The 67,500-nt window shown below is 40.6% G+C and overlaps 3 protein-coding genes across 6 annotated transcripts in view; 1 reads left to right on the top strand and 2 right to left on the bottom strand.

Annotated features, from left to right (window-relative positions):
* Positions 1-13,643: 13,643 nt before the first annotated feature.
* LOC143287501 (methylenetetrahydrofolate reductase (NADPH)-like) lies at positions 13,644-27,864 on the bottom strand. Its single transcript, XM_076595533.1, has 12 exons — positions 27,739-27,864; positions 25,245-25,557; positions 24,638-24,879; positions 23,532-23,648; positions 22,567-22,760; positions 21,397-21,717; positions 20,550-20,813; positions 18,833-19,015; positions 17,759-17,857; positions 16,256-16,378; positions 15,395-15,584; positions 13,644-15,031 (listed from the first exon to the last, which is right to left on the bottom strand). The coding sequence occupies exons 2-12, from the start codon at positions 25,526-25,528 to the stop codon at positions 15,000-15,002; spliced, it is 2,049 nt and encodes a 682-aa protein (XP_076451648.1). The 5' UTR covers positions 25,529-25,557; positions 27,739-27,864; the 3' UTR covers positions 13,644-14,999.
* A 32,741-nt stretch (positions 27,865-60,605) lies between these two features.
* Positions 60,606-64,126, bottom strand: LOC143287287 (uncharacterized). The gene is made up of 3 exons (XM_076595231.1): positions 63,766-64,126; positions 62,569-62,776; positions 60,606-61,271 (listed from the first exon to the last, which is right to left on the bottom strand). The coding sequence occupies exons 1-3, from the start codon at positions 64,122-64,124 to the stop codon at positions 60,735-60,737; spliced, it is 1,104 nt and encodes a 367-aa protein (XP_076451346.1). The 5' UTR covers positions 64,125-64,126; the 3' UTR covers positions 60,606-60,734.
* Positions 64,127-64,229: 103 nt separating this feature from the next.
* LOC143287500 (uncharacterized) overlaps positions 64,230-67,500 on the top strand; it is a 44,395-nt gene continuing 41,124 nt past the window's right edge. For 3 of the 4 annotated variants that reach the window (XM_076595531.1, XM_076595530.1, XM_076595528.1), the window contains exons 1-3: positions 64,230-64,310; positions 65,198-65,902; positions 66,744-66,929. In XM_076595531.1, coding sequence (XP_076451646.1) covers positions 65,312-65,902; positions 66,744-66,929 — 777 coding nt within the window. In that variant the 5' untranslated portion in view covers positions 64,230-64,310; positions 65,198-65,311. Of the gene's footprint in view, positions 64,311-64,337; positions 64,481-65,197; positions 65,903-66,743; positions 66,930-67,500 lie in introns of those variants that run through there. The other variant, XM_076595529.1, reaches the window with a different exon arrangement.

The raw sequence follows: 67,500 nt of genomic DNA, 5'->3' as shown, positions 1-67,500 counted from the left end.
TCCACAATGACAATGTTATTTGTGTGGCAGATTGCAGTTGAGGAAGAGTTTCCACAATGACAATGTTATTTGTGTGGCAGATTGCAGTGGGGGAAGAGTTTCCACAATGACAATGTTATTTGTGTGGCAGATTGCAGTGGGGGAAGAGTTTCCACAATGACAAGGTTATTTGTGTGGCAGATTGCAATGGGGGAAGAGTTTCCACAATGACAAGGTTATTTGTGTGGCAGATTGCATTTGGGGAAGAGTTTCCACAATGACAAGGTTATTTGTGTGGCAGATTGCAATTGAGGAAGAGTTTCCACAATGACAATGTTATTTGTGTGGCAGATTGCAATTGAGGAAGAGTTTCCACAATGACAAGGTTATTTGTGTGCAGAAATCAACTAACCTGTCTATTTTTTGTTTTGTTTTTGATTTCTCATTTCACACTGTGGCAGTGTCGGTTAGGCATTATGTTTCTGATCCTGTGTTATGCAGTGATCAGGGTTCAAGGCCATCAGGGTTCAAGGCCATATTTCCGTATGGTGTTGTGTCCTTGTATTAATTTTAACCTTTTTTTTTTTTTTTTTTAATGTCACATCCCTTTATGTCTGTCAGTCTGTCAAAGTGAGTCTTGTCACTGTGCCAACTTTGGTATTGAAGTCTTCCATAACGATGGTGAGTTTGTGGTGAAGTCCTGTGGTTTCACCTGCTTCAAGCTGTTGATAACAAGATGTCCTCGGCTTCCTCTACTCTGTTGTTGGCTGGGCTGTGAGACTGGACCTGCTGCGATGGGGGTGGTTCCCTTCTTTCTTGTCTTCCTCTCCCCCTGGCTCTTACCAGTCTGCCAGGTTCCATTTTGATATGATTTGATTTGATTTGGATACTTATATAGCGCATATCCTCTGTTGGAGACCAAGCTCTGAGCGCTTTACAAACTCAGAGTCCTTTGCACAACAGGCTGCCTACCTGGGTAGTGCCGATTGACCACCGCCATTGGGCGCTCATCATTCGTTTCCTGTGTCATTCAGTCAGAATGAGGTTCCATTCTGTCATTGTTCTCTCTCTGTTTGCTGTGTCAGCATGGTGGTCATTCCCTCACAGTGCTGGCTGTCTTCATAGTCACACCCCACGCCCCCAAAAAGTTCGTATTCTCACATTTTGTGGTTTGTCTTCTGGATGCTATCCATCTGCTCTCACTCATCCCAAGGGTGTGTCTGAACTGTTGGCTTATTTCTGTGTTGACTGGATGGGCGTGGTACATTGTTCATACAGGTTTTGGCTTGAACTTGTTGATACAGGTTTTGGCTTGAACTTGTTGATACAGGTTTTGGCTTGAACTTGTTGATACAGGTTTTGGCTTGAACTTGCTGATACAGGTTTTGGCTTGAACTTGTTGATACAGGTTTTGGCTTGAACTTGTTGATACAGGTTTTGGCTTGAACTTGTTGATACAGGTTTTGGCTTGAACTTATTATTGTTGATATTTTTTTTTATTGTTCTCCAACTTCCTATCCACCCCAATCCCTTCTTTGTTATTTTTTGATTTTTGTTTTATCTCACTGCTTACCCTGGGAAGGTGTTGCGGGGAGATGAAGTCGGCGATGTGCAGCAAGGGGGGAGGCCTGGAGTCCTGTCATGCTGTGGGCACAGAGCATGTTTGAAGCTCCCTCAATTTCTGTTGTTGTTGTTGTTGTTGTTTTAAAGTGTGATTTCACCAGAGGTGAAGAGATTTAAAACATGATAAAAATGGAATCAGTCAAACCAAAATCAGATTCATACATTCCAAAGTCTCATCCTGTTTTGGTGGGATAGAGTAATCTAATTATGCGTCATTGCATGCTTTGACTTAAAGAAAACAATTATAGAAATTGAAAGTCGAGACAAATGTGCAGCTAAGTGCTTACTGTATTATGCTTTGTGCTGAAGGTTTTTGGTTTGAATCTGGGTAGACAAAACAAAAAAATCCCTTACTTTGGAGACCGATGTGGGTAGACAAAACAAAAAAATCCCTTACTTTGGAGACCGATCTGGGTAGACAAAACAAAAAAATCCCTTACTTTGGAGACCGATGTGGGTAGACAAAACAAAAAAATCCCTTACTTTGGAGACCGATCTGGGTAGACAAAACAAAAAAATCCCTTACTTTGGAGACCGATCTGGGTAGACCAAACAAAAAAATCCCTTACTTTGGAGACCGATGTGGGTAGACAAAACAAAAAAATCCCTTACTTTGGAGACCGATGTGGGTAGACAAAACAAAAAAATCCCTTTGGAGACCGATCTGGGTAGACAAAACAAAAAAATCCCTTACTTTGGAGACCGATCTGGGTAGACCAAACAAAAAAATCCCTTACTTTGGAGACCGATGTGGGTAGACAAAACAAAAAAATCCCTTACTTTGGAGACCGATCTGGGTAGACAAAACAAAAAAATCCCTTACCTTGGAGACCGATCTGGGTAGACAAAACCAAAAAATCCCTTACTTTGGAGACCGGGTCCATGCTGGGCCTTTGATCAGGAAACAGAAGTAAGAACAGAAGAAAGTAATTTGAGCTGCACATCCAGACTGTTCCTGGTCTTTTAGTGTGGTGGGTTTTCTTTTTTTCTTTTTTGGTCATGTTTTGTTGAATAATTGCTATCTGTTTCCATTCTGCAGATTTATGTCATGCATTTGCAGACTTGGTGCAAACATACAGACAAAATGCTGCTTGGCATTTGACTGGCATATTCTGGTTATCTAAGCATCCAAGGCATCTAAAAATTGATTATTAAAAAAAGAAAAGAAAAGGAAAAAAAAGAAAGCATTTTGCAACTGAGCTTAAGAATTTGCACATTCATGTTTCTAGATTCTATATATATATGATAGTCAGTTGTGTCCGACTATGACCATCAGAACAGCAGAGGAGGCAACTGCTGTTCCGACTATTTGGGCTAGAATTTGATTATAGTGGAGAGTGTCTTGCCCAAGTAACATCCCCACTCTCTCGGCCAAGAGGGTTTTAGGACAGTCGGCGTTGGGATGGTTCCCAAAGGCCAACTAGCCCACAAGGCTGCAGCACTAAGAGCCAGTGCAATTTTGCCTCCTAGTTTGAGAGTCATAGTCCTTCACAAAAGACTAAGCTGTAAATGATTTCCCATTGACTGGAGAAACCATTGATAATACAGCTCTCACTTTGCTGTTGGCCCAAATGTAAACTTATGTCAATCTGTGATATAAGGCGAGTGTTGGGCCTCTACAGGATGAGTATTTACAGTTTTTCAGCCCTGATATGACTGTGATCAGTTGGGCTATGAAGCAACAAAGACAAATTTATGACAGTCAGCAGTCTTTTCGATGTTATGAAATGTATTTCTCTGCTGATGACTTGTTCACGTTTCCTGTTATTGTCTGCAGATAAACCAACATGAGATTATTGTTGTTACCATTATCGTTGTTTCATTGTTATGTATAATGTGTAATGTGCAAGATGGAGATGTATGTGCTGGGCATTGATAGTGTGGGTTTGAAGTTAAAACAACCCCCGAAAACAGAGTATGGTTGCCTACATGGCGGGGTAAAAACGGTCATACACGTTAAAGCCCACTCGTGTACATGCGAGTGAACGTGGGAGTTGCAGCCCACGAACGCAGAAGAAGAAAAAGAAGAAGTTAAAACAGTGCAGAGTTTTTCCCTTGAGAATTTCTTGGGGCTTCCATTCCATTCTTATGCCAAGTGTCGCACACAGGCAGGTGCTTCCCATCAGACTGAAGAGTTGAATCACTAGCAGTCTGACTTTGTTGTTCATCAAGTAAGCTTGTGTGTGTGTGTGTGTGTGTGTGTGTGTGTGTGTGTTTATTTGTGTGTGTTTTTCCTGGCATTAACAATCACTGACAGTCACAGTGATATGGTTGGCAGTAACGCTGTGAACAGAATGTCATTAACAAATGATACAAAGTTGTGTTGATTTGATTTATGCTTGAAACAAGATTGATCAAAACGTGGAATTTACTGCTTGTGTCTTGCCATCATAGATGTAGCATGCTTGCATCATGTATCATGCTGGGGGGTGCTGTGCTTCTGTTAATGTTTTTTTCCAGTTTTTGGGTGGTTATGTGTTTGTTTGTTTTTTTACAGTTTCATATTCAAAACAATGTATGTTTGCCTTTTTATGTTTAAAATGTAACCTGAATTGTTTGTGCTTTTTTGAAAAAAATTTACAAATGTATCGGGTTCTTGTATTTTTGATGACAGTGCTTTAAATTACAATGTCAGGGCATTCCTTCCTTATTTCTTCCTGTTTTTATTTTGAAGACTTGCCACTTGAAGCAAGGGATGTGTATGGGTTTTCCTATCAGAGTACATGTGAGTAGTGGAACCATGCAAATGTCAGAAGAATGTAGCAGTGCTAACATGCACTATTATGTGCTTCCAGGGTGATGCATCTGAGATACTCATGTCAACTACTGCAAGAGATATTTCTGTCAAGGTAGTGATTCTGATTGTGTCTACTTCACAGTGAATACACATGCTGTTTTATATCCATACTCAGTCATTTTTCCTTTTTTTATTTTATTTTATTTTTTTAGATCGTTTTGCCTTGTTTTCAAGATTTTGATAAGTTTTTATTTGCATCGTTCAGATGTGTCTATATATTACACTGCCATATGCTACACGTTCTTATAGAAAGTGTTTGGTTCAGCTAAAAGAGTGCTCGTTGTTTTGTTGTTGTTGTTTTTTTGTTTGTTTGTTTTTGTTTTGTTTTTTGTTTAGATATATTTAACAATTTACACCATTATTTGGTATGTTTGTCAGTCTTTCTCTGTGTCATTCCCACTCTAAATCTCTCATGACAACATGTGAGATTGAAGGTAAATAGTGATGGTAAATAGTCATGAATCTTTATACCATAATTTGCCACATATCACACCTCCTCCCTTGGTTTTATTCTGGAGTCTTCCCAGTGTAAATCATCCTTTATATGACCTCTCCCAAAGAAGGCAGCCCTTCACCCAAATGATTCAAGAATGACTAATGGGCTTCCAGTTTCCTCTTTATTTCAGATTATTCCTGTTCCCCACACTCAGGATATTTCTAAGTCAGCTCATCATCTTGTGTTTGGTGTTACTGCCCCAAACTGACACTTGTCTTACTTATACCCATCAGTGTGTGTAAACAGATGGCTATGTGTGAGGTGTCAGCATACCATGATATTGTTGATCTTTTACTTCTTCTTCTTCTTCGTTCGTGGGCTGCAACTCCCACGTTCACTCGTATGTACACGAGTGGGCTTTTATGTGTATAACCGTTTTTACCCTGCCATGTAAGCAGCCATACTCCGCTTTCGGGGGTGTGCATGTTGGGTATGTTCTTGTTTCCATAACCTACCGAACGCTGACATGGATTACAGGATCTTTAACGTGTGTATTTGATCTGCTTGCGTATACACATGAAGGGGGTTCAGGCACTAGCAGGTCTGCACATATGTTGACCAGGGAGATCGGAAAAATCTCCATCCTTTATCCACCAGGCGCTGTCACAGTGATTTGAACCCGGGACCCTCAGATTGTAAGCCCAACGCTTTAACCACTTGGCTGTTGCACCCTTCATAGATCTATTAGTATTACAAGGACAGACACATGTCATCAATGAACCGTCGTTTCAGTTTTAAGGAGGTGTCAAAGCATGCTGACCAATTCATTTATGATACAACACATTTACTGTTGAAAAGAAAGAAAAGAAAAAAAAAGATCATAGGAACCTGTGTTTGCCATTTTCCATTCTGCAGCCTGTGTAATTAGTGTTAAGTCAAACAGGTAAAGTACTCAAAGGAGGCTATTAGCAGCAGTTACTTTCAGTTTCTCCACTTCGGCAGATGGCAGAATAGCATTTTGCACAGGACAGGAATTAGACCCATGCATGAGTCTTCACCACTGGGTCAGATAAGACTGTTACATTAAACATGATTTTAGGAAAATGATGCCCTTTTTGTTTGCAATGTGATGTTAGGTTTCTAATGCTCAGCCATTTGTACTTTAATGAAAGAATATTGCTCTTGAAAAAAAAACCCACGAAAACACAAGCATGTCAGCTTTAGTGTTTATTCAAGTTTTGGACCATTTGGATCGTTTGCGTGTAAGCTGACTTGTGATTGGAATTGGCAGCATTCCTTGGACACTGATCGAAATGAAGAGTAAAGGTATGTGAGCCTGTGTGCACATATGTAACAGATGTCTAGCAAGCACATGTGTATTTGTTTTTCGTTTGTGACTTATGAATTGTAACATCAAACACACACATGCTCACACAAGCCATTGCACACACACATGTGCACACACACATGCACACACTTGCACATGCACACACACACACACACACACACGTACATGCACACATAAACACACATGCCTGTGGGTTGTCTGTTGTTTATGATTACATGACCTAATTTTGTTTTTTGTTTGTCAAAAAGTGCAAAGAATAAACTGTGGTGGATCACTGTATGTGTGTGTGTGTGTGTGAGCGCACATGTGTGTATTGTGTCTGTGTTGAGTGTGTGTTTGTGTGTGTGTGTGTGTACATTGCTGGACCCAGTTTTCCTCTCTGTATAATTTGGTTATTGCCACTTTTGATGAAGTTTTCCTTTTAGTTTCCAGTCATCTTGCCACTACTTGTGTTAGTTTGTGTCCCATTCTGCTGGTTCTGCTGCTACTTCTTTTAGTTTGTGTCCCATTCTGCTGGTTCTGCTGCTACTTCTTTTAGTTTGTGTCCCATTCTGCTGGTTCTGCTGCTACTTCTTTTAGTTTGTGTCCCATTCTGGTGGTTCTGCTGCTACTTCTTTTAGTTTGTGTCCCATTCTGGTGGTTCTGCTGCTACTTCTTTTAGTTTGTGTCCCATTCTGCTGGTTCTGCTGCTACTTCTTTTAGTCTGTGTCTCATTCTGGTTGTTCTGCTGCTACTTCTTTTAGTCTGTGTCTCATTCTGGTTGTTCTGCTGCTACTTCTTTTAGTTTGTGTCCCATTCTGCTGGTTCTGCTGCTACTTCTTTTAGTTTGTGTCCCATTCTGCTGATTCTGCTGCTACTTCTTTTAGTTTGTGTCCCATTCTGCTGCTTCTGCTGCTTCTGTTGATGTTTCATGCAAGTTATTCTGCTGTCCAGTCACCAGTGTTTACTGGTTATCGCATAGCTCAGTGTGTGCTTCCATGATTTCAATGAATAAACAGTCTCCTACTTAAACCAAATATCTGAGCATAGTGACTGCTCTGCTCTTGTTTTCTACTCAAGTTATATTTCTGTCACAGTATTAATGTATGCAGTATGATTGACGGAGTCAGTAATATCTTTTTTTTTTTTTTTTTTTTTTTTGCTGCTCCGTCATCTGCACTGTTTCAGTGGCATTACTCCCACACCACTCATTCTGAGTCCCCCCAAACACAGCCACACCTGGTTTCGTCTGTCACACTCCCAGCATCGGCAGTCCACAGGGAACTATCAATATTAGGTCACCAGGAGGCCACACACCAGAGGAGACCCTGCACTGCTGCTGAGTCACTTCAGTGGTGTTCAGTGGTGCCTGTTCTGATTTTACGTGCTTAGGACATTACCTACTAAGCCCCCTACTAACAACAATAATGGCTTTGTCGCAGAGCTAGACTGAGTGAGCGTCCCTCCCAGAGTGGAGACCGCCACCATGTCCCACCAACAACCCCCCCCCCCCCCCATGAATCTGCTGAGAGTCAGTGATATTTTTTGTGTTGTGACAGAAATGCAAAATATGTATTTTGTTGTCTTGTTTACCCCCTCTTTTTTTCTTTTTAAAAAAATATTTCATTTATCTTGCATCAGACTCACCAGTATGTGCGAACATGTTTGCACGCATGTATGTGTCATTATCACTTTACTTTTGTTTTAAATGCTGACTGGTGTTGAGGAAGAATGGATATGTATGTTCTGTTATGACTTATTCAAGGGCATTCCAGCTTCTCTGTGTCCAATCTGAGTAGGGTTTTTTGGTTGTTGTTGGCGGGGTTGTTTTTTTTGGTTTTTTTAAGGGGTTTTGTTTTGTTGTTTTTTGTTAAAGAATGATCCTTCACATAAATGATATACTTGAGTGAATAAAGTAAATAAAAACAAGTAAATGAATAGATAAATAAAGAAATGGATGAATAAAACCAGCAACGCGCCTTATTTTTGTATGTATTTTTGTATTTCTCTTTTTATCCTGGCTGGACCCAGCTTTTGCTTTATCGAAAAAAAAAAAGAAAAAAAATTCAGAGGACAGACCATCTGACTTGTACTTGGGTTCTTGATAGGAATTTCTTTCTCCTGCGTACTTTACCTTTTTTTCTTTTTTTGTTTTTTGAATGTTCTATTTTGGAACAGCAAAACAACAGAGCCAGATTATCCAGGTGTGAATTGTCTGTGTGTGTGTGTGTGTGTGTGACTGTGTGACTGTGTGTGTGTGTGTGTGTGTGTGTGACTGTGTGACTGTGTGTGTGTGTGTGTGACTGTGTGTGTGTGTGTGTGTGTGTGTGTGTGTGAGAGAGAGAGAGAGAGACTCAGTGTGTGTGTGACACTGTGTGTGTGTGTGTGTGTGTGTGTGTGTGTGTGTGTGTGTTTGTGTGTGTGTGTGTGTTATTGTGTGTGTGTGCTTGTGTGTGACTCTGTGTGTGTTTGTGTGTGTGTGTGTGTTAGTGTGTGTGTGTGTGTGTGTGTGTGTGTGTGTCCAGTGTCCAGGTTCTGTCTCTTGCAGATATCAGTGGAGACATGAGAACATGGCAGTTTTGCACATTTGATGAATTCACATGGCCTGACCAGTATGTATGAGATTTATGCAAGTTCAGGCATCTTTTCCTTGTGTGTGTGTGTGTGTGAGTGAGTGTCTGTATGTATGTTTGTGAGTGTGTTTGTGTGTGTGAGTGTGTGTGTGTGTGTCTTTTTTTTCTTTCTTTTTTTTTTTTTTTTTTGAGAGTGAGTGTCTGTGTATGGGTGTGTGTGGGTGTGTTTTCTGGTCTGTTAGTTATGAACAGAGGAAATCACACACTGAAAAAAATCACACTGAAAACGGTGATTTTGGTTCAAAATACGTAGTTTGGAAAAGGCAAGGTATTTACTCCCAGATATTGAATTTCAGGAACAGTGTTTTGACTCTGGAGGTATTCACTGTCAGGATTGCCAGGGTCAGTCCCCTGATCTCTGTAGGTATTCACTGTCAGGATTGCCAGGGTCAGTCCCCTGATCTCTGTAGGTATTCACTGTCAGGATTGCCAGGGTCAGTCCCCTGATCTCGGCTTGTGTCATATGCTCTCCCTGTTTTCTTTGTGTTGTTTTCCGTATTCTGTTAGTCTGTGTACATTCCCTGATTGTAGTGAAATGAACAGTAGAATGGATGATAAATGATGGTGGAATTTTATTAAGCCTGTCTGTTGGCATTAGCTTCCTGCAATGTTATCAGTATGGCTTTTTTTTTCTTTTTTTTTTTACCGAGTTGAAAATTTTTAGTGATTTATTCAAAAGTATCTCATCATAACAATTTAGCAATAATCTCATTGAATGATAAATTCAGTAGAATGGCTGGTCCCTTCAACACTGCTTTGACATGTATACCTTACAGTTTTTGGTAGAGCAGGTATTGAATATCATTGTGTATTTCACTCCAAAAGAAGAAGGAAACTCTGTTTATGTCTTGGTTTTGTTTCTTGACTTGATTACTGGTTTTTAGCATGTGCTATTCTCTAACATCCACGTCTTGGTTTTGTTTCTGGACTTGATTACTGGTTTTTAGCATGTGCTATTCTCTAACATCCACGTCTTGGTTTCGTTTCTCGACTTGATTACTGGTTTTTAGCATGTGCTATTCTCTAACATCCATGTCTTGGTTTTGCTTTTTGATTTGAAGTTACTTAATTTTTTTTTATATTATGTTTTATACCCAGATTGTTGGGCGAGTTATGTTTAACTAAGCAACAAACCAATAAATTGATCTGCGTTTTGATACAAAATTTCATCGTTTTTTTTTCTATCAGATCTATTCAACAATACATTTTCATCGCTTCCTTTCTTTCTTTTGTGTGTGTGTGTGTGTGTGGAGGAGGGGGGTGGGAGAATTCAAGCAATATAGACGTATCAGTGACTATTTTCTGTTTAGAAAATGTGTGATTTATCAGCTTTTTGTTGTTTTTTTAGGGGGAAGGGGAGGTTGTATCCAATTACATTATCCTTGAGACCAGGTCCTACGGAGCAAGACAATATGAACTTGAATATGGAAATGTAACTAAACCATGGCCTTGAATATTATCATAATATGTGACAGTGTGTTCCAGTTTCTGAAGGACAACAGATTATCATATTTTCAGCTGATAGTGTAAAGTATGTCAGGAATAACCTTGTTTCAATGGCCTGGATATTTTGTGTGAGTGCACATGTGCGAATGTGCGTGTTCTTGTTCAGGATTGTTTTATCTGCAAAAGCAGGATAGAAGTTTTAACTCTTTCACTGCCACAGGCAACTTTCGTCGACATCGAGGGGTCATGTTGAGTGGACCACATTTCACATTGTAACAAAGCTCGACAGCTGCAGCCAGGTTCCCGCCAATAGAACAGTGACTTGCCCCCTGTCCAAGTTTAAAGTGAACAAATCTTGTTGTTTTGACATGAACCGAAGCCTGTGACTGAGAGCATCATTTCCAAACTAACTGGTGCTGGGGACTGTTTTTCACACAGAAACTTGGCGATGAAAGAGTTAAACAGGACAGGAACCAATTTCTCGGCTGTATTCTGCACCAGTGGTTTCAGTTCACAGCTTCTAAGAGAAGGCGTCACTGCATTCCGACAAATCCATATATGTTATTTCAACTCTGCTGGGCAGATGCATAACCCAACAAGCTATTCAGGCCTTGAGTACATGTACAAATATGTTTGTACTTGGAGTGGATTTCCTCTGTAGAAATATGCCAGAGGACAACACTTTCGTTGCCGTTGGTTCTTTTTCTGTGCGCAAAGTTGCATGCTGCACATGGGAATTTGGTTTATCATCTCATCTAAATGACTAGATGCTTAGTATAATTTTCCAGTCAAACTTGGGAGATAGGGTATGTGTGGGATTCAAACCCACACCCTCCTGGTAGCCACCTTCCTGTCCAATGAAAACTATAACAGCACCAGTGGCTCTTTGTATAGTATGTGTGAATACAAAAAGATTTGGGTTAAATTTGAATTGGTATGGTAATTACAGTAATCTGATGAACGAGAAGTAATCATTAATGTGAAGCAGACTTGTACATTAAAACAATAAATGCTGTATCCCTAGATACAGTTAAAAGTTGTATTATTTCACTGTAAAGAAAACCACCACCAAAAATCACCACCACTCTTTTAAACTATAAAAAATCAGTTGATATAGTGACGTATGGCACAAAGTTGCCAGGGCATGATAAGCAATTTATCATGTACTTCCATCAGTTTTTGCGGTCTGCATCTTTTACGTTTACTCCTATGTATAATGAGTGGGTGTTTACATGGATGACAATATTTACCCGGACGATTACCGATTTAGGCAGACATACTTCATTTTTGACAGTGTGCATTGTGGGTATAATTATTTTTGTTTTTGTAACCTCTCAGCTGTGGTTCATGGTAACACTGGTGGGTGAAGGTGGAGATCTCCAGTCAGCTAGCATCACATTACGTTGAAGTGAAAAACTTGCAACATGATAGAGGGAAAATCAAATCATTCATGTTATCAACAAACACCCATTGTTGATGTGTCAGCCGTTGGGAAGCAGAAACTGGTTCCAATCATTTACTTATATTGACCCTCAACACCAGTACAAAGAAACACAACTCCTAAGTCCTACTAGCTGTTCTCAATCAATTAAAAGATCACACATCCAACACATTCTCACTGCAGAGAACAGATCATTTCACAAAATGCAGACAGAATGCCATTTCAAACAGCTTTATTTGGGCTCTCACAATCATCACATCATGGTATATGATAAATGAATTGCTTCTCTTTTCTTCTTTTTTTTTTCCTGTTTTTTTTTTTTTCTCCCTCCTTTTTTCTCTTCATCCCTGATCAAGCAGCTGAAGTGTGTAGATGGACAGAGGAAACCATTTGGATTAAAGATGGTGGACACACAATATATTACAATTATGTCTGTATGCATGAAAACTTGTTTGGAGAGTTCAGATTTATTTTTTCAACTCTTTCGGTTTAACATAAAAGTGAAACCAGAATTTGTAAATAATCATTCAAGAACTTTGATTTTTTGTATTTCTTATTTTTAAAATTTTATTTCATTTTTTTGGGGGGGTGGCAAGGACACCACAGAAATTTGTTCATTTCCAACTGACAGTGCTCAATACCAGCTAGCCAGGTTGTGTTAAAATCAGTGCCAAAATCACACAAAAAAAGCATATGCCATAAATGTTGGAGAATTCACTCCACATTTATACAGTGTCTTCTGTGCTTCATAACCCAACGTCAGTCTGAGGTCAAGGTCGCTGTAATTTCCCAGCATCCAAGACTGAAGCCATGGAAAAGATTACTCCATCACCATCCCCCCCCCCCGGCCCCTCTATCCTTTCAGGCACAGGATCACTTGCATTGATGGGTTGATGACATCTGCCAGTATCTTACACAATATCATGTATATCAAAAATGTATATATGTACACAATGACAATAATGCTGTACAGATCTAGTTCAGTTATCTTTGTAAATATAACACACACACACACACACACACAAAGACAACACAGATGGGCATGGCATGGCAGCAGACAGTGACTGGATTCCACCCTTGCATCATCAATTGCACCGGATGCGCTGACATGAGCAAGCATTCATATACTGGACCCAAAACACACTGACAACCCTGCATTTGGTTGATAAACATGTGAAACATGGCAAATTTTCTTATGGTGGATCTCTGGATAAAAGCAAGAACTGTAAGAAGAGATAGAAAAACTATGAATCAAAATGACCTGTTCACTAATATTATTTAAAACAAAAAAAGATCACAGAATCAAAAGCTTAGTAAAAAAAAAATATATATATATACATATATTTATATACACAAATCATCAATATCTCTCTAATGGTATATATCAAGAAAAAAGTCACAAAATATAACTTCACATCACTAAAAATTAAATTCTTTCGAGTGTGCATATCCATGTAAACGAGTCACAACTGAAAACAACTTAATTCTACATTACATTGCTGTTTCTACAAATGAAAAAAAAAAGAAAGAAAGAAAGAAAAAAAGTTACAATTCCCTGCTTCCGTGATGATCTGACCAGCCTCACAATTCAGCAAAAGGGAAATATAACAGGTGGGAAATTAACAGCAACACTTATATAAAGTAGCCCATGGGAGACTTGTGACAAAGACAACCACAAACAACACCCTCATACAAACAAACAAAGCACTTTGTGGAGTTTCTTTCACACATACACCTAACATTTCAGGACATCAATAGCTACTTGCTCAACCCTCAAGACTAAAAAAACGAAATTCTGAAGTTGCCAAATATTCTGCTTAGTCCGTTACCTTCGGATTATGAACACAGGAGGACTTCTTAAAAAAACATTTGGAAAGCCACACAGCCACCACAATATCTACAATATTATCCCACTTGAAAACTCATCCCGAAGAGAGTAAAAATAGCAGAAATAATTAAAAAAAATGCTAGCTCTTCTATAGTACACCACAGGCAAAATTGAAAAATGTACGATTTCAAACTGAGGTACAGATAAAATTACTGGCGCATGATTTTCAAAAGGGGACATTCAATATTGGGAAACACTTGGTATACCGGTGGAGGGCATTTTGTGCACACAATGAACAGAATCAAAAATGAATGAGCACTCTCAGATTTAAATCGGAAATTGAGGAAAACATGTTGGTTGACAACAGCAACATATGAAACTGCTTAATTTTTTTTTCAAAAGGAAAACAGAGAAATAAATGTTAATACAAGAAATATTTCTCCTGCTAAACCATTTTCATACATGTCACATTTGAATCAATGAATCATTGTAGTTATACCCTTCCTTCCTGATTACACACCCACCCCCACCCAAAAAAAACCAACAAAATCAATATGAATACACTTGAATAAACTTGAATAAAATTGTAGATTTCAATGCAGTTAAATAAAATGCTATAATCAGAAAGAAAAAAAAAGAAAAAAAAGATGAATAACAAAAGCATAGTAATACTGCCAAAATTATGCTTTGATCTGAAATAGGAAAAGGAATATTTACAAGCACTGCTCTCATAAATATATGTGGACATCACCACCCTTGAAGTATAAAAGGATCAATGCCAAGCTAAAATACTCACATTCAGGGGATGTTTTTTTTGTTTTTAATTTCTTTATATATATATATATGTATCATGCACAACACTTTTACAGTTTCTGAATACAGTTTTTTGGTGGTTGTTTTTTTTATTTTTTATACCACAGGTCATATAAATAAAGAAAATAATTACACTGCTCACTCACAAAAGTCTTGCAACAAAATTAGAAAAAAAAAAAAAAAGATCTGAATCTGCAGAGAGACCCACAGAAATGTCTGACTGAACAAAATGACCACAGGCTCAACATTCATGCTCTCACATACACTCCCATTCCAACACCTGCTTCCATGCGTTGAGCTTGGGGGGCTGGGGGGGAACAACAAGAAAGAAAAAAAAAAAACGTTCAGAAATGAGTATGACGATAATTTTTTTTTTTTTTTTTAAAGTGTCAGCATTTGCTGACTTGCAAAATCACGCTTGCAGTTCTTTTTACTAGTCAGAACAGATTCTCAAGGCCCATGGGAGGCACACAGCTAAAAAAGCCAAAAGCATCGTCTCTCTTTGCATTTCCTCACAGTGTGACGGCTGTGGTCTCCCTGGGTGCGACAGGACATGGTCAGCTCACAAGACACAGCAGGCAGACGACAGATCTCGCAGCACGGCGCGCAGAGCGTCACACATCCACTCACGGCACGATCCTAGTTGTGACGGCCACAGCCGTGTGCTGCTGCTCCTCTACGGTGCTGCCATCTTTGCTGATGCTCTCTCTGTGGTGAACAGAAAAAGTAAGTATCATTACTTTCCAACGCCACTTATGACAAACAAATTAAAAAAACATAAAAGCTACTTTCCAGCACCAAGTTGGACAAACCCCCTTCGTGTGTAAATGCAAGCAGACGATCAAATACACATGTCAAATATCCTGTAACCCAGCATTCGGTGGGTTATGGAAACAAGGACATACCCAGCATGCACACCCCCAAAAATGGAGTATGGCTGCCTACAAAGCGGGGTAAAAATGGTCATACAGGTAAAAGCCCACTCGTGTACATACGAGTGAATGTGGGAGTTGCAGCCCTTGAACACACAAGGTAAGCATCCACCCCCTTCTCCATGACACCTGAGCTCACCTGAAGACGAAGCGGCCAGCTCCAGCATCTGGTCGACAAGCTGCCACAGACAGGTTTCCTTGGGAAACTCGTTGTCCACCAGGTTGACCAGGTAGTAGTTGTCGTGGATGTGGTTGATCAACTGGCGGGACTGGGACCCTTCCTCATACAGGTACGCCCAGGACTCCTTCCACAGCCCGAACGCTTCATCCTGTGCAGAAAAAGTGGACGTTAACACACACATACACCCTCCTCTTTCCACTCTGATGAAGTAAGACGTGCGACTTAAAAAATAACCCAAACATACACACTCTGCAAAAGTATTATCCTAAAGAAGGTACTCTCTTAAACCTAGCGTTTTGCAACAGACCCCTGCTGAAGTCTGCGCCAGTGGGTCATGGCAACGTATGTGCAATAAAACCTATCATTTTGTAATTGGCTTGAAAATCCGTTCTCCACCCTTATTTTTATATTGAAAAATCCACAAAACTGGTCGAGGAGATCTGTTTAATGGCAGAGGACTTTAAGCCCTTACATTAAAATACATTCAGCCACATGATATCCTATTGCTGACTGACAAGCAGAAACACATCAGTGACGAACGGTGACAAATACAAAACTACCATACACTATAAATTTTAAAAAAAAGAGGGCGCTAGTCAAGGGGACAAAGGGGAGATTACCTACTTCCGGGAGGTTATCGGCCATAGTTACTTTCGTTTTCTCTGCATAGGCGGATAGTAGTTTGCACAGGACAGGAATGTCAGACCCCTGTCGGAGTCTGCACTAGTGGGTCATGGTTAAGTATGTGTAATTAAATACAAAATTACCATACACTATAATGTTATCAGGCTGTCAAGATGCAAGGTGTAAACGACTTACCTTCCAGGTGAGGAAGGAGACTGGGTCCACCACAGTGGGCTGGATGATCTCCTTCCCAGGGAACACGCCCCAGGTCACAGCGATGGGCTGGGAGGGGTCACAGTTGGTGTAGTCTGCCTGACCCTGAAACACCGTCAGCCGTCAGTGGACAAACCTGTTGCTGTACTTTGGGAGAGGAAAAGCCTGTGCTCTCTCATACAACTGTTTTTCTATTTTTCTTCACACCTTCGTGAGGGGCTATCACTTACTCGTCAGAACTGTTCTCCCCTTTCATTAGACCTTGAGTGGTGGTCTGGACGCAAGTCATTCGAATGAGACGATAAACCCAGGTCTTGTGTGTAGCATGCACTGAGCATACGTAAAAGAACCCATGGCAAAAAGAAAGCTGTCACTGGCAAAGTTCTGTTGAATAATCTATTTGCAGACAGACAAAGAAGGGGCAGCACTCGTCCCATGGGAGAGCAGCCCAAATGTCACACATGGAAGTTTGTTGTGACAAAATGTAATACAATACTACCTGTGGAAACCTTGCAATGAGATAGACTCTCCCAGCATGTAGAAGGTATTCAAATTGTTTATTTTCACAAGCAAAACCATGTTTATCTTTTCTAATCATGCAACCATATACATGTTGAAACATAGAGCATGTTTCAATTTCCATAATAAGGACGACAAACTTCATTACCAAACCATAAAGTAACTGATCAGCAATAAAGTTTTTGAAAGCTTTTACTTGCTTTATTTTCCTCTTACAATAAAAAAAAACCTGTCAGACTGAAATATCTTTGAGTCAAAATATACTAGGGCAAGCCATGCTTTCACATGACTGTTGCATCAATTTTAAAAGAGGTAAAAAGCACCACAGTCGCACTATGCTCTCATCCTACTTTAACAATATTACAACAGGTTGATAGCATTACTTAACAACAACACATCTGAACAAAAGCTTATTTCTACATTACAAAAACATGTTACCTCCCACCTTTTTTTTTTTTTTTTTTTTTGCCTCTTCTTTGCTGAATGTATGTTGTGTGCATTAACAGGAAAGTGCAGATATGTGTGACAGAGACACTCACAGTGTGAGACCGAGAAAGAGAGAGACATTCACAGTGTGTGACACAGAGAGAGAGAGACATTCACAGTGTGTGACACAGAGAGAGAGAGACACTCACAGTGTGTGACACAGAGAGAGAGAGACATTCACAGTGTGTGACACAGAGAGAGAGAGACATTCACAGTGTGTGACACAGAGAGAGAGAGACATTCACAGTGTGTGACACACAGAGAGAGAGACATTCACAGTGTGTGACACAGAGAGAGAGAGATATTCACAGTGCGTGACACAGACACTCACAGTGTGTGACACAGAGAGAGAGAGACATTCACAGTGTGTGACAGAGAGAGAGATATTCACAGTGTGTGACACACAGAGAGACACTCACAGTGTGTGACACAGAGAGAGAGAGACACTCATAGTGTGTGACAGAGAGAGAAGACACTCACAGTGTGATCCACAATGTGGTAGTTGACCAAAGGATAACTGGGCAGGATCTTCTTCAGTGCCTCCACATTCTCACGTGATGTGAAGAACTCCAAGTATGCCTGACAAACACACATGGTAAAAACGGTTACCATTCAAATACTGCCAGCTGCTAAACCAACAACAAAAAGTTGGTTTTTTTTAAATGTGACAAAACAAATAGGCTTGACATTAAACAAGCACAAATTCCACCCCCACCCCACCAGCAATATGAGAAAATCAGAAGAAAGTGAGACCAATTCACAAGTGATTCAAAAGGTAACAAAATGGTACTGCATAGAGGTAGCAAAACGAGCTGCACCAAACCTAAACAAATCGCAACTTGCCCTGTACTGTAATGACATGTTATCAAAGGGAGTAACACCTGAGCAAACAAGAAACACTCAGTCCAGTTAGAAAAACAAACGCAACAAAGCTCAAGTCACCACTGCCCAGCAGACAACAGGATGGAGCACCTCTTGAATCAAGTTAACGCGCTCTCAACAGCACATAACCAGCAGCATGCTCTCTAGTAACAAGTTTCACAGGAGTATCAGTATTAGTATCAGTAGCTCAAGAAGGCGTCACTGCGTTCGGTCAAATCCATATACGCTACACCACATCTGCCAAGCAGATGCCTGACCAGCAGCGTAACCCAACGCGCTTAGTCAGGCCTTGAGAAAAAAAAATAAATAAATAAAATAAAATAAAATATAAAACAACAAAAATTATAAAAAAAATAAATAAATAAAAAAATAAAAAAAAATAAAAAAGCAATGAAAGAAGCAATTCCACACAATTATCTCACACAACTGGATTCCCCTAAGAATCATAAGAGAAAAAAAAATCAATATAACAATCATCAATATATATATAATAATGATAAAATCAATAAATAAATCATATGAAACAAAACAAAACCATCATGTCAAAGGAAAGGCCACGCTTAAAGAACTACAAAAGCTTTCACTTAGGAAAACAAATTCACAAATTGGAGTAACTTTTGCAGTCACTTTTGCAGTCGTCATGGTAACCTCCAGGTAACGCTTGTTATTTACCTTCTGGTAAATGTAGCCGTTGGGGATTCCCCAGCCGACGCTCGGGTCTTCAGACGGAGCACAGTTGACGCGGGGTTGAGAGTTGATGGTGAGCACGCCCCGTTTGTTGATGCAGGCCAGCTTGTCGGAGATGAGCAACGTCTCTGCGATCAGCTCACTGTCGTCCCAGGGAATCCTCGTCACCTGGGGACACAAACAGCAGCCAGTATTAGAACTCCGTTATTTCTGTCACACCTGGTTCATTCTTTGCCTTTTTCCTGTGCTTATGGCTCTGATACCACAGCCACCAGTGGCCCTGTCGCCAAGGACCTTTTTCGAGCGATTTGAGGAAACTGCCATCATCATTAAATACCCATAGTCAAACACCCTGGCAAGTATCAGTATCTCAAGAAGGCGTCACTGCATTCGGTCAAATCCATATACGCTACACCACATCTGCCAAGCAGATGCCTGACCAGCAGCGTAACCCAACGCGCTTAGTCAGGCCTTTAGAAACAATCTAAAAAAAAAATTTTAAACCCCAAAAAACAAACATAAAAAAAACAAACAAAAATTTAATGAAAAAAAACCAACAAAAAAAATTATATATATATATATATATATAATAATGGCCAGTCTGACAGAAACACAAGTACTGGGTCAGGCTGTTCATTTACATATATATATATAAGCGCAAAAAACACAAACATATATTAAACTTGTTTTCTGTGTGCAGATCTTAGTGATAAGCTTCGGCAGCCATCATGACTCCTGTACCTGTGCTCTTCATACGGCTAAGTTTTTTCGTATTTTCTGTCTGTCTGTCGATTCTCTGGCGTTCTTGTTTGTGGTCAAATTATGTCTCCAACCAGGTCACATAATTATGTAGCTCGATTGGGGAATCATGCTAAAATTAAGGCGCGATCGCAATCGATTCGCTGACACTCTGGGCCCTCTACTACTGGCCCTCTAAACAACGCCAACCCGCCGCCTTCTCCACTTCCTCCGCTCCCTCCGGTCGACTCCAGACCTCCGCTACCTCCTACACCTCCTCTGGTGACTTCTAGAGGTTTGTGGTCACACACTCAGGTCAGTGTTACCTTTCATGTCATTTTTATCGATCCGCGAACTCACTCGACGCGATCCGCGTTTTCTCGGCCCTGCCAGTCGGCAGTGTACGAGTCGATCTCCTCTATCTCTTTACTATACCCACAGTTGCACCAATGGAATGGCCACAATCCCTTGGGTAAAAAAAAAAAAAAAAAAAAAAAAAGGGCAGCTTGTCTTGGATCCGCACGTTAGACTGGGCCCTATGTGCGATGCGTCCGTGGTGGCGGCCGTGACATCGGATCACGCGACCCCTCACGCAGCATGCCTCGACCGTCTCGGATCCAATAGCGACCGAGGCGGGACAGCTGTGTTGACAATGATCTTAATTTGTGAAATGTCATCAAAACAGGTCTATTTCATGAATTGCCACCACTGGATCAACGAGTCCTCTTAGATTCAAATGACCTTTTCTCAACAACTGGCCCAACAACCTGTTTTTTATGTCCATTAGTCTAACATACACACACACACACACACAAACACACCAACAACAAAACATAACCCTCCTAAAAAGATGAGTCTGTGCACAGAGACACACACACACACACACACACCATGACCCTCATAAAAAGATGAGTGTGCACAGACACACACATACAGGCTCACACACACACACACACAGACCTACCTTGATGCCCTCCTTGTTGGGCACACCTGTCAGGTAGTGGTAGAACACATCCCACACGTCCTTCTCCCGTTTCAGCTCCTGGCCCCACATCTGGAGCTGCTCTTCCCTGGAGGAGCGGGACTTCAGGTAGAACAGGTGATAGAACTGCAGGTCGTTGAAGGAGGGGGCCGAGGAGTTGCCCCACCGGCCGTTGGGGAACTCGTCCCAGTCAGAGGTGCGGAACACATAGCTGTTGGGGCGGCAGCGCCAGAAAATTGGGCGCACCTGGTGAAGGTAAAAAAAAAAGAAAAAAAAAGAAAGAACAGTTTATATCCAAGTATTGTCTGTATGAATGCATGTTCACAAACACACGTGCAAAATGTCAGCATGCAAACTACTGAAACCAGCTGAAAACACCGAAAAATTACCTACGTATTTTCTGTATGCTTAAACGGATGCATGTTCACATACACACATGCAAAATGTCTGCACACAGTTTACTGAAACCAGCTGAAAACACCGAGAGCTAAAAACATTTACACAATAAAGCACCAAGGCTGAATTAGCAGATAACACTCACAATATAATTCAGGCTTCAGTATCAGGCCAACTGTCACAGTTTAATTTTCTCTCTCACACCCACAGAAAAAACCCCACAAGTATGCACGTTATACAATGACACAAATTACACCAGACCTTACATCATTATCCTTATACCCTTTCCACACTCAGGACATGGTCATGAATTACACAAAACATTACATCACTATCCCTATACCGTTCCCAGGCTAAGGACATAGTTACAAATTACACCAGACCTTGCATCATTTTCTCTTTTCAGCCTCTCCACGCCACCATAAAGCCTCACCTCTTCCTTGCAGCGGGCAGCGTTGGCAGTCTGTTTCCACGGCAACGGCCTGAGAATGTCTTCCTGCCACATGCCCAGTCTCTTCAGCACGGCGATCGTGGCCACCTCCCGGTTGAGGGTGTAGAAGTGGACGCCAGGAATGTTGAGCGTGGAGTCGTTCACACCCGCCTCCAGCAGCAGGCGACACATCTTGACAGCATGGTCGATGCCGAAGTTCCTGATGGCTTCGTCGTTCTCCTTGATGGGGTTGATGGCGTCGATGATGTCCTGGGGCACCTCCAGCTTCGATAGCTTCACGATGTGGCGCAGGGACTGGTAGGCCTGCGAGACGATTCAGCACAAAGATGTCAGTTACTGTACCCATTGGTTGTATTTCTTTTCTTCATTAATCAGCCTGAAAGATGATTCAGCACAAACATCTTAGGTACAGTATCCATTGGTTGCATTTCTTTTCTTCATTAATCAGCCTGAAAGATGATTCAGCACAAACATCTTAGGTACAGTATCCATTGGTTGTATTTCTTTTCTTCATTAATCAGCCTGAAAGATGATTCAGCACAAACATCTTAGGTACAGTATCCATTTGTAGTATTTCTTTTCTTTTCTCCATTAATCAAGCATGTTAGTTTTATCAACTTATGGGTATTCAGCCCTGACATGGACCCTTTGCAATCGGCTGGGCTACTGGCAGCATGATTTGTTTGATTTAAAGCAGGCTTACACAGACAAATTATCAAAACGTTCTCCAAAAAAAAATCTTTTAAAATCTCCTTTCATATGATCTGTATATGGGCGTATACATTCAATGCAAGGTATCAAATAAAACTTAGTATGTGTGATAGCAGAATAGTCAGGCTGTCATATTCCATTTGTGAAGTCTGAACTTAAAAACCAAAATGAGTCCTGCTGTGTGTGTGGTCTGATTCCCTGTCCTGTACAAACTACTTCCCCCCTTGAAGAGAAGAAAACGAAAGTAGATGCAGCTATTAAAAAAAACAACAACAAAAAACAACTTTTTATCTTATGTGGCAATGTTCAAGCACACTTGCTGGAAACTGAATACCTGTATCTTTTCACAAACATATGCATATTCCAGATCCTGTCAACCACGTCAAATTCTAGTTCGCTGTAATGTGATAAAAACAAAAGACACGTCCACAGGAAACTGACCTGAATGGGGAGGACGCCAGGCAGGATCGGACAGTCGATGCCAGCAGAGCGACAGTCCCTGACAAATTTCAGAAATGTCTCGGCGTCAAAGAACAGCTGGGTGATGATGAAGTCCGCCCCAGCGTCCACTTTTTCCTTCAGGTGTCGGATGTCGTCATGGTACGACGTGCATTCCGGGTGTCCAGTTGGATAGCCTGTGGACAGTATCTACCTGCATCTACTCATTCTCAACACCAACTGAATGCAACAAACATCTTTTGAAATCAATACCACGCAAGACTGGCTCATTTTCACTTTGACATAATAAAAACAGGTTTCTATAAGGAAACTGTACTGGTGGGTTCAGGTGATTCATTTAAAACCCCAGTCTTTAAAACCCCACAGACTGGGACTGGGAAGTAATTCTTGTATGTCATCTACTTGTACTTTGAACAGGAGTCATGATGGCTGCTGGAAAAAGAGGGCGCTAGCCAGCGGGTCACGGTTAAGTATGTGTAATTAAAATACAAATTAAGGCTAAATGCTGCTTAGTGTATAATTCCAGGCAGACAACTGGATTAAATTATTTAAGTTTATAGGGCTGAAAATTTTTTTTTGATCATTCAGATGTCTACAACACAAAGAAAAACAACAACAAAAAAATATAAACCAAGTTGTGATGATTTGCTATTGCATTTATCAATATATCACTGATTTTAAATGCACAACATAAGAATTAAGAAATACATACAAAATTCCAACAGAAGACACTTGACAGTAATCATGAAAAAGAGATTCTGCCAGCTCGATCCCAAAATAAACCAAGACAACATATCAGACAATTCAGTTAACAACATCTTTCCTTCAAAATCCACACCTAGACATTATACATGACGAATATAATCAAACAGACCACCCAAAACGCCCATTTTCAAACTGCTCGTTCACCGATTTCCACAAAGCCAAACGCCTGCATGTGGACTGACCTGCCACACAGATGACAAAGTAGTCGCCAAACTCCTCCTTGATCAGTTTCACAAGGTCTGTGGCGTAGTTCATTCCAGTCTCTGACATGGTCCAAGTCTGAGCACCATCTGGGGGATCTGGAACCATTTTCGTTGCCCTTTTGTTTAACGGTAAAAGAGCAGTTTTACCATTCTCTTTCATGAGGGTGCAGCTGCTGTGTAATATTAAAAAAATGGTTTAAAACAAGTAGTAACATTTTCTCTTTTTTGCTTGACCTCATTGTGCTCAATATATATATATATATATATATATATATATATGTGTGTGTGTGTGTGTGTGTGTGTGTGTGTGTGTGTGTTTTCACAAATTTTCTCCAGTACAAAAGTAATGACTACTACCCTCTGTTGTGTTAGGGGTGGTGCTGGTGTGGGGATGAGCATGCATTCTGCAAATCTTGTAGAAACTGATACATCGATCATGTTTTCCTGATTAATAATATGTCTAAATGGATTGGTGCATTATTCGTTCATTTTCTTACAATGTATCTTATCTGTTAGCTTTACAGTTTACACTTCTTTGGTTGAATGAGAATAGTAATAATAATAATAATAATAATAATGGATGCACACATAATGCGATATACCACCTCACACAGGGGCCTAGAGTACCAACAATTAACATCAATACGAGGGGAAAAAAGTTTTCAAAAATTAACAACACAAGGCACCATAACGAAAACTCAGAAGTAAGAAAAAGGGTGTGTGTCAATGATAAAGCACACATACACACAAAAACCAAAGTAATAAAATAAAAAAGATATACTTTTTTTTTGCAAATGTCTACATAATCATAATGTCAACTGTTCAATTTTATACAGTAACCCCCAAAGCAAAAAGACAAGACTCTAAATGCATGCACAACTCATTACTGCTATGATTTGTATCAAACACCTTTAGAGCAAAAAAGTTTGACACACTTCCACAGAAGTTAAGAAATAAACCCCACACAGCAAAAAAACCAGACAGATCTTATATACATGCTCAACAACTTTTTGCCACTATGATCTGTAACAGAATTTAAAAAAATAAAAAAATAAAACAAACAAAATTAAAAACAGGTGACGCACCTCCTCTAAGAGCAAGGATGTTCCTGATGCCCATGTCCTTGGCCTTGTTCAGGTTGGCGACGACTTCCTCTCTGGTCTGGTTGGCGCAGGTCATGTGGAGCATGGTCTCAATGCCGCAGTAGTTCAGCATGGTTCCAGCCATGCACGTCGAGCTTGTGGGCTTCTCCGTGTTGCTGGGGTCCCCGGCTGGGTGCCAAGTTATGTCACAGAACAGGGGGTTCCCCTCGTTCATGCGCTCAAATCTGCACAGCCGAGAAAGTTTTTTTCAGCTTGCTTTGAATTTGACCATGTGTCCAGTGAAGTTCACAGGTGTTTGGCCGATAAAAAGAAATCGTGCATGAATGTGAAGACATTACGACAGGAACACTGTCATAGTCTTAAAACATACTCTATTCGATTCCATCTAAGGGCAACTAAAATAGAAGTGCATTCCAGAATAAACTCTAAAACACAATCTATTCCAACTGAGAACAACAAAAGAAATATAATGTATTCCAAAACAATCAATGCCTATACACTTTGAAATGCTGCAAACACAATACTACCTTCTGAGAACAAAACAAAACAAAAAAAACAAAACAACAAAAATTTGGAAAGCACCAATTACCTTGAAATCAGATTAATAGCTCCATTGCTGGTCCTCGGAGGGAAAAACTCCAGAGAAAAGAACTTGTCTCCCGATGTACTCCGTCGGTAGATTCTGTCAATCAGCCTCTCGTAAGTATTGCTCATGAATGATGGCGAGACAGGACGAGACACGTTTGGTGAACTGGACTGGCTCCCTGGTCCATAGCTTCTGCTGGAATGCCCATTGGCAAATGGAGGGAGAGCATCCAAGTCTTTCTTCTTGTCACCCATCATGGTGGCTGAGCTTTGTACGATCTCCGGCATTGTGGCACGTTTTCAGTATCCGGTTCCGACTGAAACAAAGAGGGAAAGGACTGGCTCATATAAACTGTCAGTAACTACCACACACACACACACACACACACATCATGGATTTCTGTGCTCTAATGCAAGTAACACAACCATATCTCTTGGGTGTTTTCTAATTTTAATATCACTGTCAAACTGATTCCATAGATTCCAAGATACTCCCAACATAGAAACTGAAAGTTTAGACATTTTATATGCAGAGGTAAGCACTGAAGCAGATTAACATTTTGTTCAAATTTTCTAGTAAATTACATACACTGATACACATTCATGACTCAAGTTAATTTTAATGCACTCTTGCAATAACACAATCTAGGAATAACATATAAAGGATAACACCAGATTTGTCAATATTGTCTAAGAAAAGAAAATCAGGCCTTCTACAGCTATACAGTTAATGCAGAATGTCCAAATACAAACACAGATTAAAAGAAAAGTCATCAGAAAACAAAAAAGCACTGTTGCTGAAAAACATAAAATACAGCAACAGATACTTGAAAAAATAAAATAAAACATTACTCAGATAAAAAGAACACTTAAAGCTAAGGTCATATATCACCCTTTAATAAAAACATAGTACTGAAAATATATCCCCACAACCGATCAATTCATCTTCCTCTTCTAAGCTGGAAGTGAATGAATCTGTACACTCAAAACTAAACCTGTGGGAATGATCAGCTGAAGCAGGCACTATCAGCCCACATATAGGTCAAGGTGTGTTGTGAGTGTGGAGCCCCAGTAGGAGTATTTGTCAGGTCTATCTATAGTTCTTATATAATCCCCTTCTGAACTAAACTGCTGACACAGAGACAGTTCAACTCTGTAGTCTGGCTGATAAAAACTGCCAGTAAGCAATACTGATTGAAAATACCACATAGTTTATTTGTTATCCAGGAATTCATGAAAGTCTCTTTATTCACTAACAATGAATAATTACGTACATGGACCTTTAATAGTGCTATTTAGTGCTAATTCTAAGCAGATAAAAAATAAAAAATAAACAAATAATAATAACAATAAATAGTAAAGAGTGGTAACTCTCTCCATTCACAAGGTACACAACTTCAAGTCAGTGCTGCTTACACTACCAATTCAGCTAGCACACAGGTAAATAAAAGGTACATTGGAACAAACCCAGACACTTCCTCAATAATAACAATAAAGCTTCTACAATGCAATATATCGAAATGAATTTGATCATTTTTTCGTATTCTTTTTAAGTCCTGCCAGTGATTCTCAGCTGCTCTGCAAACATACCCCAAAATGCTGTTTGTTTATCATGTGTTTTTTAATGCTTTGTTTTATAGTGCATCCATGCATGGCATATATATATATATAACATCACACCAATTATGACCAGACCAGTACAATTAAAATATGGCATTCTCATGGTACAAAGAACACTCAGTGTCCTGCATTATGATGATTACTTATATATTGTATACGAAAAAAGAAGAAGTGGTATTTGCTATGCCCCAACAGAAGAGGTGAAGGCTCACGTTGTGACCAGGAAAGTGTTAATAAAAAGGTCCCTAAGTTCACATGTACATCTGAAAGAAAGGGGTTGGGGGGTGGGGGTGGGGGGGGAGGAGGAGGTGATGTTTGGAAACTTGGTGACGTATGAAATTACGCATTTCTCAACCAAATCCTACGCGTATTTTACCAGTTTTGATGCGATGCATGGTGCCCATGTTGAAACCGAATCAAATGATTTCACATGGGCATCTCAAGTTTCGCTTTTGCAGTCACATGACACAACTGCATTCAACGACTTCCTGCACACACTTTTCCCAAGGCGTCTCAATGCCAACCACGAATGTTTGCGTGCAAAATAATACTGAGATTGTGAACAATTTCATCACAACCCGTTTACTTGAGAGCCAGATTTATATCATTATATACACCTGATTTAAAAGCCTCCCCGAAAATATCGCACATTGAATGGGTTTCCATTACTAGTATTTGGCTATTTCTGGAGAAAAAAACAACACACACACACAAACACACACACACACACACAACGTGCGTTTTGTTTACAAAATTTGCAGAGCCGTCCACGCTTTCATAACAATCACAAAAGAATGTGCGTATTGGGTGGAATTTTTTCTTAATGCATTCACTTGTACTGAGTGCACCACATAACAAGGAAACCAAAACTCACTCACCGTTAATTTAGCGAGCTTTCTAAAGGTTCTCCCCTGGATAATTCCTTTCGACTTTGCTCCTTGCGAGCTGTCCTGAAAGAGAGGACGACCATAGCGATTGCTCGGGTTTTGTTCACTTCTGCAACCAATCAAATGATTCCGTCGGGGCTGCCCTCTATGTCTGCTATTTTTCACCACCACCAGGGGAAACAACCAACCGCACATGAAGGAAAATTCCGAGTGAAATTGGGCTTCCAGATAAGGATCAGCTGATAGCGGTTCAGTGTGCTGACCCTACGTGTTGAACTGATCGTACCGCGATCGAGACGTGTGGAGCTGATGCAGACAGATGATCCCGATTCACGTGCTGATACGGGATGCATTACGTTTTATTCATAAATTGATTGTTATGTACTCGTGTCACGTTTGTCAATTACACTTATTGTCCCAATTATCATCTTTAATTTTATGTTGGCTGACGTTTTCAGTGATGTTTTTGCGTGGTCTTTCAAAGATTTAGGCATGCATCTGCTTAATTTATTTTCATTTATTTGTTAATTCATCAATTAATCATCTCCAGACAGAGGAAGACTCTTGACTGAGAAAAAATAGTTAATTATCTTCTCTCTCTCTCTCTCTCTCTCTCTCTCTCTCTCTCTCTCTCTCTCTCTCTCTCTCTCTCTCTTTTAAGTAGCAAAAGAGGTGTAACGTCCGTCGATTATACGGATCAGTCCAGTTCACACGCTTTGACACCTTGTTAAAAATGCGTGAACTTCTGACCATATCAAAAGATAAGATACTACTACTAATACTGAGAAACAACAACAACAACAACAACGACGACAACAGCAATAAGAACTACTACTACTACTACTACTACCAATACTACCACTACTGACGACTACTAACTCAATCAATGAGGATAATAACAATAATAATAAAGCCCGAATTAACCTGGCTTTGCCGGTGTGTTTCAGGCTAAAATGGTCAGTTTTGTTTGTAGCCCACGATCCGATTTCTGTCACTTTGAGAGAAACAAGTCGTCACAGTGGGATTGCGAGAAAGTGAAAGTTCCCCTCCCACGTTTTCTCTCAATAGCGAGAACGTTTGGTCGAGGGTGCCCCAGCGACCTTGTCCCACAATGTGAGCAAAATATATCGTATCATATCATATATCGTATCATATCACATCAGTCACATCACATCATGTCATATCATATATATATCTCATTATATCACATCACATCACATGACATCATATCATGTGTGTGTGCGTGTGCGTGTGTGTGTACGTGGAATGTGACATCTTAAATCAAAATACTGTTGAATTGCATATTGTTTTCATTATGTTTATGTCTACTTTTAGTACTCTGTTATATGCCTATCCTTTAACTGTGATTATTATTGTACGTGTATGGCTGTGATGGTGTGATTATTGGTTGTACGTGTATGGCTGTGATGGTGTGATTATTGGTTGTACGTGTATGGCTGTGATGGTGTGATTATTGGTTGTACGCACATATTGCCGTAGACGGAGGTTGATATCTAAGCATTTTATGTCTTTTTATGAATAAATGCTGAATGACTGTGATTTTCGTGTATTGTTCTGTGTTTTACAACACAAATAAATTTTTCGTGTTGAGATAATAAAGTATTCAAGTATTCTGTTTATATATATATCTATCTATATATCTATCTATATATATATCTATATCTATATATATATATATATATATATATGTGTGTGTGTGTGTGTGTGTGTGTGTGTGTGTATGTGTGTGTGTGTGTGTGTGTGTGTGTGTGTGTGTACATGAGAGAGAGAGAGAGAGAGAGAGAGAGAGAGAGAGAGCAATATGATAATGGAGCGAAACAGTTAAGGGAAACAACGCTCACCACTGAGAGTAGATGAGTAATACCGACTTTTTAGTTTCTGCCAACCATAACTATTATATACGTATACTGATATCAATGAAAATGGAACGCAAGTTTTAGGCCTAGATTGTGAACTGAATTGTCAAATAATAATGATGATGAATATTACGTTTGGAAGTGCTATCAATATCGCAAGAGTGTGTGTATTATCATCGCTCGCTCGATGATGTGAATGGTTTTTAAGGGCAATAACCACGATATCTGAGTGAGAGCAAAACGGCTTCATCTTGAGCGAACAACAATGAGAGAAACAGAGAAGAACTTTTACAGCTTCGAAAAAGGAAAGTATAGAAGGATTTATATCTCAGTTTAGGTATAAAGTAAAGTAAATTGGCATTACATCAACAAACAAACAAACAACAAAGAAAGTGAGGTTAAACTAGCAAATACTTACATCATATAGGTATCATCGACGAAAAAAACACCAAAAACAAACAAACACACACACACACAAAAACTACAGAAATTATCAACCAAAAAAAAAAAAAAAAAAAAGACTGAAAGCTACTAGGAATATAGATGTGCATGTACAGTCAATGAAAAATTACCTGTTGAAAAGGTTTGTATCATATTTACGCTTACACCCAGAATGTTAAAAAAGGCAATATGAAATATGTCAATCTATACATGTGAAAACTGGTTCGAAAATGTCAGTACTTCAATATTCTCCTGGAGCTAATATTGATATTTGACTGGTGTTAGCTCTTCTGTTTACTCAGTGCGAATACAAGTATACGTTTTCGCTGTTAACTGCGAATGGACTGATAAGCGAATTGAACACATTAAATAATCAATACTGAGATTGTTTCAAATAAAGATATACAACTTTTTTCTTTTCTTTAAAAAAAAAAAAAAAATCCCACCAAACAGTTCTGAACAAAATGGGGAACACATGAAGTTGTGATAATTTTCATTCATTTGGTTTACAGTAAGAAAGATGTCATACAACATTATTTTTTACACTGTAATTTCTTAATCTTTTATTTCTTTTTCCTTTTTTAAGGTGATAATCCTCAACGTCGTGCTCAGAGAGCAAATTATACGAGAAAAGTGCCAATAACTGACGGTATAAGAACTGTAACTAAGATTAATGCAGAACTGGCGTTGTTTTGGTAATGATGATCACATATACATATTAATCTTTCGATTAAATTTTACTTTCTGCATATTAGATTATTTACAATTGCAAAATCAGTTTGTTTTAAAAAGCCAGTTACTGTGCATGAATAAAAAACAAAATTAAGTTATCAGTTATAAAACTAGCATGGTATTTGTGCATGTCTGACGGAGTATAAGAGGGTATATATTTGTTGGTCTTGGAAACTGTGTTTTTGTAGAATAGAACTAGTTTTCTCATTCCTTCATACATGTCTCTTTTTTGTTGTATGTGTTTATTCGATTAACTTGCGTAATGAGTTTGTAATGAGCCTAGACCTTGCTTCAGCTTGTTTTGCTATTTAAAAAAGATCATTAATACTATCATTATATAGAGAGATTATCAGAAATGGTGCGTGAAGAATCTGATTTTGAAAGTAACATGTGAAAAAATTATTTGCGCTCTTTTGCGCCGACTAAAAAATATTCTGTCCGAGAGTGTGCCATTGTGAATGGTTAGTTAACTCCCTTCCCATCCGAGGTTCCCATGCCCACATCCTGAAGTGACTTTCCTTTCTTTTTTTTTTTCTTTCTTTCCACTCATTCTTTCTTCCCTTATTTTCTCTATTCATCGGATGTGTGTGTGTGTGTGTGTGTGTGTGTGTGTGTGTGTGTGTGTGTGTGTGTGTGTGTGTTGGGTTGGTCACGGTGGTAGAGAGTACCTGGTGATTTAATGAACAGATTGTAACAAAATTGTTAAATTCAGATTTTGGTGTTGCATATTTTTAATGAACCGATCAGTTTTTTTTTTTACCAGTTTATATACTTTAACCGTCCATTCTTATATTTACTCATTTAACAATATCGTTCCTCAGCCAGTGTCAGATGTGCTTTTGTTAAGTACGCGTTACGGTGTGTGTGTGTGTGTGTGTGTCAGTGTGTGTGCTGGAGAGGAGAGATGATGGGGGAGGGTCGTGTTGGTGTGAACTTTTTATTTTATTTCATTCTATTTTGTCTTCGAAAAGATTTCTTACTGATAGATGTTCGTGATTTTCTCTCCGTCAATCAGCAAAGAGGAAATTTCCACAGACTTTGGACTTGTGATCGTTTGTTTGAAGTTCGTTTCAGGATAGTGAATTGGACCACCATAGGAACATCCCGCAGTCCTTTTTATCTTCTGTCTCCGTCAGCCGGCCGAAGGACACGTTGATTGGTGCATCTGTGTGTGTGTGTGTGTGTGTGTGTGTGTGTGACAAGGATGGGGTGCATGAGTGTGTGTTATGTGTGTATTTGCACGTCCTCAGTACGTGTACAGGTTTCCAAAAATCTTGAAAGCGTCCAAAGAATACGCGAGTTACTTCAACTTTTTTTTTTTTTTTAAATTATGTTTATTTTAAGATACCAGTTTCAATACATTTTTGTCAGTGTTTGTTCAACACATGAGATATGTACGTTATTGTATCCAGTCCAGATTTAACAACCAGTGTTTGTTCAACACATGAGATATGTACGTTATTGTATCCAGTCCAGATTTAACAACCATATACCCGGGTGAAGATCTAGTCAACCCCATCCACATGTTACATGCGGCTTCTGTTCAAACTTCTGTGAGAGAGAGAGAGAGAGAGAGAGAGAGAGAGAGAGTGTGTGTGTGTGTGTGCAGTACATGCATGTGTGAGTATGCACAAGTTTTTATATTGATATGCACTTGTATGTATCCTAATTTCTACTTTATCTGTGTTTGGTCATGATTTTCGATTTATGTTCGTACCTTGTTATGTACTATCTTTCCCAATATTCCTTGTGACCCCGCTACACTTGGTAATAAAGACATATTCTATTCTATTCTATGAATGACAACTTCATCAAAAAAAATCGTTTTGCTTGGATAGCTATAGTTGTAGCTCAGTAGATTTGTTTTTTTAACACATGATCCAAATAGAATGGTAATCCGGCTGACCTTGAGAAATCGCTTTGTTCCTCTGATGAATTTGCCCCTCTGTATCCCCCCTCCATCCTCACTCGCCCCCTCTCTTTGTCGGTCCGTTAATTTCCAGTTTATTGAAGCAAACAAAACCGACCGAGAATGTAAATGTTTTACGAGAACTTGAGAAGAAGAAGAAGAAGAAGAAGGAGGAGGAGGAGGAGGAGGAGGAGGAGGGGTGATAGGAGGAGAGGAGTCAACTGCATGCGTGGTGGTTTATCAGTGACAAAGCAGAAAAAAATAAAATATATATATCCTTTTGGTTGGTGGTATTTCTTTTTATCACAACAGATTTCTCTGTGTGAAATTCGGGCTGCTCTCCCCAGAGAGAGCGCGTCGCTACGCTACAGCGCCACCTTTTTTTCTTTTTTTTTTCCTGCGTGCAGTTTTATTGGTTTTTCCTATCGAATTGGATTTTTTTACAGAACTTTGCCAGGAACAACTTTTTTGTTGCCGTGGGTTCTTTTACGTGCGCTAAGTGCATGCTGCACACGGGACCTCGGTTTATCGTCTCATCCGAATGACTAGCGTCCAGACCTCCACTTAATGTGTAGTGGAGGGGGAGAAAATATCGGCGGTTGAGCCGTGATTCGAACCAGCGCGCTCAGATTCTCTCGCTTCCTATGCGGACGCGTTACCTCTAGGCCATCACGCCACATTCCCTTCTTCCGTCCTGAAAGACATTCAAGACTAAACAAAAACGCATCTGCTGTGAGGAAGACAACGAACAATCCTGCTATGTAGGGATGTGCTGTGCTCGGAGTGTGGGTCTATCCTACACGGAGTTAGTGGCGTGACTGCACTGTTGTGTTATATATCGCGATAAACATGTCCTGGGTGTTTTGCAGCATTGACGAATCTTGGATGCACCACCGACAACTGAGCAGGGCGACAGAGATGCACATGTCAAAGCAAGGACTGGCAAGGCCAAAGCACTGTGATTAGAACACATGTAGCTCCATAATTCTGTCAAAGCACTGAAATTGAAATCGGACGACGGGCGCAATAGCCGAGTGGTTAAAGCGTTGGACTTTCAATCTGAGGGTCCCGGGTTCGAATCTCGGTAACGGCGCCTGGTGGGTAAAGGGTGAAGATTTTTTCCGATCTCTCAGGTCAACATAATTTTTTATGTGCAGACCTGCTAGTGCTTGAATTCCATTCGTGTGTACTGTAAACGCAAGCAGAAGATCAAATACGCACGTCAAAGATCCTGTAATCCATGTCAGCATTTGGTGGGCTATGGAAACAAGGACATACCCAGCATGCACACACCCCGAAAACAGAGTATGGCTGCCTACATGGCGGGGTAAAAACGGTCATACACGTAAAAGCCCACTAGTGTACATACAGGTGAACGTGGGAGTTGCAGCTCACGAACACAGAAGAAGAAGAAGAAGAAGAAATCGGACTTTCCAATTCCAAGGTGAAGTCAGTGCCCAGCTCAGTGCCGTATGGTGCGGAGACATGGAGGATTACAGAGACTACCCTTAAATTAACTTAAGTGCAGACGTTCAGTCAGCTTCAGCTATCTGAGAAGAGTCCTCCAAATCCGTTGGCCAGACAAGATCAGCAACATCGACCTGCGGGAGAAGACATAAGTGCCGGTCGAAAGAAAAATTGGAAGATTTGAGAAGGTACATTGGGTTGGATAGAAATTGGAAGAACTGAAAACTGGTACACAGGGTTGGATAGAGCACACACTAAACTGGAAGAACTGAAATGGCACATAGGGTTGGATAGGGCACACGTTAAATTGGAAGAACTGAAAAGGTACATAGAGATGGATAGGGCACACACTAAATTGGAAGAATTGAGAAGGTACATAGGGTTGGATAGGGCACACGTTAAATTGGAAGAACTGAAAAGGTACATAGAGATGGATAGGGCACACACTAAATTGGAAGAATTGAGAAGGTACATAGGGTTGGATATTGGGCACACGCTAAATTGGAAGAATTGAAATGGCACATAGGGTTGGATAGGGCACACACTAAATAGGAAGAACTGAAAAGGTACATAGAGATGGCTAGGGCACACGCTAAATTGGAAGAATTGAGAAGGTACATAGAGATGGATAGGGCACACGCTAAATTGGAAGAATTGAGAAGGTACATAGGGTTGGATAGGGCACACACTAAATAGGAAGAACTGAAAAGGTACATAGGGTTGGATAGGGTACATACTAAATTGGAAGAACTGAGAAGGTACATAGGGATGGATAGGGCACACACTAAATAGGAAGAACTGAAAAGGTACATAGGATTGGATAGGGTACATACTAAATTGGAAGAATTGAAAAGGCACATAAGGTTGGATATAGGGCACACACTAAATAGGAAGAATTGAAAAGGCACATAGGGTTGGATATAGGGCACACACTAAATAGGAAGAACTGAAAAGGTACATAGGGTTGGATAGGGCACACACTAAATAGGAAGAACTGAAAAGGTACATAGGGTTGGATAGGGCACACGCTAAATAGGAAGAACTGAAAAGGTACATTGGCAAGACAATGCAGTTCTGTCTTATAGTGGTGTGTGGGCGTTTGTTCATCCGTTCGTTTGTTTGTCTGCATGTTTGTTCTGTTTTATCTTTAATGCTGCGCTTTTTCAATATATACTCTATACAAATGCCTAACTCCAAAACAGTCTCTTTTGTATTCCGACTCACAGTAAAAGGGATATTTTTGTTTAGCTGACATTGATAATTTTACTTGTTCACATGTACAGCCGTACCATCCATGCATTTGGCTGTTACTTTCCTGCGGTCACAAGGACTGTTACCTAGAAATACACAGAACTAACAGGCATAAGTGCGAAAGATAGGCTTAATATTGCATCATCGCACGTGGAGGAGAGTTCCCTTTCACCTGCAGGTTATTCTTGCTCGGTAAACATTCCGATGTCGTTTTTTTCTTTCTTTTCTTTTCTTTTCATATTTCTGTTTAAATGTCTGGTCAAGGTCCTGAATCTAGGGCTTCTATTGATAAGCTATCGTACATTAGCCTTGACTCGCTGACGCTGGAAAGCTTTGGGCATGCGTGCGGCGAGACAGGTTTCGTATAAAGGAAGTGCATGGATTTTACTCGAACTGCCGACTCTGGTAACTTCGCTATTTGGCACATTTGCAGACATCCCCCAGACACAGACACAGAGAGATACTGACACCTTTTGCGCCACTTGGTAAACAGTTTTTCGACATGACTGACGTGACATACAGGACACAGACACACACAGACACACAGACACACACACACACACACACACACCAACTTGCTATACAAGATTAATAACCTCTACTGTCTTCAGTAGAAAACTTGATGCGCTGAAGACAAAGTATAGTAAAAATGTTACATGCATCTATGGTAAGCAGTTCAGCTTGCATCATTGTTTGTTTCACTGTCAGCAGTTACGTACCTTCTTGCCCAAGTATTTCAAAGAGAATAACTATTCTGCAGATGATTTTTGGAAAGTTATTTCTGATGAGGTTCTTATTGTCGAACTTTCACAGGCATTAGTTCATAGTCCTATTTCTACATTCCTTTAATGTACTTCAGAATTGTGTTAATGATTATTGTTATCATCATTGAATTGTTATTGTTAATTGTAATTGCATGTTAGTTGTGCAATTTTGGTAGTGTTCTACCTTTTCTGTTTTATTCATCCCTCTCCCGTCCCACGTCCCCCTCCTCGCCCCCCCCCCCCTTCCCCCGCCCCAGTTTTTTTTTAAATTTATTTTTTTATCGTCTAATATCACTGATAGTGAAAAGACGCTAAATTAAAGAACGAACACACACACTATTTTGCACATTTGCTGACATCCCCCAGACACATTAACACACAGACACAGACAGACCCACGCACTTACACAGAGATACAGACACCGGTTGTGCCACTGATTTGGTAAACAGTTTTGCGACATGATCGACATGACTGCATACAGCATACAGACACAGACACACAGACACAGACACACACACACACACACACACACACACACACACACAGACACACACACACACACACACACACACACACACACACATACATGGATGGAGGCAGGGTGACCAGGTTGAGTCGGCCAGATCTCCACCTTCCTCCCTTTTATTTCTCTATTTACTTATTCATATGCTTATTTATTCATTTATTTATTTCATATTTATTTACATTTGCATGCAGGTCGTGAAGCACTAATTCTCTATCCCTCTTCCTATTTCCTGTTAGTTTTGGTGCTTCCACATACTTTCTTCATTTGTTGTTCTTTCTTTGCTGTACTAGGTATACGTATTATAATGACAATGTCTGTGTGTTTTCTTGGTATTGACTTTTGACTTTGCACTTTTAATGCATGTAAATGCAATGCTACATCTGGGATTTTAAATGACTTCCAGCATTTCCAATTGCGTCTTGTTGTTGTTGTTGTTCCTTTTGTTGTTGAATAATGATGATGATAGTGATAAGATGAAAAGATATAAATGTTCAGACAAAAATAGAATATCAAATCAAAGACTGGAGTTTCAATCAAACGACAGTCGATTCTGGGCCCAGTTTTTCCTACATTGTCTGTTTTCCTTTCTTCATCCGTCTCATTGCCGCACACACACACACACACACACACACACACACACACACACACACACACACACACACACACACACACACACACACACACACACACACACACACACACAGAGACCAAACACCCCCACCCCCACCTCTCCCACCACCCCCACAGACATTCACAGATAGACAGACAGACAAACACACACACACACACACACACACACACACACACACACACACACACACACACACACACACACACACACACGTTTACTTTTTCGGTACCATTCCGTAGAATTATTTACAGCCAAGGCTGGCGAAATTTCTTCACGAATGTTCCTTTTCATAACACGTTTGTATATTCTATTGTGTCTTTTGAACCTTAAGGTTTTATGACAATAAAATGTTTTATTCTATTCAAACGTATATATTAGATAATAAAACAAATGTCCCATTATATACGAATGGATGTATGCGCGCGCGCGCGTGTTTGTGTGTGTGTGTGTGTGTGTGTGTGTGTGTGTGTGTATGCATGTGTGTGTTTGTCTGTCTGTCTGTGAATGTCTGTGGGGGTGGTGGGAGAGGTGGGGGTGGGGGTGTTTGGTGTGTGTGTGTGTGTATGTGTATGTGTGTGTGTGTGTCTGTGTGTGTCTGTGTGTCTATGTCTGTTGGGTTACGCTGCTGGCCAGGCATCTGCTTGGCAGATGTGGTGTAGCGCATATGGATTTGTCTGAACGCAGTGACGCCTCCTTGAGCTACTGAAACTGAAACTAAAACTGCTTATACTGGTCACCTTCATGTCCATCATTGCACGTGTAATATGCGGCTTCTGTTCAACCTTGGTAATAAAGACATACTCTATTCTATTCTGTTCTATTCTACACCGCATTACTTAGTATTTCATGAAAACTTTACAAGACAGGATAAGAGTCAAAAGAAATTTCTTTTATGCAGAACTCACATTTAACTAGTTATGGAAAAGGTGTCTTCTGATATGTAAATGTTTGTCAAAAGTGATTTTAAGTGACTGTGATAGTTTTCTGTTACGGGCAATACCAATACCATGTAAACAATATGATTCTTTTAAAATTCGAAATAGAACATAGTGTTGCAGATTTAAGATCTTAATGTTCTTATGCTACATTGAAACCTGAACAGAACAATTGTGCATACGAAACGTGTTCCATAAGGATGTGAGTTTGCTTTGGAGATTTATCTATGGTCCCCGGCTTAATTGTACGTGTTAAAACTTCAGAAAGAATGCTTTATAACCCAGTTTAGCATCTGACTTCACTTTCTGTGTGTGTGTGTGTGTGTGTGTGTGTGTGTGTGTGTGTGTCTCCCCGAGTCCCCACTGCAATGACCGGCTGTTGTTCTACATCCGGACTACAAACGCCAATATGTCATGCACTGCCACGACCTTATACCGGCACAGCCTTTTAGAGGTGTGTGACCCGTTAGAGGTGTGTGACCCTGGTGTATACCGTTTGTGTTACCACGACTACCCGATCACATTTCTCTACCCTGATGGTGCTGTGTGGTACCCACGGGTGGCGTCACCGTTCGTTTCGTGTCACAACCGTCAATTACCGCTCCCAAACGTGACAAACAAACCATATATGTGGAGTGATGGCCTAGAGGTAACGCGTCCGCCTAGGAAGCGAGAGAATCTGAGCGCGCTGGTTCGAATCACGGCTCAGCCGCCGATATTTTCTCCCCCTCCACTAGACCTTGTGTGGTGGTCTGGACGCTAGTCATTCGGATGAGACGATAAACCGAGGTCCGGTGTGCAGCATGCACTTAGTGCACGTAAAAGAACCCACGGCAACAAAAGGGTTGTTCCTGGCAAAATTCTGTAGCAAAATCCACTTAGATAGGAAAAACAAATAAAACTGCACGCAGGAAAAAATACAAAAAAATGGGTGGCGCTGTAGTGTAGCGACGCACTCTCACTGAGGAGAGCAGCCCGAATTTCACACAGAGAAATCTGTTGTGATAAAAAGAAATTTAATACAGATATAAACAAATATCGGCCTCAGCAGTATCAGTATCGAGGTGTCAAAAAGTACGGACCGAGCCACACTATACACTGTGCTGCATCTGCTAATATAACACAATTCTTAGCTAAAGTTAATTAGAAAAAAAAAAAAAACCTTGAAGAAAGGAAGCCAGCTGCCTAACTGGCGCACGAACCCAACACGTTGGTTGGGATTTTGACAGTGAGTCTGTTGGGTGGTAAAAGATGAACTTGCTGTGGATTTTTGGAAACTTGGTGGGAAAAGCCGGCGGGAAAATGAGAAAACTGTGTTTGGTTTAACTTCGGTTTGAAATGAATATTCATTTAAAACAGAAAAACAATAGTAAAACTAATGGAAGTGGTTTATGAACAAATGCACAGTATCAGTATCAGTATCAGTAGCTCAAGTAGTCGTCACTGCGTTCGGTCAAATCCATATACGCTACACCACATCTGCCAAGCATATGCCTGACCAGCAGCGTAACCAAACGCGCTTAGTCAGGCCTTGAGAAAATAATAATAATAAAAAATAAAATAAAATAAAATAAAATAAAATATAAAATTAAAAAAAGAGAAAAAAGATAGCAATAAAATAAAATAAAATAAAATAAATAAAGTAAAAATAACAAAAATACAAAACTGACACCCAGTTGTTCTCACCTGGTCAGACTGGACTAAGAACACAGAAAATATCACACAAGACACGTAATGTATTTCAAATCAGTAGGTCATCCACAGGATAAATGTCACAGGTTTTTTTCTGTCCATGTTTCTTCTCTCTAGTTCTATAGTTGTTGGGTTTTTTTTAATTGTCTTTTATGTACAAGACGGTAATAAAAATAGGTTCTCTATTTAGTATACGATCATATCGACAAATAATCCTAGAATGTTTTCTCGGCTTATTGTGTTTCAGTTGTTTTGGTACATGTTCACACACACACACACACACACACACACACGTGTATATATATATATATATATATATATATATATATATATATAGAGAGAGAGAGAGAGAGAGAGAGAGAGAGAGAGAGAGAGAGAGACAGACAGACAGACAGACAGACAGACAGACAGAGAGAGACAGAGAGAGAAACAGTTATACTTCAGTTGACAAATGAGGAATTAAATAAAAATTTGGGCGGACCGGCGAAGCTTCAGTCACCACTCAATACTGAAATAAAACTTGAAGACAATTGTAATTTACTTCAATTTTGACGCACTCCGCACAACTGATCTGGCATTAAGAAACAAAACCAAATAACCAAAAACAAAATAATCATCATCATCAACAACAAAATGTCACGCTATAACGTCAAAAGCATCTGAAACCGATCAGAACTTGCGTTGGGCGGCGTGAAATTTTGATTTCATTTAACTTGACGACGTTTGAAGCTTTTCATCGCGAAAATGAAAACAAATATTTGCAGATGTTAAAACCTTTCAATAAGTAGAAATAAGCATTTTGATAATTTTGAATTTTTCCCTCCTCTACTTTTGCAGCTATCAAACTACCATACAAGCCCATACGCTGGAATTTAAATATATCCAACGATTCTCATGGAAAATTCCCTCATGCAGTCAAAGTGGGACAGCACATGGGCAAGAGCACAAAGGTCAAGGCCAGGAAGATGTACGTAACCTTTGTTTTCCCAAGCCGAGGGTTTTGACAGCGAACACGTACGGTTTGACTGACCTGATATGTCTATATTAACAGAGGGATAATAACAGACACATAACCACAATGGCGTGTCAAGTCCCGCGTGTTATTGTAGTCAGGAGTACCCAAACATAGAAAGTGCTGATCGATGATATAAGTAAGTAATCGTGTCATCAAACTTCTCAGTCCGTCGTTTTGTCCATGTCCTGGTATCGGGATTAACGTTTTACTGACGCCGACGCCCAAGCTCATTTGATGTATTTGTGTGAGCAGTATTCAATGCTCATTCTGTATGATCACTGTGTAGACCTAATAAAATGGTTTCAGTTTGTTCTGACTTTAACTTGAATTTCGCAAGGCCCGCCGCGGAGGCGTCGCTGCGTTCGAACAAATCCAGATATACTACACCACATCTGCTAGGCAGATGCCATCGTAACTAGCAGCATAACCAAACGCGCTACTGAATCAGGCCTTGCGTGCATGCATATATTATGTGTTCTCATCTGAGTGGACTCAAGTTCTTCAACAGACTTTTTCCAAAGGACAACCGTCAGTGACATTTTGTTGTTGCCATGGGTTCTTTTTCTGTGCGCCAAGCTACGTACGGCCGGTGCGAGCTGCACACGGGACCTCGGTTTATCGTCTCGTTCAAATGACTACTGAGACGCTCAGTTTGTGATTTCCATTTTAGTCAAACGTTGCAGAAAGGACGGAAAGCGGGATTCGAACCCAGACCGGGCCTCACCGCGGACACCGCATTTAATTGGCAGTAAAGTGTCTCCGTCAGTACAGTAACCATTCTGCAAACACCCTGTGCTAAAAGTGAAGGGAAGGAGAGAGGGGGATGAAAAGCCGGAGGATGGAAGAGTGGCGAGTTATCGGAGTTCGCACACATAGGCCAATGATGGGTAGATCATGTTAGTACTGTGTCAAAGTTTTTGTTTTCTTTTAAAAAAACAAAAACAAAAACAAACAAACCAAGACAAAAAACAAAACAAAAAGAGTCGTTTAATTTTTTAAGCATTCCATGCAGGAAAACACTTAGTGAATCAGTCACGGTAGTCAACTGACGCAAGCTGATATTATAATTTTTTTTTATGTGATTCAGTTGCGCTTTTAATGAGGGTGTGCCAGTGAATGTGGGTAAGTCGCTGTGCCCTTTAGTTACGGCTTATGGCACTCGAATATTTTACTAAACTTGAAATGTGTTGTAAACATCCCGGCGTGCCTCATCAGTCCAGTATATGCGCGTGCGGGGGCCGGGGAGGGACGGCGAAGGGGCCGGGAGGGGGGGGGGGAGGGGGGCACACACACACACACACACACACACACATCCCCCACTGATTCACGTCAGTACACACACGCACTCACATGCACGCATGCACCACACGGCGCCGGCCACACAAATTCAGCACACATATTGTCAGTACTCACACACACACACACACACACAATGACAAACTGAACTGACGCACGCACGCAGTATACATTCACGCGGCGCATACACATACACTGCACGCACACCGTGCACTTCGCACACACACACACACACACACACATACGGGCGCGCCCGAACACAAAACTCTCTCTCTCTCTTAAGGTCAACGTCCTGACAGAAAATAAACAAATAAGCACACACACACACACACTGACACACACACACACAACAACAACAACAAAACAAACAATGACACCGGTCATTCTATTCTGTCTAAAGTAGGTGCTAATCCATGAAAACTGATGAAACTCCACCACCACTGAGGCTCCGTGCACTGATTGTATACAAACATTGAAAAAAAAGCCAACAACCTCGTTTTGGGTCATTGACAGTGGCATATGCAGACAAAGGTGAAGGACGCTCCTCTTTCGGCTGCAGCATGCACCCACCGCATGAAACGGGTGTGTCGTCATTATGCGCCTCAGCGATCGGTGATACAATTGGTGACAAGCAAACCTGAACTGCACAAGCATTCCACTGAGTGACATAGACGCGCCACGTCCATGTGCATGAAAACAAAAGTTATGCGCTGCGTATGTCAGATTAGATAGGCAATTTGAGGTCAAGCAAAACAAACTGTTGTCTCAGTCGCTCATGACTGAGTTTGCACTGGGACAGATGGATAGAGAGAAACCGATAGATACTAGGCGCATGCGCGCATACGGGCGGCATACGCACAGACAGGTGGACGCGCGCGCGCGCACGCACACACACACGGCATACACACACACACACACACACACACACACACACATGCGACACACACAGATCAGTGGACTATCCCCCCGCACCCCCTCCCCTTCCCCCCCACACACACTCACACACAAAAGATGCGCTCATCTAAACCCCCCCCCACACACACACACACACACACGTGCGAATCACAGACCCAGTCAGAATCGCGCGTGTGCTTGCCCTACGAACTGAAGCAATATCTCCAGAGACAGCCTCATATCGTACTCTGCAGGGTTGAGTTCGTAGTACTCTCTCCCCTTCTAAAATAGTCAATAAACTAAGCAATAGGGTGTTGGGGGAAGGCCGGGGAAGCGGGGCGTGGGGGGTGGAGGGAAGAAGCGTGTCGAACGTATTATTCCACTTCACCTGAAGTAGTTCAAGAGAGGCTAAACCCGTCGAAAAGGGCCAGTGGATCTTCTTTGATTGTACACAAACATTGCATGAACGATACCTTGACCTGGCCTGGGTCACAGACGCAAAGGAAGGTGAAGGACGAATGTCTTTTTTTGGTTGAGGCACGCGCTCATCACATGAACTGTTATGTGTCTCACCATCAGTATAGGCTGCAAAAGTATTGCAAGGAGGTGGGGATTGGTCATAACTCTCCACCCCAACAGAATCATTCGTGAAAGTGTCAAGGACACCTCGTGCATATAAAGTGATGCCGCCAGACGCGGTTGACATGCAGTCAGTGAGATCATCAAGCAGTGCTGAGAGGACGGACTGACTGGTGTGTGAAATATGAAACACACGTTGCAGACAGACAGACGTGAATGTGCACTGCGGCATGCATACACACGCGCACAATCACGGAGACTACACACACATACGCGCGTGGGTCACACACACACACACACACACACACACACTGCCACACACACACACACACACACACACACACCGTGACACATTACTACTGATCAGTCGCGCGCACACACACACACTGACACACACTGCGCACACACTGACACACACACACACACACGCGCGCGCGCGCGCGCGCGCGCGCGCAGTCGAACATACACATACATACACTAACAGACAGACCGTGACCGTCCACCGGAGACACACACATACACATGCGCACGCACGCACGCACACACACACATTCATACAGACACACACGACACACACACACACACACACACACACACACACACACACGACACACACACACACACACACACACACACTGACACAGAAAGAGAGAGATGCCGGGGGTGGGGGGAGCCTCGGAGAGAGAGAAACATACAGGCAGTCTGACAAAGAGACTCGAGACAAGAGAAGAAGAAAAAAACTACGAGAAAAAAAAAAGGTTAGTGCATACCGGCATAAGTACACACAGTGAGGTTTCCGCGTGGGAAGACTGAAGAACTTACGAGCGACATGTTATTTGCTTTTCGGCATCTTCAAGAGAAACTGATGCAAAGAACTAAACTAATAACTGCACCGTGTCTTTGTAGACTTGTCAAAAGCATTCCGAACTTGACAATATCAGCCGTGCATGGTTGTGAAGCCGGAATACTACGCAAGTTTGGTCGCCCTGAAAAGCTGGTGTCGTTGATCAACTCCTTCCATCAGTGATGGCACTCGCAGGAGTGCAGGAAAATGGCAAATTATACGAAGCGGCCCTTCCCGGTAAACAATGGTGGGAAACAGGGTTGCGTGCTCGCACCCACTCTCTTCTCACTCCTTTTCTCAGCAGTGCTCAGCCGATGCTTTCCGTGACTTTGATCGAGGAATCTACATCAGTACCGTACGGATGGCAACGTCTTCAATCTGCGACGACTTCAAGACAACAGTAGTGGAAGCAGTTTTGCGTGAGTTTGCTGATCATGACTGCGCTCTGGCTGTCCGCTCCGGCTCACGAAGACGATTGTGACGGCAGGGAAACAAACCCAGAGGTCCCTGCGAAATCGGCCAGCTCACATGCATAGAGTACATGTTGACTCGAAGCCAGGTGTGGTGGTCAGCCGGGTCCATTCGTCCGCATGGAAAACAGCAGAATCTGACGGATGGAACCCGCGACCAAGGACGCCCCTTCAAGAGGTACACAAGACACTTTGAAGACCAACCCGAAGTGCTGTAACATTGATCCCTCAGTCTGGGGAGTGACAATCAGACCGCGACCAACTGAGACTGGTTCGTGCAGACGGAGGGGTTGAACAATTGTTTTGGGTAAACAGGCGAACAGCTCTTCAAAACAAACAAACGGGAGAATTGCAAACAAGGGACTGGTACAGACCTCCTTCCATGCAGTGTATGTGGACGGCTGTGTACATCGTGGGGACATGTCTTCACTCACACCTGATGATGCACTCCATTAAAACAGTGAGAGATGAAGTTTGACTCGCCCACTCATTCGTTGTGCTGACTAGAGACTCGTCCACTACTCACATACGAGAGGTTTAGCCACAGACATACATATGCAAAAACAATGATTCAAGGAATTGTTTAAGGGATGAGACAGAGGGAAAGACAGAAAAAAAAGAAAGAAAAACAACTGACGAAGGACTGACAATAATACAGAAGAGACGGGAAAAAACATATGCAGGGACCTGGCTAGGGTTTGACACACAGTAGTATCAGCAGCTCAAGGAGACGTCACTGCGTTCGGTCAAATCCATATACGCTACACCACATCTGCCAAGCAGATGCCTGACCAGCAGCGTAACCCAACGCGCTTAGTCAGACCTCGAGAAAAAAAAATTAAAAGAAAAACAACAAAAAACACACAACCCACAGACCTGGAGGAATCTGGTGAATAGTTCTACTGTGTGACGCCCCGACGATGACTCTTCACATAGTTAACTGAGGGATACGAGAAGAAGAAGAAGGAGAAGGAGGAGGAGGAGAAAGAAAACTGGCAGAGGTGTATATATGTGGAGTGATGACCTTGAGGTAACCCCTCCGCCTAGAAAGCGAGAGAATCTGAGCGCGCTGGTTCGAATCACGGCTCAGCCGCCAATATTTTCTCCCCCTCCACTAGACCTTGAGTGGTGGTCTGGACGCTAGTCATTCGGATGAGACGATAAACCGAGGTTCAGTGTGGAGCTTGCACTTAGCGCACGTAAAAGAACCCATATCAACAAAACGGTTGTTCCTGGCAAATTTCTATAGAAAAATCCACTTCAATAGGAAAAAAACAAATGAACTGCACGCAGGAAAAAAAAAAGGTGGCGCTGTAGTGTAGCGACGCGCTCTCCCTGGGGAGAGCAGCCCGAATTTCACACAGAGAAATCTGTTGTGACAAAAAGAGAAATACAATACAATACAATACAATACAATACAATACAATACAATACAATACAATAAAGGAGGTTCATGAATTAAAAAGTCTGCACATATGTTGATCAACTTAATCGGAAATATCTCCATTTTAAACCCACAAGACGCAGCCAGGATACGAACACAGGACCCTCAGATTGAAAAACCCACTTCTCTGACTACTTTGTCGTCTGGTGACTAATAACTGACACATGTTGCTCTGACACATCATGTCCAGCTTCAATGCAACGTTCACGCTGGAAACTTCATAAACAAGTCATTTTTTTCATCAAATGATTCATTTGTTTCGTTATACCATTTTCAGATAAGCCTAATTTAGCCTTTTCATTCCCTTCTGTTTTTTTTGTTTTGTTTTTGTTTTGTTTTTTGTTGTTGTTTTTTGTTTTTTTTCTCCCTGTCTTCATGTCTGTTTGCCAGTCTGTCTGTATAGTGTCCAGATTAACATTGTATCTATATACGCTAAATTTATCACTGAAGTTGTAAACAAAAAAATAAAAACTTAGGACATCCTAAAAATCCCCTTTAACTAAGGGCGCCTTAAGTAAGTATTGTACAGTAATGGATGGAATAACAAAACGTGCTCGAGAGGTAAGAAGTTCGCGTACGTAACACCCCCCGCCCCCACTCCACCCCCTCTGGATTCCCAATGTCCGCCAACGACTGATCTCCCCTCTCATCCACCAAACACACACACACACACACACACACACACACACACACACACACACACACACACACATTACACACACACACACACATTACACACACACACACACACACACACACACACATTACACACACACACACACACACACACACACACACACACACACACACACACACACACACACACACACACACACACACACACACACACACACACACACACACACACACACACACACACACACACACACACCGGATGGTCAAGGCCGGACTTGCATGCATGGTCGAGTGGAATGGAGACGAAAGACCAAAAGGCGTTGGCCCTGAAGAACAAGGTCGGTGCCAGGGTGTTGGAGATGGAGGAATCGTCAGGTCAGGTATAAATATAAATGACACGGCCACACGGAAATTCACTGTCAGCCTGACCTCCCTGTATACACAGCGAGGACCCACGGCGAAAACCATGCGTGTCCTAATTCCTTGACCCAGTCATGGAAAGATAAACATTTGCATGGTTTGACTGAAGCTACCCATAGTTAATCTCCTCACTTTTGAACCCTTCTTACTATTATATATTACCGGCCGGGCTGTTTTCAGAACCCTGGAACCGGTGACCACTCGATCAATGCTCTGAAAAACACTCAGAACTCAAGAACCATGTTTTCATTTGATTGGTTTTAGAAAACCAAACAACTCCGACCAGTTTACTTTCATTTGCGCTCTGCTCAATGGAAGGTGTGAATGTTTCTGTGTGTTTTGTGCTTATTCATAATTTCCAACCTGCATTATCCGTGCTTCCATCTAAAAAATCGGACTTCATAAAGGTCTTTTGAACTATCGTGCAGTTACTTTGTTGTCATCCGGTATCAACAACAGTACTTGCAGACCCTGTCGTTAGCATAGTTTCGGTTTCTCAAGGAGGTGTCACTGCGTTCGGACAAATCAGTTCAGTTTTCGCACCACCACATCTGCTGGGTCAGATGCCTGACAGCAGCATAACCCAGCGTGCTGGCCAGGCCTTTAGTACACACACACACACACACACACACACACACACACACACACACACACACACACACACACACACACACACACACATATATATATATATATATATATATATATATATAATAAATTTTAAATCCAGGCCCAGATACACAGACATCTGTAATATTTATTCTACAATCGCATAATTTGCTTCATCCAGTCAGCCCAATATGTCATGGTGCAGTGTCCAGTTTAAAAAACAACAACTTGGGATTGACCAAGACTCTCTCTCTCTCTCTCTCTCTCTCTCTCTCTCTCTCTCTCTATATATATATATATATATATATATATATATCTCTCTCTCTCTCTCTCTCTCTCTCTATATATATATATATATATATATATATATATTATATGTATGTATATGCCTATCAGAGTGGATTTCTTCTACTGAATTTTACCAGAGGACAACACATTAAATCTGTTGCCTTGGGGTGTTTTTTTTCAGCGTGCCAAATGCGTGCTGCACACAGGTCCTTGGTTTATTGTCTCAGCCAAATGACTACTCTTTGTTTGAAACATGGGAGAAAGGGCGAGAGCGGGAATCGAACCCTGACCCCACGGACACAGTGTTGACAGATATAAGCGCTTGTCTTATCCATTCTAATTTGCAGTATGTATGTCACTGGCTGGTTCAGTTCAGATCCACCTTCAGAGCACAAGTTGTTGCAAAGTTGAAGCCATACACAGCGGACTGGCACAGGATTTTTTGTTGTTGATAGAGGAGCTCTTTGTGTATACGTGCCGTGCATACTGTGTGTGTGTGTGTGTGTGTGTGTGTGTGTGTGTGTGTGTGTGTGTGCGTGCATACTCCGGCTGAGTGAGTGTGTGTGTGTGTGGGGAGGGGGTGAAGGGGTGTGTGGGGGTGTGTGTGTGGCCGGGGTTGGTGTACGTGCATACTCTGTGTGTGTGTGTGTGTGTGTGTGTGTGTGTGTGTGTGTGTGTGTGTGTTTGCTACTGAGAGACTTTATATATATATATATATATATATATATATATATATAATCATATATACGCTGTTTGTGACTGCACGTTTCTTCCGACGAACACTATGCTGTGTGAACACTGTCAAGTGAAGGACAGATCCACCCGAAAGACAGAAACAGACCTATACTTCACGTGACTGGACCCGTTTTCATCAGTGTAACAGACCAGCAGGTCAATCCGGATGGGGTAGTGCTTCCCCGTAACCCGAGGATACTGTGACAGCCCTAGTTACCCCACCCCTCATCCCGCCTACGATTCAGATCCTTCTCTATGATATTTAGAATGAGTAACGGTGACCAACCATCTTTTTTGAATAACGCCAAATAGGCAGCTTATGTAGTAGGGCAGCTGAGGCAGTAAGACCGGTATGTCAGTGAATGCAGCAATGACAGAAGCTACCGGACTCACAAAAAGTTGAGGATCACGGCAGTGCAAAAGAGACCAAAATGATGATTTGGGTTTTTGATGGATTTTGATTCTTGAACATCTCTTCTATCATATGCATGATTTTTTTTTCCACTGTAAAGATGTCTCTAACAATGAAAAAAATTGCCAATAAAGAATGCTTGCTGAATCAAGGAAGTGTTTATTTTGTTCAATTTCGACGCAAGTCATCAAGTTTCTGGCCTTGACAACATACCTTGGACGTGCTCAATGATGAGTAAACCTACAACCATGAAACTTTGCATGATTGTTTTATAACATGTTATTGAAGTTTTGTTATGAGTATGTATGAAAATATTCTCTGGGTTTTAATTCATACCGGTTGCAATCTATTTACCCATTGTAAATTTTGAGGATTTCGCAATACCCAAAATTTCAAAATTTCATTAAAAAAAAATACAATATTTGAAGAAAATCAACACAATCTCACGTGAAAATGAAGATAATGTCATTGTATATCAAGTCCACATAACAAAAAAAATGTTTGCATGCACCACATGGACCACAAACCCGATTTCTTTGATACATTGTTTGGCGGCCATTTTGATTTGTTTCCATAGCAATGGGTATTCACAGAAATCTAAGATAACACTTTTTTGTGATCCACAAGTGATGTTACACCTAGTAGACAAAAAAAGGAAAAAAAAGAAAGAAATATGGTTGGAGACAACAACAACAACAACAAAACGTCGTTATTTGACTGTAGTGTCTGGCCTTACTTAAGTGAAATTGGGCAGTTTTCGTCTTGACGACTGACATGATGAACTGATGCTGAATAAGCGACAAACAGCGGCACGTGTTTGCAGCCAGTGTAATGCTCACCACTCATAACCAGACGTGCTTTCTTGTGGCATGTTATTCTCTTTCAGTTTTTACAATGAAAAACACTTACTTACAACTATAATCTACACGCGCGCAGAGTTACGCAGCTGGTCAGGCATCTGCTTTCCAGAAGTGGTGTAGCGATTGTGGGTTTGTCCGAACGCAGTGACGCCTCCTTGAGTAACTGAACAGAGCTGAAGCTGTTGTTTGACACCCACTAAATAACTGTTACCGTGTGGCTGAAACATTGATTTTCCAAACGCACATTCAAGTGTGCATATAACAGCCGTTTGTGTGTTCAGCAAGAGGCCAGTGGTAGACCGTATGCAGTCTGAATAACTATCTTTTTTTCTTTCTTTTTTTTAAACATTCCCTGAAAACAGACCCGCTTTTAAAAAGAGGCCCTAGCTGTCTGTGAAGCCTGAACATTAAAATTTGTTTGTTCTTCGTGAAACTTAGAAGCGGAGGAAAAATACTGTGACCGATATTATCCTTGTGGATTCTGCCGAGTGGAAGATATCGGACTCGAGTTCAAAACACAACACAACACAACACAGTTTATTCATCCATTAGGAAATTGAGTGTGCAACAACGGGTTCGTCACTCACCCCACACAGTACATCAGCCCACAGCTGGGTCCAACACATATACAACATGACGAAGGCTGGACCAAAAGATCAAAAAGCAACACATATAAAGCTTGTTTCTTGTTGTTGTTGGTTTGTTTGGGGTTTTTTTCTTTTCTTTTTTTTTCTTTTTTAAAATTTTTAAAAAAATCTTTTTTAATATATATTTCATTTTTAAAGTTTTGTTATTTTATGTTATTTCATTTCATTTTTTTTTTTTAAGTTTTGTTATTTTAATTTATTTTATTTTTTATTATTATATGTTTTCTCAAGGCCTGACTAAGCGCGTTGGGTTACGCTGCTGGTCAGGCATCTGCTTGGCAGATGTGGTGTAGCGTATATGGACTTGACCGAACGCAGTGACGCCTCCTTGAGCTACTGATACTGATACTTAATACACAAAAGCAAGTAAATAAAACACAACGGCTTCACAGTTTCTACAACAGCCCTAACCCACTCCCCCTTCACACACACACAATTTTTGACTCACTTGTGTAAACAAAGTGAGTCAATGTTTTAACCCGGTGTTCGGTTGTGTGCGTGCGCGTGTGTGTGTGTGTGTGTGTGTGTGTGTGTGTGTGTGTGTGTGTGTGTGTGTGGTAAACTTTAACATTGACATTTTCTCTGCAAATACTTTGTCAGTTGACACCAAATTTGGCATAAAAATAGGAAAAATTCAGTTCTTTCCAGTCATCTTGTTTAAAACAATAAAAATTATTGCACTTCTGGGATGGGCACAAAAAAATAAAAAAGAAGCCTAATTATATGCAAACTGCATTTACTGTTATATTTATATTTTTTGTATTCTCTAAACTTGGCACTTTGACCTCTTATTCTGACACAACAACAAGAGGAGTCATTATTATCATTTTTTGTTCAAACAGGAACTTCTTTTGCTAAGCATGGAATTTTTATTTATTTTGCAAACGTTTTGGTGCAGATAGTAAAAAAGGGAAATTACTCTGTAATTAATGCTAGGGGACTTAATTTATCACAGGTGAGTCTTGAAGGCCTTGCCTCTCTTGTTTATTTAATTTTTACACAATTTATAACATGTAAGAAACACAGTTTCAAACAAGCAATGATTCTGTTAAAAAAAAAAAAATTGTCGAATGGCAGGTTTAGTACCTAAAAAATATTGCAACATGTAAAAAGAGATGTGTTCTAAAATAACACGTACATTAAGATAGAATATTCCAGAATAAGAAACCTTGCCAGGAATTGTTCATTATAAATTGAGTATTTTTGTATCATAAAGCGAGAGCTTTATATGTTGGGACATCAGGTGTTCTCGTTTGAGGTCTATAATGGAGTGTGATTAAAGAAGATTGTAAATGATTTTGATCCAGAAAACTGTGAGCTGGGGCTTTACATGTTGCAACACCAGGTGTTCCCGTTTGAGGTCTTTAAGGGAGTGGCATATGATGCTGGTTGGAGGTCCTTCCATACTGTGTGGAGTTGCTTCTTTGTTTTGCTGCTGTTCTTCAAACCATCTCCAGCTTCTCGATACTATCACATGGAGCAGCAGTATTCCACCGGTGGATTGGCGAACCGGAAATGTGTATGCATTGGATGTGTATCTGTCTTTCTGTCTGTCTGTCTATATATCATGGGCAACATGTGCCATGGACAGACTATTTCCTCTCCAAGACGTATTGTGAGGATTCCAGTTTTTTGTTTACCCTTGGCTGTATCTTTCACACACACACGCACACACACGCAACACATACGCGCGTACACACACACACACACATGCAGGCACGCTGATCACATATCATATCACATATAGTGAAAAGATCTTAAACGAAACAAAGAACGAACAACAAAAACACAAGCTCATGAACGCACCAACCCATGCATGCACACATACAATTTTACACAGAGGAAGTAGAAAGTATCTCTCATCCCAGTCCCTCAATTGCTGCAACCTACATGCATGATTGTAAAAAAAAAAAAAAGAAAAAAAAAAGCAGCTTTGTTTAAGATACAGCCATGGGCTAACAGTTTCAGTTTCAGTAGCCCAAGGAGGCGTCACTGCGTTCGGACAAATCCATATACGCTACACCACATCTGCCAAGCAGATGCCTGACCAGCAGCGTAAACCAACGCGCTTAGTCAGGCCTTGAGATAAAAAAAAAGAAGGGGTGAATAGGATGTAAGAGCGAGAAAAATGCTCATTAACTTACGTACATCCACAATACGTTCTCCTGACAAGAAGATAACAACACTGGCTTTCCTACAAAGGAAATAATGATTTCTATCGATTCATTTGCCGCTTCCTGCAACTCTGTTAAAGGGCTTGCTCTCTCAGACTACTCTGTTCATCCTCAAAACCGTGTTGTGTTACCTAACATAGCTGGCAATTTCTTCATTTTTTCACTTCAAAAATGGATATATACACATACAGTGAAAAGAAACAAAGAACAAATAACAAAAACACAAGCCTCCCCACACCTGTCTTGAAGAGGAAATCAATCAAGAGTCTGTCCATGGCACATGTTGCTCCAGGTTTAATTCTGGGGAAAAAAATCAGGAGAGGGTCACGTGGGGGGTAATTATTGAACTTTTGAACCAGTGTAGAGTTAAGGAAAGAGGGCTGACCTCCTATAAAGACAAACACGATGTCACCCGAGGTGAAGGAAGTGCCATTCTACATCAAACTGGGTTGGACACGCGTCCACATGATCGAGTCCACATGATCGAGTGACCTTGATCTTGTTGAGCTCCATGGCAGATTTTCCAGACAAGATAGAGATCCTGTCAGTACTTCCTTGTGCATAAATTTGAAAGCTGAGTTGTATCATCTGTTTGTGCATTGATTGTTCAGACAATTTTTTTTTTTACAGCAAAAATTTGAAATTAACTGATTCCAAGGTCTATGACAAGGTCAACCTCCACTGTAAATGTTATTATAAGCATAACTAAATATCACACACACACACATACACAAACCGCCCCCACCCCCTTTCTCTCACACACATGAGGGGAGGAGGGAACAAAGAAGTGGGAGGTAGGGGTGAAGGCAGAATGTCAAGGCCTAAGGATGTGAATTACATGGGACACATATATATATACATTCATATGTATGTGTGGAGTGATGGCCTAGAGGTAACGTGTCTGCCAAGGAAGTGAGAGAATCTGAGTGTGCTGTTTCAAATCACGGCTCAGCCGCCAATATTTTCTTCCCCTCCACTAGACCTTCAGTGGTGGTCTGGACGCTAGTCGTTCAGATGAGATGATAAACCGAGGTCCCGTGTGCAGCATGCACTTAGCGCACATAAAAGAACCCACGGCAACAAAAGGGTTGTTCCTGGCAAAATTCTGTAGAAAAATCCACTTCGATAGGAAAAACAAATAAAAAAACTGCACGCAGGAAAAAAAAAAAAAAAAAGGGTGGCGCTGTACTGTAGTGACGCGCTCTCCCTAGGGAGAGCAGCCCGAATTTCACACAGAGAAAACTGTTGTGATAAAAAGAAATACAAATACAAATATATACATATGTGTGTATATATATATATATATATAGAGAGAGAGAGAGAGAGAGATTCAGATTCAGATTCAGATTATTTATTCATTAATAGGCCTAGGCCCCTTATGAAGGGGTAAGTGACAATATAAGTAATAACAAACAAAATGAAAATATATAACCAACCATAATACATACACACATTACATAAACGCTGCAATGAAGTACAGCATCTTAAGATGTCACGATATCCCGAAATTTAAATGCCTGGTGTAAAAACAGTGCCAGATTCCATATATCAGCATGTCTCGTGGATGACAATAATAAACTCAGTTTGAATAAACATGGCTGTCGATAGTACTTAGGTGGTATATATTTTTCTCTAATTCTACAAAGAGCTGGACAACGAAAAACAACATGTACCTCGTCTTCTTTGTCTTCTTTACATAGTGGGCAAATTAAATCATTGTCAGTAAAATCTCTGTATCTATAGTAATGTGTAGCTAAGTCTGACACGCCTAACCTAAATCTTGTTGTTACATACTTCAAATACATGTCCATGTTACATACCAAGTACTGTTTAACATCATGCGAATGTCCAAAAGTTCTATAGAAGCTAAATCTTTCACTGTTTTGAATATGGTAATTCCAGTCCTGCCATCTACAATCAATCAAGCGTTGCCGGAAAAGTCTTACAAACTGATTTATACTACCAACACCCTGATTCAACCATACATCACCAAATCCATATCTAAGTAAACAAATACGTACATCTGTGACCCAATTTCTCTTTCCCCTAATATCTAACTCATACAACATTTTGTAAGCTCTATAAGGTATTCTATAATCTTCCATTTGTAACAACTTAAGCCAATAACGTATACACTGTATAGCAGAGTTAATATATATCGGATGTCTATTTGTTTCACCATAAACAAGATCATTAGGTGTACGCAGATCTACGCCTAGAAATTTCTTCAACGCAAACAAATGCACAGATTCACATTCCAACGCGGCTTTATGCAGACCCCATAATTCGGAACCATATTGCATGACGGGTTGTACCTGAGCATCAAAAATTTTCAAAAACAATTGTAGAGAAGTGTTATTTAACGAAGATAATCTTTTTATAACACACAATAAGACATTTTTGGCCCTGCTAGCAAGATCTTTACAAGCAGAAACAAAGCTCAAACGTGTAGTAAAATTTATCCCCAAATATTTATAAACATTGACAACAGGCATTGTAATACAATCATAAAACCATCTTTCCCGTGAACCTAAATATCCCCCCTTTCTAAATACAATGATATTACTCTTACACATGTTGACTTTCAGTTGAAGGGAACTTGCTGCACGTTGTAAGTTATTCAGCTGAGTCTGTAGACCAACAATAGTTTCTGACAAAAGTACAATGTCATCTGCTAATAACAAGATAAATAATTCAAATGCATCAAAAGAAAAAGTGGCACCATGTCTTCCGTTATTAATAACATCAATGGCCAGTTCATTTATGAAAAGGGAGAACAACACTGGACTGCACACATCACCTTGTTTTCCTCCAGCTGTACAGGCTATATAATCTGTCAACTGTGCACCACATCTAACTCTGCATTTTACGGTATCATAAATACTCCGAATACACTTATACAATTTACCTCTTATACCATTTTTCAACAATATTGGCCATAGCAGATGTCTGTTTATGGAGTCGAAGGCTTTCTCGAAATCAATGAAGGCTACATAAAGTTTACGATTATTAGAAAATTGCTTTTGTACTAGTGCCAAAAGAGCAAACATATGATCTGTTGTTGAATATCCTTTCTTAAAGCCAGCTTGGTGGTCTCCGGTAATGTCAAAGGGTTGTTCCTGGCAAAATTCTGTAGAAAAATCCACTTCGATAGGAAAAACAAATAAAAAAACTGCACGCAGGAAAAAAAAAAAAAAAAAAGGGTGGCGCTGTACTGTAGTGACGCGCTCTCCCTAGGGAGAGCAGCCCGAATTTCACACAGAGAAAACTGTTGTGATAAAAAGAAATACAAATACAAATATATACATATGTGTGTATATATATATATATATAGAGAGAGAGAGAGAGAGAGACAGACAGACAGAGACAGAGAGAGAAACAAGACCATGAAGCTGACCCCAGTGAGAAACTTCATTTACTTTTGGAGGTCAATATCAGCTTTGAGTTAATTATTTATGTTTTTCAACTATTATGCGACCTTCGAGTCATTGGGGTAGATGTTATGCAACTTCTATTACATTAGGAAACAGAAAAAAATTGCATTGCTTATTTTTCTTTTTAGACCATGTATTATCTATATTTCATTTCCAGAACCCCTTTTTGGTGATAATATCTACATGACGGGCACAACAACCAGGTGGTTAAAGCATTAGACTTTCAATGTGTGGGTCCTGGGTTTGAGTCTCAATCTAGGCGCCTTGTGAGTTAAGGGCGAGATTTTTCTGATCTCCTAAAAAAAAAAAAAAAAAAAAAAAAAAAAGGGGGGTGGTGGTGCTCTCAGTGTTGCGATGCGCTCTCCATGGTGAGAGCAGCATGAATTTCACACAGAGAAATCTGTTGTGACAAAAAGAGTAATTCAATACAACAGATGTGCAGACCAGAAAGTTCCTCAACTTACATATGATTATGAGTGAACGAAGGAGTTGCATTCAATGAATATGGTCATGTTCATCTACAAAGTATATCTAACCAATTAATAGTTCACAGATATGCATACACATACACACCCGAACAACACACACACAGCACTCAATTTTTTTAGAATATAAATTATATTTTCTCTCAGTATACACGTAACAGTTGTAAAATATAAATTTCTTTCAATATTGCTTTTTGAAATCACAAATACTTGTAACTAAATAGTTTCTGATTATTAACTCTGCTTGTATGTACTGGCTAAGAATGACAGTTCAATGCAATATATCAAAAATGCTACAATTCATCAAACATGTGTGCTATCAACTGCATAGTATAAAGACAAAGAATCACAAAGTAAATGCTTGTACAAAGATTAATAGAAATAACAAGAAAAACAACAAAAAACCCCAGTAATGACAGATTGCATTTCCCCCATCCTTGATGAATGTCCAACCTGAGAAAACAATGTGTACAAGAACATTTGACATTTTCAGCAGTTTTAAATGTCCAATCAACAAATGACTGAAAGCGTGCACATAAATCATTATAACAGCAGCACTGTTGATTTGCAAGGTTGAACAGGATAAGGAGGTGCTGGGCTGAGGTGTAGAAGGAATATCAAAAACAAAAAGTTAAGTAGTATAAAAAATATACGGTCAATATACTGATAATATGTGATAAGAGCTCATGACGACATAATGAGCCAGAATTAAAAAAATAAAAATAAAAATAAAAAAAAAATGAAGAAGAAGAAACACATCCATCTTAATATTTCAGGCACTGTTCAAGCTCAATTTTAACATATAAATTCAAACTCTGAAGAAGTGAAAACCCGTTTCGAAAACAACCAAAATCCTTGTCAATTACATCTTCAACTGATGGTTTTTGCTTGATGTTAATGATTGTTTTTCTTATGTGCATGATAAACATTAGCTATGACAGAAATGGATATAAACTGACTAACAAGTAACTGGCATAATTATCAACATCAAGGACTGATGACAAGTTGCTTGTGTGTTTGCATCCCATTGGGAAACAAAATATATTTCTGATAAAGGACCTGGGGCCTAAAACAGCAAAACCAGTCGAAAAATATCTACAGCTGAATGTAGTTAAATGGGAAGACTGACCATACACATTCTGTTTCTTTCACACCATGTTCTCCTAATAACCAACATTAACATTTTCTGATTAAACTTCCATGTCTCGGGGAATTTCAGCAGAAGATTTTGGTGACTGCAGATTAACAGAAGATATCATTAAAATGGATCCTACAGCACACATTCATATGGTATGGTCTCGGTTATTTAAGTGCATAAATGTCTTTAAATACCTACTTTAAGCTTGTTATGTGAGCATGAGCCACATGACCACATGTGGATTTACCAACAGAGATAACAAAGTTGACTTAGTTCCATGAACAATCAATCATTGTCAACAGCACATCTCCTTGCTGATGGTCTCATAGGGTATGCAGAATCAAAAACAGGCATTAACAGTAAATATTAACTAATATGGATGCCATGAATGACATTCTGGTCAAGGACCCAATTCCTATTTATTTTTAGAAAAAGAAAAAAATCATGTCCCTGCTCAACATTCATGTGTGTGCATGCATGAAATGTGTGTGTGTGTGTGTGTGTGCATGTGCATGTGTGTGTGCGTGCGTGTGTGTGTGTGTGTGAGAGAGAGAGAGAGAGAGAGAGAGAGAGAGAAAAGTACAGCTGCTTGCATCATGTGACGATGTGAACCGCAAATCAGTCAATTACGCCAATCATCAACAGTCACACGTGACATTTTGCATCCCAACAGTGGTGTCATGAGTAACAAGCCCTATTTTCATGACAACATCTTAGAAAAAACACCAAAGAATACAGGTAGACCATAAGATGACAAACAAAAAAGAAGTTGAACTGACTGATGTGGAAAACAAACAGCTGACAGATTTGTATAGTGACAACCCAAACCTGTAGGATACATCTACAAAGAAAGTGAAGAGAAGTTAATTATCTACATTTTTCAGACACTTGGCAAGCAGGAGTCAAGTGGTAATTATGAACTCAGCAGTTGCTGAGCCAGATGCGTTAGAAGAATCCACAGTGACTCAAGGGTATGCTATTCATATCAGGCTTCAAATTTAGTGGGTGACCGAGTGCAAATGCTACAAAAAGTTGGCAATGGCACACAAATTTTCTGTCGAGAGTGCTCAGATGGCACTCAAAAACTGATAGAGGTGAAAGAAAATTAATTAAAAGACACATCAGGAAAGCAAGCTCGAACACGGTCGATCGTTATGTCAAGCGTCGTCTGCTGCAGCTCGCTTTGCGGAGCGGCATCTTTGTGCGTCCGCGATCGAATATTGATGTTCATAGTGCGTTAGCGATGAACGATGTTTCCCATCTTCAATGTTAAAAAAAAGGGTCCCGAGGCAGAGAAAAAAACTCAGGATGACAAAAAGAATAAACAGCAGGAATATGAATCAAAGAGCCAGTGTGTGTACAATGAAGTCTGGCAGGAAGACTTTCCTTGGCACACCGATGAAACAAAGGAAGACTTTATTTCATTTCATTATGTTGGCACCCAAAACAACAATTTGTTTTGTCCAGAGTGTCCGACTGGCACCCCCCCCCCCCCAACCCAAAAAGGAGTTAAATTCAAACCCTGCATATCTTATAATGACATTGCGTTACTGTGTAGTCACTGATGGTATTGGGTACTCTGCAATAGCTTTACATCTGTGCTACATGCAAACGTGTTGTATTTTGGATGTTTTAGTGTTTAAATCATCCCGGTCTATAAAAGCTATTGGGGGTGCAGTTACAGCAAATCAGAAGTAATTGTCCCACATTGGCTCTGTCAGGGAGACTGCCAAATACATTAGAGAAAGTGAGGAGAGAGAGACGAGGTTATGTTGCTTCTCTCTACAAAATCAACAGGGCTCATCAAAATCATGTTATTCTGAAAGATCAAGTACCTTTTTTTTTTTTTTTTTGCACTGGTGAGAACCCTGAGGAAGATACTGATCTGGTGTACGTGGAAGTGTGGGTACAGGTGTGGTACTCAGAAAATATCTCCCAAACAAATCCAGTATGATAAGTAGAATTGTGCAATCAACAACCATCTACCTGAGTATCTAGTTATCAGCTCCATCCACATGTAATATGCAGCTTCTGTTAAACGTGTATGTGTGTGTGTGTGAGAGAGAGTGTGTGCGCGTGTGTGTGCGTGCATGTGTGTGTGTGTGCAGTGCGTGCATGTGTGAGTATGCACAAGTTTTTTTTGTTTTTTTTTATTGATATGCACTTGTATGTATCCTAATTTCTACTGTATCTGTGTCTGTGTATGATTTTTGATTTATGTTCGTACCTTGTTATGTACTGTCCCCTGGGGGGGGGGGGGAAATTCTGTTTATAAACCCACCCCTCAAAACAGTCGCAAGAAACACTAGTAGTATTTCACCAGAAACATCTTTTCTCCTTCAGAACCCCAAAATGCTGACAGTTTTAGCACCAAACCACTAGCTAATCATGCAAAGAAACCCTGTACTGTTCCGGAATGCACTCCAACAGGCCACGTTCCTCAAGGACCTTCCTGCTGAACAGCTTGGCATGATACTTGTGACCCGTGTCACACAGAGCAGTCACCACGGTGTGGCCTGGTCCCATCCGCTCAGCGACTTGCACCGCTGCCGCCACATTAAGGCCGGAAGATGCTCCCATCAAAAACCCCTCCTCGTGGAGCAGACGAAAGGTCATGTTGACAACGTCCGTGTCCATCATGAGCAAGGCATCGTCAATGGGAGCACCTTCCAGGTTCTTGGTGACCCGCCCTTGCCCGATGCCCTCAGTGATGGACATACCCTCGGAGCGTTCCAGTTTGCCGGTTTTGATGTAGCTGTACAGGACGCTGCCTTGAGGGTCTGCAAGTATCACTTGTATGTTTTTGTTCTTCTCTTTGAGGAAAGTTCCGACACCAGCTAGAGTCCCACCCGTTCCTGGAGCGAAGGTGACAGCATCCACCTTGCCATTGGTCTGTGCCCATATTTCAGGTCCAGTTGTCTGGAAACACAACTGTATGGTTTATTTATGGTCCTAGCAGGATATAAATTTAAAGACAGACTAAACTGCTTCTTATAGTGAAAACTAAGGTACAGAAATTCTCATTTCTCTCTCTCTCTCTTTTCTGCCAAACCATAGCTTGGTACATTCAATTCAATATTTATGCTTCAAATCAATTGAAAACTTTCACAAGTACTCACCTCATTTTTACTGTTATAATTATTATGATACACCCAATGTTTGTAAATATCGATGGTGCTGGTGCAGGTGTGTGAACAGTCTTTGTCACAACAACAAAACACTTGTCTATCACCCAAGTGTGAATGGAAGAGTTAACAACTGATATTGGTGTCTCAAATATTTGCACAGAAATAGACCTATTCAGACATGCTGAATGATCTACAGTAATGTTCAGTGTTAAACAGTCACAACAACATCGTCAGAAATCAAACCTGCTTTCAAAACTGAGCCAAAATTGATATGCAAGGATCAGTCCATGGTAAAGATTTTTGTATGAACTGTTGTGATCTTGACAATGCAAATAAGAGTATTCGCGAGTAAAACCCCAACAACTTTTGCTTCAACAAGGGCAGAAAACTTCCCGCCAGCACTGCTTGTATTCCTTCCCATCAGCTTGCATACTGGTCCATAACAGATACAGAACAACAATGTTACAAAATTTCCTTAAGATTTGAGAGAAAACTTATATGAAAATATGCGAGCACCACATGCACAAGATTCAGAACGTTTCAAGAAAAGAAATAAAAAGTATCGGTATCAGTATCAGTAGCTCAAGGAGGCAACACTGCGTTTGGTCAAATCCATATACGCTACACCACATCTATCAAGCAGATGCCTGACCAGCAGTGTAACCCAACGCTCTTAGTCAGGCCTTCAGAAAAAAAAGTAAAAAAGAATTAATAAATAAATAAAAAGACAACAACTAAAGCTTAAAGTTGTGAAATGCAGATATGGACTATGGAGTTATGAAGTGGTTAAGTATTTTGAAATTAAATTATTTTGAAAATACAAAACATCTGGGTTTTGTTTTTTTTAATCTTTTTTTCCCCCATTATCATCCAGATACTTTCAGACAGACTAATTGACAGACACAAAGGGAGGCCGAAAAAGACTCAGCAACAGAAAGTGGTGTGCGCGCATATGAGCACACGCGCACGTGCATGTGTGGTGTGTGTGTGTGTGTGTGTGTGTGTGTGTGTGTGTGTGTGTGAGAAAGAGAGGGAATGAGAGAGATTAAATGCAGGAAACAGACATGGAAACACTGACAACAGCACACCTCTATATGAGCCTGCCTGTTCACTGTATTATCAAATTGATCAGTGAACACAGCATTGTCCAAGGTTTCAGCAAATGCTTTGGCCTGGTGGTTGTAGTTCATAGGATCGGTCCATGGTACCACTGGCACGGGTCGAACCTCAGCACCAAGAGTTTCCAGCACTTCGATCTTTTCTTTGGACTGGTTATCTGGCATGTAGATGACACATCTGGAGGAGGTGGGATGGACCATTCATGAAACACACATTATACATATTACTGCTTTTTAAAAACTTCACAGCCAAAGACCTTATTCTTTAAATGCACATTTTGTTGCGTAAGCGTACACTTTGTCATTTTAAAGACATCACATACATCTGAACTGGATCTTACTTTCGTCATAACTCTATACATGAAGTGAACCACTTATGATTAGTGTTTGTATTTTTGTGTGTGAGTGAGTGAGTGAGTGAGTGTGTGTGTGTGTGTGTGTGTGCGCGCGCGTGCGCACAACTATGTCTATGTGCATGTATCATTATATATGTCTGTTCACGCATGTGCAAGGTCCTGTGTGTGAGTTACTTGCATGTTTAGCACACATGAAAAACTGCAGTAAATAACAATGCATAATATAAATAGACAGTTAACTCATGTGTTGCATTCTTCAATGATCCCATATCTCACACAAATATACTTACCCCTATCACATATATATATATATATATATATATATATATATATGTGGGGCTGATGCCATCAACCAACACATGATATCTTCCATGAAAATAGGGCTCAAAATCAATGCTGGCTAAAAAGTTTCTACCTCACTATACATATAAAAAAAGGCCCTGAATGCACATTGGGTGGAACACATTCCCCTTTCATCTCCTTTCAATTGATTGTGCCAATTGAAAACCCAGCCATCCATGACATGGCCTGCGCTGTTGACTGAACAAAAGGCAGTATGACCTAAATAAGTCACCAGGTTTGGCAATCTTATTTTTTGCAGTGTTACTGCAAACACATACACATCACATACGGCATTTGTACCATGCTCATCATACATATCTCACCTACGATGAGCATTAATTTGACAAATGCTGTAAGTGTCGTGCTATGTGTATCACTGTATGTGTTTGCAGTGACATTGCCAAACTTTATATACACATATTTCAATTTATCGATAAATGTGACACACACACACACACACAAATCTTACTTAAACCCCATGGAAAGACACATATGAGCAAGACCAATTCCTGTGTTGCCTGCCGTTCCTTCAACGACAGTTCCTCCTGGTTTTAGTTGTCCTTTCTTGATTGCGTTTTGAATCAGGTACAACGCAGCACGATCCTTGACAGAGCCACCACCATTGCAAAATTCTGCTTTAGCGAGGATTTCACAGCCAGTCTCATCGCTCATTTTGTTAAGTCGTATCAGTGGAGTATTACCCATCATTCCAACCAGTCCTTTTCGGATGACATCGGATGAAAAGCATCTTTTATTACTAATTCTCACAAAATGAGTCGCGGTGACTCCTCGCAAGCAGACGACAGCAGCCATTTTCGAAAATGTCATCGCACGGTAGTCCAACCTGGTTGCTCACGTTTGGGCTCAACCAATGAAATGTAATTTGACATAAGTCGACAAAGCCAATCAAACGACACATAACAAATATTTGCAAGCGAATGTAGCAGGTTCAAGCGTGTCACTCAACAAAGTTGCTTGTTTACTTTCTTCTTTGGATTGTAACTGTGAACTGAGGTAGGCTAAGTTTGTTTATAATTTGGCTGATCTGCAAGTTCTGACGAAACACATCTAGAAAGTAGTACTCTACGCAACTCTTTTAACGAAGCTGACAATGCTCAAATTGCTGGTTGTCAGAGACGCTGAAACTAACATCGATTTGATGGACGAAGCATGTGAATAGAGGTGTGAGTAACTGATGTGAATTGCGAATCACCAAAGTTGAATTCAGAGTTTACAAATTCTTTGAATTTTTGTTCCTGGATCTATACAGTAGTCGTAGTAGTAGTAGTACGAAAAGGACAAAGTCGCAGAAGTTGCATGAATGTTGGAAACCCCCCCACCTCCCCCTCCCCCCCCCTTGCAACCCCCTTCATTAACTGGATGTAGTGTAACACTGACAGTAAGACGTGGAGATTAACGTAACAACATCTGTTTGCAACCATTTGAGAGTCAGAATGATTAACAGATTGATAGTGGGTCTTCAGCAGATGGAGAAGAAATGCTATTATAAGAAAACAAATAATTAATTTGTTTAATCATACAACTAAACACACACACACACACACACACACACACACACACACACACACACAGAGGTTTTGAAAGTAGAAACATTTGTCAGATCGCAGCATTGTAATTATATCTGATAATTTTAGACAATTTGCTATAAAAAAAACAACAACAACAACAAACAAACAAAACAACAACACATTTAACAAATTCTTTCTTTTCTGTTTTCATGAATATTTTTGTTGTTGTTTTATTTTACTTTAAACAAGTATGTGATTCAACTGTAATGATTCTTTTTTTTTATTTATTTTTTTTGTTAATGATCACTGTAAATGTTCTTTTACAAATATGTCCTTTGTTTATAAACAAGACCTCTTGTGTTTTATTTTCAGGTTCTTAGGAGATATGTACTTGTGGAAACAAAAATTGTCAGCCTAAGCATTGACTGCTGGGTGTTGTGAATCAAAGTTTTGGGGAGGAAAGTAGCAGACAAAAAAAGAGGCAATATGTCCAGACCAGTCATACCACCATTACCCCCCTCTTCAATCCAAGATCAGTCCTTTGAGAAAACAGAGGTACTGCGTCGTCGCCTGGCAGCAGCTGAAGAAGATGCCAGACAAATGCTGAGCCAGCTGGGACAGAGCAGACACAGCCAGGGAGCAGCCCTCTCCTCAGACTTTGGACAGTCCTCTACATCAGAGGGGAGGGAAAAAAGAGTCACTTTTGAAAAGACACTGGCTGACAAACTTCCCCACCCCCGAGAGGAGCAGATGGTTGAGCCCATGCTAAGCTCTTCATCACAGGACGCTCTCATTTCAAGGGTGTGCAAGTTGGAGAGCATGCTGCAGACACTGAAGCTGGGTCTGGCCTCCAGTGGGGCTGGGGGTAGTGGCGGGATAGACAAGAAGAGACTCAAGGTGGAGGTGGAGGAGAGAGTCAGCGAGCTGAAGCAGGAGTTTGGTGCCGAAATTGTGCGGTTAAAACGGCAGCTGGCGTCCCTGCAAGAGGAACTGGGCATGGAGGTGGAGGCCAAAGCGCGGCTGAAGGAGGAGGCAGAGAAACTGAAGGAGGCATTGGAGGAAGTGATGCAGGCAAAAGTGAGTGTTCTGTGTTGGGCTAGATTTGTGGTCTTCTAGTGTATTTTGTTTCTCTGTGTATAGAAAACACCCTTCTGTTACACACTGTTGGTTTGTTTGGTATTGACTGACTGACTGAATGACTTGGTTGAATGATTGTGCTGACTGGTCATTTTGGCTGATTTGACTTGTCTGTCTCAATCTTTGAACAATATTAGAGACAATGAATGTTGAAACATTTGATCTAGACACATAAAACATGTATTAATCCTTTTGTTATAGGCACTGTTTTTAAAACAGCAGTATATATTTACATGGAAACGTAAACTTAAAAACTAACAAAGAAAACAACAAAACTACACAAAATCAAAAGAAAACAAAGCATAAATATCACATCAGTATCACGGAGTAGTAATAGTAACTGGTTTGAACTGGTTGACAAGACAAGAGATAAGATAATGCAGGGAGCTGATGAAAACCATTGGAATAGACTATGCAGAAGATTAGATTTTGTGTGTGTGTGGTTGGTGTTTGTGTGTGTGTGTGTGTTCATAAACATGTGCGTGTGCTCGCATGTGTTAGTCAGGCCTGTTTATTTTGAAATCTTTGCACATTGATAGAAACAGTCAAACAGTTGTACACAGACATGCAAATAAACAGAGATAGATAGAGAGAGAGAAGGAACTGATACTCACATTTGAACACAAATGTTTACTTTAATGAGGTTACAAAGATTTGCTAAATGCTTCTTTACACAATGCAGTCTTCACCAAAGACCAAAAAACAAAAAAACAAAAAAGAAAAAAAAGAGAGAGTAACAGTTTGTTATTGACAAGGAATTGTTCAACTCTCTGATCATCAGGCAGAAGCGGCGGTGGCAGTAGACGATCTGTCGAGCACGAAGCAGAAGCTGATTGGTCGCATCAGTGAACTGAAGGAAGAGGTGGCAAGGGAGAGCAGTCTGCGCTCGACACTGGAGGTCTCCCACACCACCCTCATGTCCCGCGTGCAGGAAATGGAGACCCTGGTGGACAGAGAGAGACAAGAGGTAGTGTTGAAAGGCCTGTTTGGGGTGGTGGGGGGTTCGAAGGGGACTGTCACTCTTTGTGTGTGTGTGTGTGTGTGTGTGTGGTGGGGATGTATTGTGTGGTTGGGTGTGTGTGTGTGTGTGTGGGGGGTATATATATATGTGTGTGTGTGTGTGTGTGTAGGGATTTTATGTTATGTGGTAGGGAGATGTGTGCTCCATGCATGTGTGTGTGATTAGGAGAGATGGTGTGTATGTGTGAGTGGTGGGGAGGGATTTTGTGTGTGTGTGTGTGTGTGTGTCGGGTGGGGGGGATATATGTGTGTATGTGTGTGGAGGGATTTTGTGTTATGTGGTGGAGAGATATGTGTTCCATGTGTGTGTGTGTGTGTTTGTGTGATGGGGAGGGATGGTGTGTGTGTGTATGGGGGGGGGGGTGTGGGGGGGTGGAGGTGTGTGTGTGGGGGGGGGGGGGAGGGGGATTTTGTGTGTGTAGGGGAGGAGGGGATATGTGTGTGTGTGTATGGAGGGATTTTTTGTTACATGGTGGGGAGATGTGTGTTCCGTGCATGTGTGTCTGTGTGTGTGTGTG

Source organism: Babylonia areolata, chromosome 11, assembly GCF_041734735.1.
Source record: "Babylonia areolata isolate BAREFJ2019XMU chromosome 11, ASM4173473v1, whole genome shotgun sequence".
Taxonomy (NCBI): domain Eukaryota; kingdom Metazoa; phylum Mollusca; class Gastropoda; order Neogastropoda; family Buccinidae; genus Babylonia; species Babylonia areolata.
Note: the sequence above shows the minus strand (reverse complement) of the source record. Positions and strands in the feature narration are given on the sequence as shown.

Bases quoted from the DNA above. Each gene is read 5' to 3' on its own strand.
- LOC143287501 (XM_076595533.1), bottom strand. From the start codon at position 25,528: ATGCCGGAGATCGTACAAAGCTCAGCCACCATGATGGGTGACAAGAAG. The intron at 22,761-23,531 runs GTCAGTCCACAT...TACTGTCCACAG, and splicing joins CTTTGTCATCTGTGTGGCAG to GCTATCCAACTGGACACCCG. The intron at 19,016-20,549 runs GTAGGTCTGTGT...TTGTGTCCCCAG, and splicing joins CCAACAAGGAGGGCATCAAG to GTGACGAGGATTCCCTGGGA.
- LOC143287287 (XM_076595231.1), bottom strand. From the start codon at position 64,124: ATGACATTTTCGAAAATGGCTGCTGTCGTCTGCTTGCGAGGAGTCACC. The intron at 62,777-63,765 runs GTAAGATTTGTG...CACCTCCTCCAG, and splicing joins TGTCTTTCCATGGGGTTTAA to ATGTGTCATCTACATGCCAG. The intron at 61,272-62,568 runs GTGTGCTGTTGT...TTGTGTTTCCAG, and splicing joins ACAGGCAGGCTCATATAGAG to ACAACTGGACCTGAAATATG.